This window comes from Dermacentor variabilis, chromosome 3 (genome assembly GCF_050947875.1).
Source record: "Dermacentor variabilis isolate Ectoservices chromosome 3, ASM5094787v1, whole genome shotgun sequence".
Lineage (NCBI taxonomy): Eukaryota > Metazoa > Arthropoda > Arachnida > Ixodida > Ixodidae > Dermacentor > Dermacentor variabilis.
The window spans coordinates 98,996,483-99,068,571 of NC_134570.1; the positions used below are offsets into that span (position 1 = coordinate 98,996,483).

The following is a 72,089-nucleotide window of genomic DNA, read 5'->3' on the forward strand; positions in this document are numbered from 1 at the left end:
GACTGTGCCAATTCATTCACAGCTGGCCTAGCTGTCTCTACAGTGCTATGTTGGTACAGCACCTCGTCACTCTCACTACGGCCTTTAACGGCCTCTGTTGCCACTACGGCATCGTTAGCAGCTAGCCCTTTCCGTTCGCCTGTGAATGGGCCGCTAATCTCACAGGCACTACTTTTCTCGTCGGCTTTTGGTGAAAATGCGCTAGATACTTCCTCATTCTTTTGCTCTGTACTACCTACATAATTTTCAGACAGCCGTTGTCTCTGTGCCTTTAACTGCTCACAATATTCTATCTGTTTTATCAATGCTGCCTTCTCGCTCTCGTACTTTTGCTCACGCTCACGCTTACGTGCTTGATACTTATGTTCACGTTCATTCTCACGTTCTTGACGCTCACGCTGACGTTCTTGACGCTCACACCTAAGAGTAAGTTCTTGATGCTCACGCTTCCGTTCATTCTCGCGTTCTTGACGCTTACGCTCACTTTTACGTTTATGACGCTCACGTTCCCGACGCTCACGCTCCCGTGATTCTTGTATCACCTCGCAAGCAATCTCAATGCTTTCATCATCACTGTCACTATCTTGAATCACCTTTATGATAGCCGGCTTTTTCATCTGTTCGTCCGCCTCAACTCCCAAATCGTCGCACACCAACAACAAGTCTAACCTCGTCAACCTTCTAAGACCCATGGCAGCTGCCCCGACTGGTGGTTAGAACTGTTTTCCTTAATTAATTTGTGCAAACACACAATGGGCAACAAATTCCAGATCCCTAGAACTATCAAAATAAACAGAACATCTGAAGTCTGGCGAATCAAAGAAAAAAAAAACCATCCGCTCTCTTACGGTTGCAGCACCCTGCCATCTGGTTCATTGGTCCGCTGTTCCCGGTTCCTCAGGACTCTCTGGGTCGAAGGCTCGCTCTTCTTCGCTGTTCCAGTTCCTCAGGACTACTTTGAACGAAGGCTCTCTCTACTTCGCTGTTCCAAGTTCCTCGGGACTCCCTTGGACGAAGGCTCTTTTTCGCTGTTCCGGGTTCCTCAGGACTCTCTGGGTCGAAGGCTCTTTCTTCTTCGCTGTTCCCAGTTCCTTAGGATTTCTCTCGACGAAGGTTCATCCGTAGCGCTGCCACCAGTTGTTGGAGTCGATCCCACCGCTGTCTACCAGTTGTTGGTTCTCTTTCGACGAAGGTTCATCCCACCACTGCCACCAGTTGTTAGGATTGTGGGCTCAATCCCATCGCTCGTAACCCGTTGTCGAGATTGGAGTCCGGCATGAATTAGAAGGTAGCTGGCCCACGCCGTCGTCCAACTTATCCACGCTGAGGACGTTGATGAAGGGATGGACTGCTTCTCATCGAGAACGAGGAATATGGGTTTATTTACAGTATCTACATGCAGTTCATCAGTCTAGCATGACTGCGAGAGAAAAGTACATCAGTCTAACATGACTGCTTGAGAAAGTACATCAGTTTAACATGACTGCTTGAGAGAATGTATCAGTCTGACATGACTGCTTGAGAGAGTGTTCTGAGCAGCCGCACCATAGCGATTTCAAGATACTCGGTCCTCCCCCGATACCCAGGTGACGGAAACGGCCGTCCAGTCATCGTAAACAAGTCGCCTCTCTGCGGGACGGTTTACACACACACACTCACACACACACACTTCCTTGCAGGTTCACGGTCCGGAGCCGACGTCAGACGGATTTCGTAACTCGGGGCTTGCGTCAGGAAAGGCGCCTTTTATTCCCCCAGCTGGCGCCCGCAGCGCGCCGCCAGGTGCCCATTGTCTTGCGTCTTGGACGGCGCGTGGGAAGGGGCCTTCGTCGACGTTCCCGCGGCAACTCCCCCGCTCATAGCTGAACAGGTCGGCATTGGCGGGTTCGGTGACAGCAGTTGGTCCGCCGAACGCATTCAGTCCCAACGGTGACGAGGCTAGAGCGTGACGATGGCGTTCCAAGAAAAGGTTGCCGCCACTGTCGCAACTGGCTGGCAAAACTTGCACCTCGGCTGGGCCGTTATTAACAGTAGATGTAAGAGATATTGGTCGGTAATTGTCTGTGTTTTTTTCCCGGATTTATGTAAAGGTTTGATTTCGGCCGTCCTCCAGTCATCCGGTAGGGAACCATCGCGTAAAGATCTGGTGAATACGACATACAAGTACTTAACACACCATTCCGCATAACGCTTTAAAAACGCGTTTGGTATTTTATCTGGTCCTGGTGACTTTTTAGTATCAATGTTTAATAGCAAATTAAAAACGCCGGTCTCAGAAATGACAACGTCAGATATAACAGGAAGCGGTATAGAAAAGTTGGGAAGGCAACCATTATCTTTGGCAAATACCGACTGGAAGAATTGGTAAAAGCAGAACAAACGACAGCCTCATCGCTTACACATTTGCCGTCTATCATGAACCCACTGGTGGAAGAATATTTAGGTGTGATTTGCTATTACTATTACTTTACTATTAAATATTATTTAAAGACTTCATACAGACACCCAGTACATGGGTGTACTATGGAGTAGAGGTGGTGTCACTTTAAAGTGCGAAAGTTTTGGTGTTGAATTTACACGCTTGTGTTTTGTATTGATAGTATAAGTGGCACTGCGAATTGCATAATGTCTTTATGATTGCTTCCAAGTGCCTGTCATATGCGTTATCGCCCTTTCTTTGTTTCATCATGTCATAAACCTATCTGGCTTCCTGAAATTCGTAGATATTTAACTAAATATGGATTCGTATAACGGTTGTCTGCAAAGCCAGCTTTGAAATTGCAAAGGGCCAACAGCCACATGCCACATGAGAAAAAACAAAGAATCACGTACAGGAAGCTGGTGATTAATTGATGCACCAGCGCTCTCTATTTTTTTCTTAAATATTTATCTAAAAAAGGACATCTTAGGAGGATCCTGCACTGAAATTTTGTATTGTACGTAAGAAAGGTCGGGATGCTCAAGGCACAATGCACTATCTGCATTGCTCAAGGCACAGTCCACCGTCCGCACAACAAATGCTATGTGATCAGCAAATGTCTGTCGTGTTATCACGTCAAGCATGTAGACGTGAAGCATGCTGCGTCAAGATGCACTATTCATCCGGCATCTTTTGAAATGTCTGTAAATGAAGTCCGCTGTCCACATTAAGCACACCAAGAAAGAGCCAATGCTGATCATGTAGAATAGTCCATCGTATGACCCGATTTTGTCCTTGTAGTAACCTGAGGAAAAGAAGAAAAACGCGTGCAAAGAAATTGTGCATTCAGTCCTGCTGATGACGGTACGGCCAATCTTAAATAGAACACTTGGTAATAAAGCAAACATAAGTGAAGCACTTCTATACTTGTTGAAAAAAATATTTGATGGCTGAGATTATGCTTTAGGCTGACCTTGATGTGCTAAAATTGGTCTTCATGCCTTCATGCGACAGTTTTGTACTCACAGGAAAAAACAGCGAATTACTGTTGGAGATCGACAATCTTTTTTTTTCCCTCGGCTTCATTTCGTACCTCAAGATAGTTATAATAACGGGATCAAGGACCACAACACAAAGTATGACACACAGCCAGGAAACTGGGAATCTAATGCCTCTGATTCATGTTGTGTGTGCGAGCCACGATATTTCGAGAATCTACTAAGTTAAAACAGCAAAATGCAACTTTTGTGCACATCACCGTATGAAGGAATGCAGTGCGACGGGCTGGCCTTGTGTCGCGTTTGCCTAGATGAAGTTCTATAGTTGTATCCTGCTGTTAGGAATTAGTCAATATGAACCATATAGCTCAGAAGCATCCACTATTGTGCGATTCCTCGGTCATGCCGATACAAGAGCTCGGCGCGTAATAGGCGATGCGTGGTCTGCGTGAGCGCGAAAGAAGGTGGGTAATGTGCGATAACACAGCAGCATTAGATTGCCTTTAGTACAAGGCGCATTCACAAACTTCTTCGAAATTATCGCGAAAAAACGCTCTTGCGGGAGTCAGCGAGCGTTAGCATATCCGTAAGCGTGTTGGCGATTGTGGAAATAGTTAACTCGAAAGGTGGACGGTAGCAACCTTCATACAGACGCCCATGAAGGTTGTCTACGCCCGCTCAACACAGTGTCGGCAACAATGCTGATAGCGCTATCTTGTGGCCTAGAGTTTAATCAGAGGTGACACGGAGCTCTTATTGATAATAGTGAACAACCATATTCTCATGAGCTACTATTGGCGACTCCAAGTAAATGCTCGCGACCTAGTGGCCACACAGAGAAATAGCCAATCCAGTTTCAGAATTGAGGGCGAAAGAGGGTGTCCTGTCTTGCGCTAGAATTACTGTATTGGCTCCCTTTAGGGATGGAGCCTATACAGTAACATAGCATGCGCTGAATGCCTCATAGTTCTCAAATCGTCGTGATGCTGCCGCGTACGCGCCCAAAAATGAAAAAAAAAGACAGCTGTTGAAAGACTTTTATTGTGTAGTATTACAGCTCTCGTCGCGGTGGAAAGACGGCAATGTATGATTTCGTCATTTCTAGAAAGCAGATGACGCGCATCGGAGAGCGATTTGGATAAGAAACTTCCGCATTGAAAAAGGGTGACTGATACTATACTGGTAACATACCAGAGTGCGGGTGTAGGCCAGTTGGTTATTTATGATTTTGGGAAGTTACCGCAAGAAAACACGGGACTTGAAGAAAGGGACAACAAGAAGCGGTATTGACAACTGATGATTTAATGAAACGAACGCCAAGCTTCGAAGTTGTGCAGCATGGTGTAAAGGGGAAGCGCGGGCTCGGCCTCCTGTGAAATGAAGCATACAGAGAGAGAGAGAGGAAAGGGGAAAGGCAGGGAGGTTAACCAGAGAAAAAGATCCGGTTGGCTACCCTACACTGGGGAGAGAGGGGAGGGGGAGGTAAAGTGGTAACAAAGTAGAGATAAGGAAAGGAAGGAGCCTAGACACACAGTCACCATCGGTAACTGGCACCGAATACTGTCATCGCACAGCACAGTGACACTTGCCACACTATCAACATTTGTTCAGGCTACAGCCGCCTGTCCAATCCTGTCGCCCTCAAAAACCGCAACAGTGCCCTCGTCGCCCTCTGCTGCGATGGCTTGTGATGGCGGTATTGTAAAATAAGTTCCTCTGTGAGAGGTCTTTGGTCAAAGCGCGCTATCGCGGTTGCGAGTGATTGTCTCTGTAAATTATATCGAGGACAGTCACAAAGAAGGTGGTGAAAAGTCTCCTCGTTACCACAGTCCTCACACGTGGCGTCGTCGGCCCATCCAATTCGGTAAGCGAAAGACTTGGTGAAAGCCACCCCTAGCCATAGTCGACAAAGCAGGGTAGCTTCGCGACGGCAGAGTCCAGCTGGAATACAAAGGCGTAGAGAGTAGTCAAGATTGTGGAGTCGGTAGTCGTGAAAACTTCCAGCGTTCCACAAGGAGAACGTGATGTCACGGCTGATCATTCGAAGTTTTCGAGCGGCATCTGTCCTTGATAACGGTATCGGCTCCTCTTCGTCCCCTTGAAGAGCCGACCGAGCAGCGTTGTCAGCGTGTTCATTCCCTATGACTCCGCAGTGACTTGGAAGCCACTGAAATGTCACGTGGTGTCCTTTCTCAGTTAAGGTATGAATGAGTTCTCTAATCTCAAATACCAGTTGTTCGTGTGGTCCGCGCTGCAGGGCCGATAGCAAAGATTGCAGTGCAGCCTTCGAGTCACTGAATATTGACCACCTTCGAGGTTGCTCTTGGCTGACGAGACGAAGTGCAGCGCGAAGGGCTGCAAGTTCCGCGGCCATCGGTGTCGTTGGGTGACATGTCTTGAAACTGATGGTGGTGGCTTTCGCTGGGAAGACCACGGCTCCAGAGGAACACTGGAGAGTTGCCGATCCATCAGTATAAATATGTACGTGTTCGGCGTACTTCTCGTGCAAAAGGAGCAGAGTTAGTTGTTTAAGAGCAGGTGATGACAGCTCAGATTTTTTCCTGATGCCTGGTACGGTGAGGTGCACTGCGGGTCGAGCCAAACACCATGGAGGAATCGATGGCTTAGTTGCGGGGGTGAAGCCTGACGGGAGGCAGGTGGAATACTCCGAAATCGTAGTACAAAATGCTGCCTGCGGCCTTTCTGACGGTAGTGTTGCCAGATGGCGGGAACAGGCACGGGCAACGTGCCTAATGTGCACTCTCAACACTTCTACCGCAATGTGTGTTTGTATAGGTTGGTCCCGAGCAACCGCAATAGTCGCTGCTATCGATGTGCATTTTGGCAAACCAAGACAAACCCTGAGAGCCCGAGCTTGAATAGCCTGTAGAGCACGGAGATTTGTCTGGCAGGTGTTGGTCAGTACGGGCAAACTGTATCTCAAGAAGCCCAGAAAGAGAGCCCTGTACAATTCCAACATTGCATGCACTGACATTCCCCAAGTCTTTCCTCCCAGAAACTTGAAAAGTTGGGAGATTGCTGTCAGACGCTTCTTCAAGTAGGTCACGTGGGGGCTCCATGAGAGATCTCTATCAATGATTATGCCAAGAAATTTGTGAGTCTTCTCATAAGAAATTAACTGGCCATTTATTGATATGGCGTAGGGTGTCATTGGTTTGCGAGTGAACGCCATCAGTGCACATTTGTCTGACGAGATTTCAAGACCTTGGTTGCGGAGGTATATAGCTATTAGAGTAGCAGCTTTTTGAAGTCTTGCACGTATCTGAGGACGTGTCACACCTGAGGTCCATATACATATGTCGTCGGCGTACATTGATATCTTGATCGCTGCGGGCAGATGATCAACGAGACCAATGAGTGTGAGGTTGAATAGGGTAGGGCTTAGTACACCGCCTTGAGGAACACCTCGGTACGTGTAGTGTAGTGCGGTTTTACCATCACCGGTACAGACAAAGAAAGATCTCATAAAAAGGTAATGAGAGATCCATTGGAAAACTCGACCACCTAGACCAACCATCTCAAGAGCATCGAGGATAGCCTCGTGAGATACGTTATCGTATGCCTCCTTGACATCCAAGAACAAAGCTGCACATAATCTTTTGCGTGACTTTTGAAGCTGGACGTACGTAGCGAGATCAACAACACTGTCTACTGAAGAGCGATCTCGACGAAAACCAGCCATGCAATTCGGTAACATGTTGTAGTGCTCCAGGTACCACTCCAAGCGGGCAAGGATCATCTTTTCCATTATCTTTCCCACACAGCTGGCCAGCGCTATTGGGCGGTATGAGGTGGGTTCAAGTGGGGACTTGCCTTGCTTCAGGAGAGGGACCAAGCGGCTTATCTTCCATTCTTCGGGAACCATGCCATCCTGCCAAGATAAGTTGTAGAGATGTAACAGTTCTCTCCGTGCGCCATCACTCAGGTTGTTCAAGGCGCGGTAGGATATTCCATCTGGTCCCGCGGATGAAGAACGCCTGCATAGAGCAAGAGCCGCATCTAGTTCCTCCATTATGAAAGGAAGATCCATGCGGCCGTCACGTGAAACAGGGATGCGACTGGGGGCTCGAAAGCCTGGACCGGTTGCTTGGCCAGCGATCCTTGCACAAAAGTCTTCTGCAACATCAGCCTCTAGCCGCCCCTGGAAGAGCGCCAGCGCTTTGAATGGGAAGCGTTGTTCAGGGAAGGAACGTAGACCACGTATGGTTCTCCAGATGTGGGAAAGTGGCTTTCGGGGGTCTAGTGACTGGCAAAATCTTGCCCAACGTCGAGATGCCAATCTATCCATGCGACGTTGAAGTTTCTTTTGTAGTCGTCTGGCTGTCCTAAGGTCTTCGATGGATTTTGTACGCCGGTAACGCCGCTCCGCACGACGACGGAGTGCACGAAGTCGCTCCAACTCTATATCCAATTCCGTGTGCTTCGACGAAACCGTGACCGTGCGCGCGGCGTGTAGCATTGCAGACTTGATTGCTTCCTCTAATCCAGAGGACAAGCCCTCTCGACAAGCATCCTCCATGGTGGAAGTAAAAGTGGTCCAGTCAATTAATCGAATGGTGTTCCGTGGGGTGGGACTGGACATTCCTTTGATGACAAGGTATGTGGGAATATGATCACTCCCGTGTGTCTCGATATCCGAAAACCATTTAACATATCTTGTGAAACTGCTGGAGACGAAAGCTAGGTCAAGACAGCTGCCATAATTCACGCCTCGTATAAACGTTGGGCTGCCGTCATTCAGGAGTGAAAGGCCGTGGTTACAGGCGAAGTTTGCAAGTCTTTGCCCTCTTGCATTTGTTCTTGCGCTTCCCCACGCTATATGGTGCGCATTAAAATCTCCGATGATGACATATGGGGCAGGGCACACAGACAAGATGTTCGTTAATCGTTTGGGATCAAAAACACTTGAAGGCGATACATAAACGCCAACAAGTGTAAACATGAGTTTGCCCTTTTTGATTGTTAGGCAAACGTATTGATTTTTATCATGAGGCGGAATCGGCTGGCGAACATATGTCAGTTCTTGACGAAGAAAAACGATGACTTTGCTGCATGCATGAGTTGTTGCGGATATAACAGCTTCGTATCCCGATAATCTGACTGGTTTTGACACATTAGGCTCACATATGACAATGACTGGGAACAAATGAGTATATATATACTGACGAAAATCCGAAAGGCGTGATTTTAGTCCTCTTGCGTTCCATTGTATGATTGACGCTGCCTTGACTTCCTCTCGAAACGATGGGCGATGGCTGGCCATGTCTCTATTCGAGGCACTCAAGCACTGGGTTTAAGGCGTCCAGTACTTTCAGTGCATTTTGAGCAGACGTAGTTCCAAGGTTCGACAGAATCACTCGAATGGCATCTATGAGGGGACGCAGCATTGAAAGGACTTGACGATCTGCTTTAGGCGTGGCATCAGCAGCAGGAGCACGCTCCCGAGCGGGCTTGACAATCTGTAGTTCTGTGGGAGATTGCTGGCTTGGAAGCGCAGGCCATTCTTCTTGAGACAAATTCCTTTCAGGCGACTTCCTTGTGCTGTTGAGCCCCTTTTTGGCCTGATTGGAGAAAGTGGGTGCTACAATGGAAGCGGCCCTCTCCTTTCGCGGCTCTGCCTTTTTTGAGGCGGTTCGGTGACGCCGACGCCGACGCCGGATCGTTGCAGCAGCCTCCTTGTGTGTTGAATTGTCCCGAACCATTTGCTTGAGAACAGCGACCTCTTTCTTGATGCGAGGGCAGTCCCTAGACGAGGCAGCATGGGAACCATTACAGTTGCCGCACTTTAGGACAGTAGCCCGGCACGTCTCCTCCGCATGAGGTTCAGCACAACGGGGACATAGTATCGAGTTTGGGCAGACACCCTTGACATGTCCAAGCCTGAAGCACTGATGGCATTGAAGAGGCTTTGGTATGAAGGGCCGAACAGGGTGTCGGAAGTGACCGACTTTGACGTGTGTTGGTAAGCAATCTCCTTTGAAGATCAGTTTGACGCAGCGCGATGTTCCAAGGCGGCTCACACGCGTGATGACAACACCCTCACTTGCTGGTTTGACGAGGATAGGCAAGTCCGCGTTGGGAATGGCGACATCGATGTCATAAATGACACCTGCTGTGGATGCGTCATCCATCGGGATATATGAACGCACTTTGATGCGCCCTAGCACCGAGATTTGCTTCAGTTTTTCGAGCGCACTCCCGTTGGTAACATCGATTGCGAGGACATTTTTGCGTGCATTTATCCGAATATCCTTAATTTCATTCGGCACGACCCCTTCCAAGAAAACAGATAGTTCTTGCCTGTTTAGCAGTCGGAGGTTGTTTGAGGGCTCTTCGGTTACGAACACGATGGCGTGAGGCCAGCGTTCAGGCCGGGACTTCAACGTCGCCGTGCTCGCTTGCGTTGATGGGTTCGCGTTGACAGTCCTCCTTTTGGCCCTCTTTCTGCGGACAGTGATGAAGCTATCATCCGATGAGTCTTCATCCGACATCGAGTATAGCTCAGTGTCTTCGGTGTCACTGAGCACGCTTCCTCTCTTCCTCGTGAGGGACGGCCTTGATGACCGCTGGCCAGGAGGGCCTCTGGAAGGCTCCGCGTCCATGGCCACAAAACCGGGAGCCGAGGCACCAGGAAATTCCGAAGAATTCGTCGAAAACCAGAGAACACAGATAGAAGCGTTCTAAGAAGAAGGCATATGAAATGTGCCCTGCACGACACATTTCATATATAATGTTCCACTAAAGTGCAGCAGATACTACAGTGGACAAACCGGTAGGTGCGTTAACATTCGCTTGCGTAAGCATGAACATTCCCTGGGCGCTACTGGATGGTCGAACTTGACTATTCATTGCCGTAGTTGCTTGGGCTGCTCTCCTTTTTTGTAAAAAAAAAGACTGAGATTATTGGCAGAAGAAATGGCCAGCTGGAGAGGGAGATTGCCGAGGTAAGTGGCCCTGCGACGCTTTAAGGATGGTGATTGCGTTATCTCGCCGTAAGTTGCGGTTTCTTAGGAAGAACTTTTGTTTCTTTCCACGTGATACACACGTGTTCGGTGGCACAGTCTGTTTGCATTTATCTTAGTTTTTCTATCGTCCCCCCCCCCCCCCCCCCCCTGTTTAAGGTCGCGGCGTGTTTTTATTGGTTTTACGTTGCTGTTAGGGTGCACGCGTGTGTGAGATATATAAGCTTGGCGTTCATTTCATTAAATCATTAGTTGCCAATACCGCTTCGTGTTTTCTTGCGGTACCTTCCGAAAACCACTATACCAGTATCGAAACACTTCACTCAGGTTGACTTCTTTCTTCCTGCTGAGTAGAACATTGCTTTCCTTTCGTTTAATTTAGATAGCTTGCTGGCGCTTGAAATGGCAGAGTGTACTTTGTTTAGACACACGCTTTGATAAATTATAGTGATGTACGCCTATGCTTCATTTGATGTGTGTTCGTTAATAGTTTTGTGCCCCAAATTTAGTGGTACTAATGCTTTAAGCAGCAGCAATATTCTCGCGAATGTACTTTTGCGGGCAGGCACTGTAGCAGGAATCATAATTGCCTCGGAAGGTCTGAAGTTGGTCATGACACATGTTATGCTACGAAGCGACATATCGTTTTAATATTATGCTTCCCTCTATAGCGGTAAGAACAGAAGGTGTGTTCTCATTCAATTCGGTGAGTTGTCAGAGGATTTGTCCACAAAAAATTTAGAAGCAACTGCAAACAGCGCTCTTCCAACTTTGAAACGGTCGACCTGCGTACAGCGACGCTACTTTGCTTTCTGACACTGTGCACAGAGTTAAATTCCGTTACATCTGCTTCAATTAGTTTCTAAGTCATGTATTTACACTAATAACTCACTTTGCCAAAAGAAAACTCTCGCAAAATTTCAGAAACCTGTTGGAGGAAATTCAACTTGGTTCAATTGGTTGTTATTCACGTTTCACTATGTTTGAGAACTTCTACAGGCGGCAGGTGGTCTGCTGTGTATCAGCTCATTATAAAAAAAGGTGTACCTAGACTCACAAACGGAACTCTCTTTTGCTTTTATCCCGATGTACATTGACCAGATAACTTTACAGCTTTTAGCTTTGTTCTATCCGTGCAGAATATCCGTATTTAGCTTCTGAAAGCACGACAGACGTTGCTGCCTATATATTGGGGGATGCTATATGTGATATACTGACAACACAAGTAGCAGTGCGGAGTTGCCTCAGAAGATCGAAAGCAGTCAGGTATCGTACCTGTAGCAGTGGAGCAACCACGTGAACAAGTGCTTGCACCTTTCGGAGGCAAGTAACGCACTAAAACTTCCTTTATTTTTAAATCTCCGGCTCGTCTGAAAAGCTCTGTGTTTAATATAATCTGATGCCGCTCGCTGGGCAGGCTGGACGTTTGCAGGCACAGCACAACTATTTCCGCAATTTCGACCCTCAAATTTTGGAGACTGATCAAAATTAGGTGATCGGCCGCAAGGCCTCATTCTGCTTCCACGATACACCTCGATTCGATGCCGCAGAAGAGAAATGCGACTGCAGCAACAAGCGAGAAAGCCGCCGTGAACCTGGCTGCCGTAGCCATGTTTGTACAGTGTTGCCAGGTCAAGTAGCAGATTCTACAGTTGCCAGTAGCTGTATAGAGGAAAATTTGTGTCCCATCAACTGCTGCACACTTACCGGTGATCTTGGGGCACGCCATGTAAGCGAGACCCATCCCGAACCGGGTGACGCCCGACGAAAGTCCCAAGTTCTCCACTCCCAGGTGGTCGGCGAGCACGGGCGCGAACAGCACGGCCACAGTGCCGTTGCTCCATCCGAACAGTGCGCACATGAGCGCCGTCACCGCGGAGCGGTCGGGTCGCATGCTGGGCATCTCGACGCACAGCGCGCCCGTGAGCATCGCGCTGGCGCTCAACAGCACACGCCGGTCGCAGAAGGCCCTGTCCGACAGCGCGCCAGCCACGAGACGGGCGCAGGCGTCGCCGATGGCGGACACCGAGAGAAACACTGCGCCGTCGTGGCGCGTGAAGCCCTTGTCGACAGCGAAGTCGACGAGGATCATCAGAACCAGCAGCGTGTAGACGGAGAAGGTGTACGTCACGGCCACCATGTAGAAGACGCGCACCCGAAGGAAGCTCCAGTACGACGAGCCCCCGCCATCTCCGCTTGTCTCCAGAGCGTCTGGACGGGCCGACGTCTGGCGGCAGAGTCCTTTGACCGCGGTAACAACGGCGACGGCTTCGGGACATCCGTTGGCGACTATGACTTCCGCCTCTGACACAGACCACGGTGGTGCGATGGCGCTATTGTTGCCGGTGCTACCAATTCCACCATTTTGAATCTTGTAGGCGCCATCCAAGTGAGAGTACGAAGGAGCGTTGCCGTCACCGCTTTGTTTTCTCTTGAGGAAGCCAAATGAAATGCGCCCGAACTGTATGGGTTTAGCACAGGGAGGAAACTCGCGCGTGGTCGTCTTGCCGTTTCCGACCGCTGGCGCACGTCTGTGGGAGATTTCGCGGGTAGACACGCCGACGATGCGCGCTTGATTGTCGGGTAGAGACCCGTTCGCGTAAGAGGCGAAATCCTCGGAGCTTTGCAAAATCGACGTGCTATTAAGCGAAGGTTTCAGTCGCACGTCCCTGGACTTGGTGCCATTGTGTTCGGCGTTGGCGGACGTGCCGGCTTCGATGACCGCCTTATAGGTACCATTAATCGTCGCCACTGTAACGGAAAAGAAGGGAGGCATGTATAATTCTGAGCTGCTGCCGCTTCGTACATCTACGTTTAAGTGTACACGTAACACATGCGCACAAACAAAGCACACGTGTGGTGTCTGCACGCGTTTTTTACTTTGGGCGCCTCAACTAATCATGCGTTCACGACGGCGCAATTCAGGCAATCGATAGACCATGTCATGATGTTCCATACGCTGGCTCTGGACAGACCACGAGGAGGAGGAGGAAGCAGGAGTAGACGGAAGGATAGGGAGGTTAGCCGGTTCTCAGGCCAGTTGGCTACCCTGTGCTGGGGAAAGGTGGCGAGGGGTAAAATGGATAATAAATATAAAATAGATATTACAAAAACGGCAAGAAGAGCAAAAAGAGAAAAGACAAAAAGAAAGGACAATACGGCACTGCTTAAAGTCTGTCTCTAAGACTTATTCTCCGATAGAAGCGCAACAACGCTTTCAAAGCCTTCTGTGCTGAGGACGGTCTCGGCCAGTGTACCAGGACCCTTACCTACCACAAAAAGCGTTTGTGAAGATTATGTAACGCTCTTGCAACTTCTTTTGAACCGATGCACATTAACTTTTCGAAGACGAATGTGTTGGTGCCATTTTGTGTGGTGCAGATCAAAGGCGGACGCGCTGGCTTATGGACCGTAAACTGTTCTAAGGAGCCCGTTATACTACCACACGGCCTGAAATTAGCTTTAGCCAGGTAACACGTCTCCTTATCAGTGGCTGAACTTACAGATGTGCCGGAAGAACCTGATGGCCACAGTTAGGAAACGGCCCTTGTGTCAATGGTAAATAAATCGCTCAGCATGAGTGAACGCCGAACGTTAGTGGGTGTGCTTTCGAAGCGCGTTTCGGTATTCGACTTTGCGCAGAAGGACAAAGTACCTTCATACGCCGCGTCTCGAGCAAGCCAATACCATCAACACGGGTTCGGCAAATCCGATTAGACAAAAGCCATATCGCGTTTCACCCCCAGAGCGCCAGATTATCAACGAACAACGAAATGATGAAAAAGGGAGTCGTACAAGAGTCAGCGAGTCCGTGGGCAGCTCCGGTGATTCTTGTTAAAAAAAAAGCTGGATCTTGGAGATTTTGCGTCGACTATCGCCGTTTGAATTGTGTAACAAAAAATACGTGTACCTACTCCCACGTATTGAGGATTCAATAGACTGCCTTCATTACGCCTCTTACTTTTCCTCAGTAGATTTACAATCTGGCTATTGGCAAATTCCGATGCATCCTGACGACAAGGAGAAGACTGCCTCTGTAACCTCTGACGGGCTCTTCGAATTTCATGTGATGCCATTTGGACTGTGCAACCCTCCGGCAACTTTCGAGAGATTTATGGACACTGTCAACCCTCCGGCAACTTTCGAGAGATTTATGGACACGCTTTTGCGCAGCTTGAAGTGAAGCATCTGCATGTGTCACCTCGATGACGTCGTCATCTTTGGCCTCACGTTCAGCGAACACAACTCGCGTTTGGATATTGTCCGGAACTGCATGAGAAAGGCTGGCCTCGTTTTAAACTCCAAGAAATACCACTTCGGAGATCGCCAAACCCTTGCGCTGGGGCACCTCGTCGATAAGGATGGAATTCGCCCTGATCCCTACGAAACAGCAGCCGTTGAAGCGTTCAGTGCACCGCGCTCTGTCAAAGAGCTCCGTAGTTTTCTGGGGCTTTGTTCCTATTTCCGCCGCTTTATTCGTAAATTCGCCGGCATCGCGTATACGCTGACATGCCTGCCACGAAAGGAAACCCCCTTTGAGTGGACTCCGAAGTGCGACTCTTCGTCAGTTGAAGTTTCTGCTGACGTCACGACCAGTTCTTCAACACTTAAGCCCTTCAGCTCCAACGGAACTCCATACGGATGCCAGTGGCACAGGCATCGGTGCCGTAGTAGTTCTACACTACGGTGACCGCGAAGACGTTATCGCATATGCAAGTCGCTCATTAAGTAGGCCCGAGCACAATTACACTGTCACGGAACAAGAATGCCTCGCGGTAATATTTGCGGTTCAGCGGTTTTGTGTTTACCTGTATGGACGCCCCTTTACAGTGGCCACCGACCACCACTCATTGTGTTGGCTTGTGAGTCTTTGTGACCCTTGTGGCCGCCTTGCGCGCTGGGCGCTCCGACTGCAAGAACATAGCTTCACCGCCTCTTATAAGAGCGGTCGACGACACTCTGATGCTGACTGCCTCTCGCGTATGCCACTTAGCACTACGGACTGTGACGCCGACGACTTCGATCACCTCGTGGCCTCTGTGTCGCCGCGTTTTCCAGACTTCGACTGTTTCAAAGCCTAAAAGCGTAAAGACGCTAAATTAACACCGCTCTTCACCGCTACGACCGCCTTGACGGCAGCAAACTATTTCTGTGCACATGATGGACTCCCTTAAAAGAATTTTTCCAGCACTCGCGCACGTTTTTTCCTAGTACTACCCGAGAGCCTTCGCACAGCGATTCTGAGTATTATGCACGACAACCCTACGGCTGGCCATTTAGATTCGGCGAGGATGATCTACTGGATTCAGGAATGCTTTTATTGGTCTGGAAAGCGACAGTCTGTTGAGACGTATGTGGCCAGCTGCATGCAGTGTCAACGCCACAAACGGCCATCTACTGCTCCAGCTGGTCTCCTGCAGATGATCCTGCCTCCAAGCACGCCTTTCCAACAAGTGGGCATTGACTTCGTGGGCCCTTTCCCAAAATCTGCCAAGGAAAATCGTTGGATAGTTGTTTGCGTCGACTAACTCACACGCTACTGCGAGGCGGCGGCCGTGCCCTCCGCAACTGTCACTGACGTTTCAACATTCCTGCTGTAATATGTCATCCTGCGACATGTTTCCGCGTCGCGTGATCACCAGCTACCGTGGACGACAGTTCACAGCGGATGTCGTAGAGGAGCTGCTTCGTTTGCGTGAATCACACTTGCGTCACTCGACAACAATACCATACCACAAACGAATGGGCTTACGGAGCGCACCAACCCAACAGTTGCGAACATGCTATCTATGTATGTTTCATCCGACCACAAGAACTGGAATGACGTACTGCCTTTTATCACGTACGCCTTCAACACCGCCAAGCACGAGACTACCGGCTATATCCCTTCCTTCCTGCTGTACGCACGGCCACCTCGGTACACAATCGACACTGTTTTCCCTTTCTGTAGGCACGAAAATCCCACTGTCGCTGAGAATCTCTGACTTCCCGAAGAAGCTCGTCGTATTGCTCATTTGCGCACTTTGGCATCGCAGGAGAGATCAAAAGCACGCTACGACATTCGCCACCATCCGGTAACCTATAGCCCTGGGGATTTAGTCTGGCTGTGGACTCCAGTACGGAAACTCGGGTTATGCCAAAAGCTTTTGGCCACCTACGATGGACCGTTTGTTATTATTACCAGACTCATGGAAGTACCTATAAAATAGCTCGCCTCACGCCGAATGGTAGAAGAGCTGCCAAGACCCAAGTGGTACATGTCGCCTGCTTGACATTCTTCACTTAAAGACAAATGGATTGGCTCGCCCGGTGGGCTTCGTCTGCGACGAGAGGAATGTTACGCGTGAGGAAAACGAAGACCGGTGAACGTGTTTGCGGTCCTGAGCGGGAAAAGAGGAGGCGGACGACGCTGAGTTCATCAACCAGCTGGGGCCGCTCTTGCGCTCACCTTCGCGACCTAAAGTAAACGACCCCCTTCATCCGTAAGGGTGATAAACGGTCTCCCGTAACGGTCCTTCCCCACTGGGGACCACAAGCACGTTCACAGGTCTTCGGTTTCCTCATGCGTAACAATATATTTATCATTTCTTTTTAAGAGTAAGCTTTAGCTCAAGTGCTCCTATCTAAATACATGTAAAAGGAGAATTCGTTTTTCTCAGCAACCACTGCACAAAATTTGACCGGGTTTGTTGCATTTAAAAGAAAAACGTAAAACATAGTGACTGTTAGTTTCGAAGTTTTGAGTTAGGTCGCCATTTTTTTTATTAAATATCGACGAAATCGAAAATTTTCAAAAAAGAAACGAAGCTTTCATGTTTACAACTCTGTAACTCAGCAACGGAAAAGGATAATACAATTCTGTCAATTACATCTAATAGTACATTTAAAGCGGACAAAATTGATATGTTTCACGTGAATATAAAAACATTTAGTAATATGGAAATACAGCTTTTGCAGAACCCTTGTAACCAACGTAAGAAATTCACCTAAGATGTAAGATGACATATCGAATTTTTCTGGTTTGAATGATACAATGAATGCCGGTTAAAGAACCGCGATATCTGTTTTTTATGCAGAGCTATGAATTTGTAAACTTCGTGCTTCTATTTTTTTTAAGCGGTCGAATATTTGAAAACCCTTTTACAAAATTAAAGCCCTAAATAAAAATTTCGCTTCCAACAGTCACTAGAACTTAACTTTCTCCCTCAAATGCAACAAACTTCATTAAAAGCGGTGCAGGGGTTATCTCAGAAAAACGTTTTTACGTTTTACATGTATTTGAATAGGCCGCGTCGGAGTTGGGCACGAGCTAAAGCTTCCTCTTAAGGATACGATCGCCCCGTGTCTTAAGTGTGACATCACGAAAAGAAACGGCCAGACAACGTCTCCTCGAGTTCTCCCTTGACTCAAAGGTCGCGGCCGCGTTTCAGGCGGGGCAGACGTGCACAGACAACACATACATCTTTTGGACTATAAGAAGTATCAGTACTGAAGATTTAACATTGTGCTCCAGCTATTCCGATTGTTACGGAAGGTTCAGCCAGACAATACTTAGAAGGTGCAAGTGCGCGTGTCTCACAGAGGTTCGTTAAAACAGACGTTTGGGCGAGTTGGTAAGACATATTTGAAACGGAACAGCGCGGTTTTCACGGGGACAATCAGGGACAAACGACATGGACGAGCGCTGACTTGCAACTGAAGTTTATTGCTTGGAACGAAGAATATATAAAAGCTCCAGCGATCAGAAGAAAAAAAAAACCATACATATATTCACAATCAATCATACACGCTGCACTGAACAGGGGAGATAACTGTAATCATCATATCCCACCCGCTAAAAATGCTAGTTCTTTGGATGTAATGGATAAGCAGGGGCTACTGACGCATGCATCTTTTGACCAGTGTTGCGTACTCCAGGGTAGCGTATCGTACTGCTGCCAAGTAGTAGCGGCGCCTGGGTATCGAAGCTCGACCGACGTTACTTATTGGGTAGCGTGGCGTTATCGGTGGGCTGCAGGCATCCGGTAGACCATGGCGACCAGCCAAGGGCGAGACGATTTCAAGTGCGAAACTTTCACGATTTATTCAAAGGTAGATAAAGGAAAATGAGAAGAGCATGAAGTGATTAAAAGTACAGTTCGGAGCCCCTTAAATAGGCTCTCAACAATCGTGGGCGGGATATTGCTTCCGTCGACGTCACGTGACCGGCACAGAAAGAGGGTGCCTCCTCCTCTGGTTATACCGAGCCTGCTGAAAGGAGGTCTTCACGCCTCCTGGAATCGTAGACGCCTGTCCGTCTCTTCTGCGCGTTGCGGGTTCGTGGAAGTTCTCCTCTAGATCCAATTAGAGGAAAGGGCCTCTCTAAACTCGCGCGCGCGCGCGAGTTTGTTGTTGTGCTCACATTGTTGTGCCACATTGTTGTTGTGCTCACTTGTTGTGCCACATTGTTGTTGTGCTCCTTCGGGCGTTCATTAAGGCATCTCCCCGTTTGACCGACAAAAAGCCTGTCACATGACAACGGAATCACGTAGACAACTTCCTCTTCACAAGTGGTCTACGCCATTCCGTTGTCACGACGAAGGCTTGGACAAGCCGAAGCATGTCCGCCTCCCCCATGCCTCTTGTCTTGGTTGTTATTCGCCGGATCATGAGGGTAACTTGGGCTGTTGTATTCTTAAGCTTTTGAATTAATATTGTATTGGTGCAATCCGACTGGAAAACCTTCGTCGTGTCTCGAATAACTTACGCTATTCTATACGCACATCTCAACGCGACGGAACTCAAGAAAATCAACACAATGATCAGAAAGGCATATAAGCAGGCGATGGGTCTGCCAATCAGTACGTCCACAGAACGCCTACTACGACTAGGTGTACACAACACGGCCGAGGAGCTGATAGAGGCACACTTATCCAGTCAGCGAACAAGGCTGGCGGTTACGGAAGCGGGGAGGTCCATTTTCTTACGCCTGGGGCTATCTGCCCCTCTGAGCCATCCGCCGCCTCAGACTGCGAGCTTACCACATGCCATCCGGAGCAACATCACCGTACGTCCTCTACCTCGAAATATGCGCCCAGTGCAACACGCAGAGCGAAGTGAGGCCCGCGCCCTGGCCATACACAAGCGATACGGGACTTTACCCTCTACAGCCTACACGGACGCGGCTTCTTACCCCAGACGCGCAGCCACAACAGCCACCGTAGTCGTGAACAAAGAACATCGGACCAGCATTTCGCTCACATGATACAATCCCCTCCACGCCGAGGAAGCAGCCATAGCCCTCGCGCTCTCCCAAACAGAGGTTGAAGTCATAGTGACCGACTCCCAAAAGGCGTGCCGCAACTTTGCTAGCGGCAGAATTCATACCACTACGCTCCGGATAATCAATCAAAAGCCGCCAACGAGATCAGTCATGATCATCTGGGCGCCAGCTCATCAATGCATTCCTGGCAACGAAGTCGCCAACCACGTGGCTCGAGATCTGACCCACCGAGCCGACGCCGAGGAATCTGAAGCCGAGCGCATGCACCCTTTAATCTCGTACCAAGACATCACACAAAACTACAAGCTGACCCGCAGAACATATGCACCCCCACACAAGTCACTACCCAGGGAGCCTACCTAATGAACGAAAGCTATATGTAAGGGTTAGTTATAGTCCGCAGATTTTTCTATCACCTGATTGATAGTGTGAATATGGTCTATTGTTGAGTAGCCTTTACGAAATCCTGCCTGGTGCTTTGGTTGACACAAGTCTAAGGTGTTCCTGATTCTATTTGCGATCATATTTATGCCCCCGTTATCCGAGGCGCTGAGACATGCACCCTTAAAGGCTGCAGAAAAAGGAGCGCCTTTTCGTCAATGACTCTCTCACAACATGTTACGCGTAAACCTTAAGGCGCTCCAAAGCTCTCACATTACAGCACATGCGTCACAAAGAGCTAATAGTTGGTGTTTGGAAACGCACTTCGCAACTCAGTTGCGCGAAAACACGCGTCGCGTACTTCGCATCAGTGCCTTTGTGCCGGCGGTGAAGATCCTGTCACGACGAAAACAGGCGAAAGAGCCAAAGAAAATTGTAACTTCGTCGCGCGGAAACAAATAGCGAAATGACATGCACATCTGCATCGTCATTTGCTCCGCGCTACGAAGTTACATCTTCGAGTACCAACCTGCCCGATTCTTAACACTGTTAAGCCAAAGAAAGCTATTCGTTTTAACAGAAATAAAAGAAAACGTGAGTCTACCTCGTGCCGAGCGCTCCGGATTCGCTGCTGATCCTCGCCGTCGCTCTCCATCGCCGGATGTGTTAGCTGGAGCTGTCGCGGGCGAGATCTTTGCGTGCGCGGATTTCGAGGCCTCCCAGGGAGGTGTCTTGAAGATGATGCACACTGACAGGGCATTGAGCATAAGACCGCCCGTGATGAGGAAGGCGCCCATGAAGCCGTACTCCTGCGCGGGATTGGGAGGGACCACACGAAGGTGAAATTGTCGAACGAGCTCAGGTTGACTAGTTTCGCTTATTCTATGCGGGACTTACGATGTCAAGGTGAAGACGCACAGACGTTCCGGAAGCCACAGGGATTCCTTGGCTGCACTTGCTCGCACTAGAATGTAATTAAGGAACCTGAACGGGCTCCGTAATGTCTCTGCGTTTTCCCCTTGACTTGCTTAGTGACCTCTGCAGCTTCATCCACGATGATACCTCACCAGACGAATTTTCTTCAAACCCTTCGTTGACTACTTAGCGGTACTAAGTAACGATGAGTTGATACGTAGTAAGCTGTTAAGTGAGAAGAAACTGACATTTGGGCGAAACTTTCTTTAATGTGATTGGCCGTCTTGGGATGGATGGATGGATGGATGGATGGATGGATGGATGGATGGATAACTTTCTTGAGGTCCGTCGGTGCGCGCGATTAGTGAGAGCAACTGTATTAAGGTCCAAAAGGAAGAGATAGGCGCGCATTTTGTGTGAAAAAGTTTGGTACTACTTTCACCGTTCACTGAAATAGGCACTCAGAAACGCATTGGCTGTTAACACGACGGCGCATCGTGTACAGTATATATATAGTTCACGAATACCATAACAGCAATCACACGAAAGAAAATTTGGTGGTTAAGATCGAGAAGCAATCAAATGCAAGCGATGAAATGTGTCATAGTGACCCTCAGTAGCTTTTATCGACGATATGGCACACCCCTCCCGCAACGGAAACAACCGAATGTCGTTATGGAGAGGCGCGCGTTGTTCGCGAAACCCAGCAGTTCACTGCCATTTTGAATTGAAACCATGAAGTAGCTCTTTACAGCTCCAATTACAATGCCTATAGCATACTCGAGGCACTACAGAACAGCTTAGGCTGCGTTGAATTGGAAAATGCAAACACATTCTGCCTCACCATGTCTCGATCCTGCGTTGTTTAATTACACAGACTGAAATCTATTTGCTTTGTCAGTGCATAAAAGAGAACCTCGCGTACCCGCCTCATAAAGAAGACACACAAGTCTCACATGAACACTTGACCTCCACTGGGCAACAATGATATCTTCAATATGTGCCACACTACTAATGAAGGGGCCTTCGGCTTCTTGCTGGCTGCAGCGAACCGGTCCAAAAGGCATATTGCACTCAAATATTTGACCGGAGCAGCCTGTGTCAGTTCTTCAAACAGATTCATCATGTCTGTTTCTCAAGCAAGAACCACCAGTAATTTGTTCAAGAGTTGAACGTGTAGCACGGAAAGGGAATAAATATTGGTACATTCCATTCTGTGTGCTGCAAACAGCTGTAAACCTCAATCAGTTTTGCTTCAAGTCATCGCCACTTAAATTTAATAACCGGTGAAAAACGGCCTCATTTTGAGAACCAGTTAAAAACGCAAGTGGTGCTGACCGAATCTAAACTGCAGTGGTAGTTAAGTCCTCGTGTTACTGCCGAGCGTTTATGTGAAGAAATAGAAGAACTCGATATTATACCATGAACTATATTCGCCGTGAGCAAACATGTTTTAGTGGGTTAAAATCAAGATAATTGTTGTAGAAGTCATATATAGTCAGCGTTTAATTGTGACATGCATATTGCACCATGGTGGGTATGGAATCCTAACTGGATTCTTATGTGCTGCGCTTTTGCGTCTATGCTTTTATTATTCATGTGAGCTAACACTGCGCGGATCTATAGTTTGTATTTCCAACTGTAGATCCGCGCATGAAAAACCTGTAATGGGCTGATCTGGACTCCCTCGGGTGGCACTAGAGCGTTGCCTTTGAGAAATATATTGTCGTCTAAGGAATAAGCTCCTTGATTACATTTTTGCGAACGAAGACATCGTAAAATGTATATTTGAGATGCCCGTCATAAGTATACAAGCATTGGGAACGAGAGCGAACAAACGGACACACTACAGAAGGCGCCCGGACACTGCCCGAACTGCAGCAGACGACAGACACGAGTCCATGCCCTGACGTCACGCGGGCGGCGCTCGGAGCGCCCCTCTAAGTCGTTCTCGGGGCTAATAGGGAACCTCACGGCAACGGCGACGCCGACAGCGTAAAAGCGTTTGGAGCGTCCATGTAATTGCTATCGCAGGAAACCGCCGAAGTCTTCGGATTCTACGCGTTGTGGGAACCGGTTAAAGCGGATCTTTGATTAGTGTTTGTAAAGAACGCTTTTTCTGCTTAGCGATCATCTACACGTACAGACCACAGGACCCAGTTTTACACATTTTCACTGGGAACCGCGTCGCTCAACGTAAACTCTTTTCATCTATTGCCACAGAGGTAGAGAGAAAGAAAACAGAAAATTTCGATGCGTGAGGTAGGCAGAGGAAACGGCCGGAGGAGGAATTGTCTGTGGCCCGCTACGCTAATACAGGTTGGAAAGAGGAAGCGGGCCGCCAGCGCGCTGCGACAGTGAGGAGCACGGAGCCCTCTGGCTGCCTGCTGCGGGGTGACGTAAGAGTGCGCCGCCTGGAGGGGCGCTGCTTTGCGCTCGCTGTTAGAGTCACTGGAAAAAAAATTCAGAGTACCGCAAAGGTCGGGATTTGGCTGGCAACACTGAGCGGCCACCGCCATATACCTTCCAAGCCCACTGCGTCGCGGTAGAGTGTACTCTAGTCGCGGGAAGGCCACCGTGTTGGAAGAGCTTGATATTCGGTGACACATCGGGTTGAGTGTTTTCTGAAGTACAAATACTTTGTGCCCGGAGATAATGGTTGCTAAGAACGAAAAGAAAATGTTATTTTGTGCGAAGTAATGCAGCCGGTGGTTGTTTTTGCACGCCGATTGTGTTTACTGCTGGAACTGTGCTACGATTGTGGGCAGCGGCTTAGCGCTGCTATCGGGAGCTTATGCACGCGTTTTTTTTTTCCTTTCCGCGGAGCGAGCTACCAAGGAAACATTTCGTCACTTCGAGCCGCAATGAGGCAAGCTTGTGCTTTTGGGCACGAACATCGTGCACCACCGCCGGTTTCTGTTGAATGTTTCCAAGCAGGACGAAACTAACACCTGACAGTGTCACAGGTACGTACGTTCATTGTATAATTTCACAAGCTACATCGGATACATTTAATTTAGTTTGTACTCGGGTACCGTGCGTTCTCGACTCTGCCGGGCGACTTCGTGCGCCGTATACGCACGATACACTGCGACTGCCGTGTGTGCACCGGTGTTTGGCCGTGGTCGTAAGACGATCTGTGCACAGCCGGTGTAAAAACCAACTTCGATGACTATTTTGCGCAGTAAATCTTGTGGAAAGCCAATATGAGCCATTTGCGTGATTACAGCAACGTATATGCACTTCTGTACACTGATAATGAGCGAGAGTTTGCTACATTGGGGTTTATGAACGCGGATGTCAAGTGCGTTCTTGAGCGGCTACTCTTTTCAACTTATTTATGATTGTTTTCTTAGACTGCCAAGATTTGCTGCCTGTGTAAAAAAAGAAAAGGCAGGAACGCCCGCTGGTGACGCAGCACTTTTTTTCTAAGTTACATGGGCGATGTATAAAATTCTAGCGCTTTTAGAGCGGTTTATGTAATATGCATACTGACAGAGTGAAACTAAAGCTAATGGGTGTTCTGTTGTTTTGTATTTCTTGTTATGCATCAAGCACAACATTATTTGGGTATGCACCGTAGCATTTCAACATAAAACATAATATGTATGCTGACTTCAGCTCATTGCATGTGCTCGGCTTACAGGCTCAAAATTTGAAGCATGTGTTGTGAATATCACCTAGCCGTTGGTTTCAACCTCAAAATGCGTATGTATAAATGAGCAAAGAATAAGTGGAATGCCCATCCACTCTAGGCTTCTCAATGTAATAATAATAATAATGTTTGGGGTTTTACGTGCCAAAACCACTTTCTGATTATGAGGCACGCCGTAGTGGAGGACTCCGGAAATTTTGACCACCTGGGGTTCTTTAACGTGCACCTAAATCTAAGCACACGGGTGTTTTCGCATTTCGCCCCCATCGAAATGCGGCCGCCGTGGCCGGGATTCGATCCCGCGACCTCGTGCTCAGCAGCCCAACACCATAGCCACTGAGCAACCACGGCGGGTTCTTTCTCAATGTCTTCAGCACAAAAGTGGTCCTGCAAATGTTTGTTGTATGGTTAGAAGTGTGATGATGGTCACCCTAACTCTGGGCTGCCCAAGGAGGCTCCCAGGGCTTTTTTGAATGAAGCCCTGTTTCAGACATGTGAAACAAGAAAAAGATGGAAGGTAGCTGTAATAATAAGTTGAAAGACCCAACTAAAGAGTCGAAGAATACGTTATAAAGGTTTAGAAGTTTACGCAGTGAGATAATTAAGATAGCTCAGTTGAGGTGTAAACGCGCATGTGGCCGCAAGCACGCAGCTTCAAGGATTGCTAACATTTAACCCATTTCTATTTTTCTACCAGTGCCAACACAACTGCACAGAAAGCGGCCGTTATGTGGACGCACGACATGCACTGACCATGTATTTATTGACTGCGATCGTCACGGTCTGCGAAAAACAAGTGCCATATGGGTAGAGTAACTCGAGGCGAGAGCGCGCTCACGTGCGCGGAGAAATAATGCGAGCACCTGGTGCACGTGAGGACGCGGAATTCTCGCGCGACAAGTGTGCCTTCGCGTGCCGCGACCACGGAATAACCGCGTGTGTTGAGCAACAAACGCGTACACGCGTATCCGCGTCAAGCGTGCAAGACGCGAATGATCCCTGCAATGAACTCCTATTTTCGTGGCATCGCTAACACCGCGTGAACTTCGCTTAAATATCTTCTAAAACAGTGCCGAAAAGCACAAGGGAGGTGTACTTATACCTCGCACAGACGGGTGTTTTTTTTAGGCTCGAAATTCTCCCGGCAGATTCTGTGTAACCACGTAGAACGAGGCTCTCGGTCATTTTTCCCGGTCGGAATCGAGAAAGAAGTCTTTCCAGACTCGGTTCGGTTGCTGCATCCGAAGGCGCAGCAGCCAGGCATGATTTCCTTGCAGTCAAACGCGAGCGCGACAATCGGAACACACACACACACACACACACACACACAAAAAAAAAACGTAGGGAACCTGCGCTTCCTGCGCTCTAACTCAGCCGGCCCGCCCGGTGCTTTGAAGGTATATGGCAACCCAAAGTCACGTGGTACGGTTGGGCCAATGAACGCGTCAGCGGCTTGGGGAAAATTAATGCGGTACTCTGAAATTTTTTCCAGTGACTCTACTCGCTGCAGCCTCCCAGTTTCTGTTTCGCGCCCTCTGATTTAGCGGTGCCACAACTCTGCGGGTAATCTCAATTTTCTAGATCCAGAAGTTGATATGGCTTGATCCGAGCGATCGCTTCAGTTTCCCAGTTACGATGAACGCGCTGAAGATAAAAGTTTAAAAGTGTTAATTGGTGACTAATTAACATGTATCACGTGTTAACCTCATGGTCGCCGCCACTTGCGGCATGTCTCCTAAGGGACCGTCCGTTTATGTCAAAACGACTATATTTAAATATTATTTAAAATCTTAGAAACACCTTAGAAACACAGTAAAATGTTTACAAGAGTGATGGGCATGCGTGACTCTCCGATGATCAGCCTCCTAAACGGCCAATCTTCAATTACATGCCATTCTCACGCCAGCCGACTCCATCTTATTCTCCAAACTTCAAAATCACATCACACCGCCTAATCCTTTGCCATCCTCGACTGCGCATCGATACCTTCCCAGGGCGCCGATTTCCACTAAGACCCCGCCGACTCACTTCCATAAGCAGTATGGGACCTGCCCAATCCTGCTGCTGCCCCTTAAACTCGAAGGTCTATACACTAACAGCTATGACATTCGGTCTCTAATCCATACTGCCAAATTTACCCATATGCATAAACTATATCGTGCAAGGGACCCCGGTCGAGTTTCGCAAGCCGCTCCAGCTTGTTTTCGCCGGAGTTACTTGCAGAATTCTCTCGTCTCATGTCGCAATTCTTGGAGCTTTCTGACGTTCGCAAGGAAGACGGCGGAGGGTCGCATGACTATCAGGGACGTATAGTATGGAAGTCTGAAGTCTACGTGCTGCCCTATGCGTCTCCGCGGATGCTGGGAAAATTGTAGGTACTACAGGAAACTGTCACACGCCCATGAACATACATGTAAGTGACTTGTTCGAGCTAGACATCGACGCGTATAGGTCGATGTCTACAGGCTTAATTGTGGAAAGTTGGGAGGAGCGAAAAAGAGCGTGGTTACCAATTGCCCTGTGTCGCTCGGCGGCTGCATCATGCAGTGCTTGTGGGCAGGCCGGCTAACTTCAGGCAGACGGAACGATTTGTTCGACGGCGCATTCTGTGGTATACTAATCGAAGTGACAGCGCAAGAAAGAAGGCATAAACACCGACCGTGCGCCTCGCGCCAGTGTGCACTTTGACTCGGCACACGCAGACAAAGGAACGGCGAGGTGCAGGACGGCGCCTGGACATTCGAGGTTAATGAAGTAGACGGCAAATGTTAAGCGAGGCATAGTGGCCACAGATGTTTCTGTTTACAGAAAAGTTATCTACGCGATGAAATGCAAAGGCATTTGCTACGACCGCTCTACATAAGGAACAGTGGACTTGCATGCGTGCTCAGCTCAAAGACACTGTTCTCGTTCGAGCCACGATAGACATTAATTGCAAGAGAACTCTTCCAGCTGCATAGAGGGAAGTTTCACCGCAACCCAGGCGTGTTCAAGAGTTTTCGAACTTGACTAGAACAACTGATTGCACCAGCACGATGCAAAACATTGGGGCCAACAAGATCCACCCATGCAGCTGAGACTCGCTCCACGTCTGTGGATTTCCAAAGCCCTCAAGAGACGCAACACACAGAACACATAGACTGCACGCAAGAGAGCGAAATCTGATACCAGACAATGCTCTGCCAAGAGTAGTTTCGACGCACTATGAGCACTTTCTGTCAAGCTTGAGGTATATCGAAACAACATATAAGCAAACCTGAGCAACCACTACGCGTGATAACATGTACAGGAATCCGACAAGAGCTCAATGGCCAACGTCTTTCACACATGCATACACAGACACTGCGATGCAGCTGCAACAATGAGGGGCAAAGAAAAAGAAGGGGAACATAATTAAAGAAGAAGAAAAAATATACGTCGGAAACCCTCTGAGCACATGCGCATCTATGTACATCAATGCTGGTCTTTTGCGTAAAAACGGGAATCTCATTGTACGTACATTGATAAAACACGCGCGCACACACACACACACACACACACACACACACACACACACACACACACACACACACACACACACACACACACACACACACACACACACACACACACACACACACACACACACACACACACACACACACACACACACACACACACACACACATATATATATATATATATATATATATATATATATATATATATATATATACAGTATCTAGAAAACCATGCAACCACAGGAACGCAATATTTCTCACCAGGTGGGGCGTAAAAATGGATATAAAAAAGAATTCCTCGCACAATGTTTGCCAATACAGAAGCTGTGCAAAAATAGAAGGCAAGTCAATGCATTCACAGAGTAGGGGGAAAGAACTAATGACAGCAAAAGAAAACTCAAACATTTGTTTCTGGTCCCTGCACATTAGGATCTCCCAAATATTTACATGCTGTCCACAAACATGGCAAAAATTGCGCAATGTGAGATTGGTTTGAAGCAGGATGCCATGGGGAAACAAACATGTCTGAAATGCCGCTGTACGTTTGGGGAAACTTGCTAAGGAAGAGAGGCATGCTGGAATATCCATCCCTGAACTACACCACATGCAAACATGCACTTCTTTACGCCCTTGAACAATTGAACAAGACTTGTCTGGCAAGAAAAAATATGGAATGGTTTTACGGAAGTGCCACGCTTCGGTGAATTTCCACACTGCATTTAGGGTAGCATTCGCCACTTGTTCACTAGAGACTCATAGGAAACAAAACGGAGAATTGCAATAAAAGAAAAGTTGCCATCTAAGTAACAATCCCAGTTAAAAGCACTAACACTAGATGCCGCAAGATACTGAATTCTCAGACAGTCGTGCGCGGAACGAAAGGAGCCTGTCAGGCTAGCAAACAATGATGGGAAAGTAAAAAAAAAGAAGAAAGGTTTGCAGCATGCATCAAACAAGCTAATTTGAGGTGCAGCAAGGCTTTGTCAACCAGAAGTTTTCATTACAGCTGAATGTGACACTAAACAAAGCTGCGCTCTGTATGCACATTATTGAACAACGAGAAGATTGCAAGAATTGTAAAGTCATCTACGTTTCGGTGGGAAAGAACCTTTCATAGCCCAATTTGACAAACTCAAACATGTCAAAAAGGCAAGAAAACGGTAGAAAACTAAGGCAAAGAACAGAAAAAGACATAACCAAAGTAAGTTTCAACAATGTGGACTCAAACCATATCTGAGTGACCTTGTCACACAGCCCTCTGCATGTTGCAACTCTTCAGGGGGATGCCCCAGCAGGCAAAAGGCACTGCTAGGAATGAGGATGCGCCTGAACAAAGGAGGGCAAAGCTTGGCGTTGCCATCAACATGAGAGCAGGCGGATGATAGGGACCAGAAAACCCGGCAGAGAAAGGGGATGACAGGAGAGAGAGATGGAGTCCTCGCAAGTGATGAGAACACAAATGTCGTCGTTGAGGTGCTCCCACTTTGGACTGCCCCTGCTCGCGTCCTCCTTTTTCTTGTCCCGCAGTCGTCACTTGTCGGTGCTCCAGAAAAGAGCGGAATGCCACGTATGCATGTATGACCTAGGCCAAATAAACCCGGTGAATTCCCTGTTCACTTCAGGCTTCTACAATTTATTCGATGCAATCCACATTCCAACCTCAAAAGCTTCACAAATTCTGGCTGGGGACAGAGAAATGTATTGGAGTTGAAAAGGTTAACATCTGAAATGTCATTTTTCAGGGGCTGTAGGATAACTTCGAACGAAGTCCATCCGACGCATGCAAGGAACGACCAACACGTGTCACGTGTCAATATACGAATCACGAACGAATGTTTTGAGACATGTGGTCGAAGCGTCATCGAGAAGCATAAAGGACATTTGTTTTATGCAGTAGACCTCAATGTTTTAGAACGGGCTTTCAACCTATTCCTTGAGCTTACAGGTACGCTTGTCCTTTACTTTCTGTTATCTCGTATAATCGAGAGGAAGTACTGTACGCAAGTGGGCCTCGGCTCGCGAGTGATGCCTTACTTGCAGCAGGAGGTGCAGGATCTGTGGGAAAGCGAACCCGGCCAATGTGCCGCCCGTGTAGTAGATGCCGTTGCCCGAGCCTCGGTATCGCTTGAAGTACTTGCCGATAATCACGTCGTTAGTAGACATCCCGATGCCGTTGCCGATACCTGCAACGACGAGAGATTGAGATCCCGTGAAGAATATTTTGGCACATAGGACATTCGGGCGTACGCACGACGTATACGTGAAAGGTGTTGAAAGCGGTATACTAAGGCTACAGGTTTAAACAATGTAAATTTAGTTAAAAGGAACGGGGCGGGACGCGAAGTCGAGCCAGTAATTGAATATTGTTGGGCCAGAGTATCCCGTTAAAGCATTGCATAGAGAAGCTGGAAGGTGTCTCTTTCGTTCGGACTCCAAGGTACACTCAGTAAAAGCGGGATTCTTCTTGAAACGAAGCCAAGAAAAGAAACTAGCAGCTATATATCTACGTCACTAGACAGCAACTGAGGCCCCGAAAACTGGAGTGGCTCAGTGGCAACGTTTCCAATAGCAGAAACGCATGAGGTCTTGTACAGGCAAGGCCACTTGACAAAATGCTGGTACATTTTCTAGCGTCGGCAAGGTTCTAAGTCCTCGTCTCTTGGACAGGAACTTATCGACAGCACAGCCGGTGACAACCTGCGGCAGAACCGAACGTACTTACTCCGACTCCGCGTATGTATGTTCGTAGGTAAAGGTACTGGTGCAAACATGACAAACCGTTTGCACTAGTATTAGCGTTGACAAAATCCCGTGTACGCGTTTACAGGACAGGGGCTTATCGACGACATACCTGGTTACAACTCCTCTACGCAACGCTCGGTGTAAATGTTACGACAGCCGTTCGATCAAAACGCACACCCTTGTGCGTTTTGATCAAGCGGCTGTTGTAATACAAATGAACTGGTTCCTCGGAGACACCGAAGCGGACAAGTCCAGCTGCAGAAACGCTGCCGCATGAGCAGCGGCGTTGGCTCCGTAGCTGTATGGCGTTCTGCTGTTGAACACGACGTCGTGGGTTAGATTCCGACCCGCGTTTTGATTAGGGAAAATATAAAAACGCCCGTATTCAGAGGCAGGCGATCAAAATTACACCGGAGACTTCCACTACGCGGAGTTCTTCATGATCCCAGCGTGTGCTGATTTGGGGCATTTTACCTTCAATAAATAATTTTTAACGCTTCGCTCCTGCTTTGGCTTTGTTGGTTTTACGCTTCTGCCCTGTTGCGACGAATGCATAGTGACCGTGCATGCTCGTCTTGGAAAGTGAAACGCTTACCGCTGCAGATTCCAAGCAGCAGGAAGACGGCCGTCATGTCCCCGGCGAAGGCGCAACCTATGGCGCTCACTGCCGTCACGAGGCTTCCCGTGAAAGACAACGCCATCAGCGGTACATGCTTCGTGAGGAAGCCGACGAGAGGACCTGCCGAATCACGCAAACCATGCGACGCACATTCAATTTCATTCATCTTTTCAGGAATTCAGAATTAAGGAATGATTCCTAGTAATTTATGGACCTTGATACAGCACAACAGAAACAATGCAATAGATGCAGTGTATACTATAGAAGAAAATAATTTACAGCGTTACCAACTCGCTTATCAACATATTTCTGTTAAATATTTTTCTCCACTGTTGCACGGTATTAAAGCGACATCAAAGGTCAACACTATATAAGTTTGGACTTTTGAAGTAGTTTTCAAACCTTTATGTTCATCGATTTCTCAAGAAAGGCGAAGCATCGATTGCGATAGCAAATTAGTGGACAGCTTTACAAAGCATAGTAATTTTATCGGCCGTATGAACTTGGAAACATTAGCTTACTAACTGAATTAACAAGCATGGTGTCAGCGCGCACAAGCAAACATGAGCACATCACACGATGAGCACGGACACACGCTCTCAAAACGCTGGTGTGAGCAAGCGCGGCAGCAGCAGGGAGCGAACTAACCTTCGCGCTGTCTATCGCTTCAACGCAAGAGCGGCGAGAACACAGCGAGCACAAAGGTATGAGCTGTCTGCAGATCGCTTTCGAGATACGACACGCGTGACCGCGCCGCCGCCGTGAAGAGTACGCACTTGTTGGCGCAGTCGAAGCCGCCCCCCACCCTCCCGCGCTGCCTCCCCGCTTTTCTCCCTAATGGCGTGCGAGATTGACCCGCGATCAGCAGTTCCCCCATGCGCCCGGTCGCGAACTGGCAAGTTGCTGCCGCAGCACAAATCCGAGTGCCCTCGCTTCCTCCCAGCCCCCCAGGGCCTTTCGCGCGACGGAAGACGGCGCGTTTGCTCTCCTTTTCTTAGCGTGCGGCAGATTGGGCCGCGATCGTAGGCTTCCCTCGCGTGCTTTCACTCGCACATACAGCATACGATACGCGGCAACGGTGTTAACGCCCCTGAACTTCCAATGAAACATCATGGTGACGACGACGGCTACGGCATAAATACGCCTGGCGTGTCCATATAGTTGAATAAAAAAGTTATTACTACTGGAAAAAGCGAAGGTCAAATTGAAGTCGGATATAGACAAGCGACGAAGTGGGCAACAGAAACAGCCTAATGCTGAGAAAAAAGTGAAGGGAACAAAATAGGACCAGATCATGCTTTGATCGAGTTACGTTAAGCTACCGAGAAATGAAGGAGTAGGCAAGAGCAAGGTTAAGTCGGCAACAGAGAAGTTATGAATTCGTCAACAGATGCAGCCGAGTGTGGAGGAGGAAACGAAGGAAACAAAATATGAACAGATCATGCGCAGGGTGAGTTGCGTTGAGCTACTGGGGAAATGAAGAAGTTGGCAGCAGAGACATGAAGAAGTCGGCTATAGAGGAGTTATGAATTCGGCAACAGATGCAGCCGAGTGCGGAGAAGGAAGGCAAGGGAGCAAAATGGGACGTGCGCGCGCATTGAGCGAGTTGCATTGAGCTACAGAGAAGTAAAGAAGCTGGCAACAGAAAATTGAAGAAGTCGGCTACAGGAAGTAAGGAATAAGTCAGCAACAGAAGATGCCGCGCGAGGAATGTTCAGCTTTTGTTGCTTGAGCCCAGTAGCCGTCGCATGCTGTTGAACAGTTGGTAAGGGCGGCGACCTCTGAGCTCGGAGGGGAGCAGGTGATGGAGACGCGGGCTCTGAGGTGCCGCGATGCGGTCCAAAATACCCTGCTACAGTTGCTGGTTCGAGGCATCGCACAAAGGTGCAGCGATGACGCCCACCACCTCGTGTCTTTAGCGTCTGTAAGACATTTCAGTAAATGGGAAAGAAAGATCACCTTATCACGGATTCGCATATATGCGTGGCATGCCCCGATTATTAAAACTTGTTTTTAAAGTTCGCGCCCAAAACCTGATTACTCGTGCGTCAGCTTGCGATACGTCGAGAATTTTAGAACGGTTTTCATGTGTTCGGGCCCTTGTTGTATAGAAGAAGTTCACGGAGCTTCCTACGTTGAGGATTTTTCGAATGCAACGAAGTCCATCTTTAACGTTAAGCTCGCGAGTAGACGCTACCAACAAAAAGTAGATGTGACGTCGCGGTGAGCAATTGCGTAAATTACGAACGCTACCACCACCAGTCCTTCACTTCTACGTCTTTTCCCCATGTCTTGAAGACTGTTCGCATGGTAACGGTGGTCATTTTGCTATCAGAAATTCGTTAAATATCAACGAAGACTCCACGAAGGTTTCTTTTCTTAACGCTATAGCGTTGAAACGGCGTAAATGTTTGTCCAGCTCTCCTCAAACCTGTGCTGCTGACCAGCGTATACTATAGCCATGAAAGATGATGTGATCTGAAACAAGCTTGAGTCAAACTTTAAAGAGATCCTTTTCCCGTCACTTCCACGAACAAGCATTGATGGCACTTACTTGAATGTTACCTGACAAACTTGCCAGCTCTTCTTCTGGTTTGACATAAGCATGCCGCCCCGTGACTGCTCGTCGTTTTCCTACGCCTCGAAACACGGTGTAGGATAAATAGTATATATCTTATGCCGGGTTCTCGACTGTCGTGAGAAACACGACGCCAGTCATGTAGTGAGCCCCGTATGACACATTCACCACCGTTGCATCTGCTCTGCAGGGCGTCCTCGCTTGGCTGCGGCTATTATTCGTCCGTCGTTCCCCTATACGGACCATGGATGTGATCTCGACAATCCCGACAAATGCTTCGCCAGTCACTTTACTTTTCTAACGATCATTTCGATGTCTTTATACTATCGATCTGAGGCACTTTGTAGGTTTTTCTTCAAGACAAGTTCATCATAGGGAAATGGGTTGAAGCGGTGGTACTTCAAGTTGGCTAGATCTGGCAGTATGAACTCCAGAAATGCAGTATGAACTCAATGACGGCGTCGACGATGGCACGGTGATAACAACAACGTCGCGGGCTCGCGGGATTCAATCCTAAGTGGGAACAAATGGCGGTGTTTTTAAAGCGAAGACAGCTTTCTGTGCTGCTTTCCCCCGTTTTCGTGGTTGGTCGGTGAACGGTGGTCGATGGCTGGTGGTCGGACTCGAAAGAAAAATGCTCGTTTATTCATTGGTCCGTTTGCTGGTTCGTTCGCTTGCTCGCTCTCTCGTTATTCAGTTCGTTCTGGTTATTCGCTTAAATTGAGAGTAATTGTCGATTATTTCTGCACAGCTTTTTTATTGTGGCTCCTTATGGAAAGAAAACATGGTGATGACAAACGTGTCTATTGTGCAGTTTGACAGATGGCGCGAACTCTGCGTGAAGTAAACAATTAGCTGCTAGTCGTTGCACAGAGATGACTTACCGATCAGCCAGGCGATGCTGGTGCCAACGCTGAGCACCCAGCTGCTTTGTTCACGTGTGGCGCCGAACGCGTGGACTAGGGCGACGTAGATGACTCCCGTGGAGCGACGAAAGAGACTACTCCAGAGCAGGTTCCACCCGCAGGCGACAGCCACCAGCCAGGATCGCATGTCGTCAGGTTCAGCAGGCGGCGGCCTTCCTTTCCGCTCGCGCTGCTGTTGAGACTGTCGCAGCTGCTGTCGCCCCTGGCTTCCCTCCATGTCATTACAGGTAGCCCGCGTGCAGGTCTTCGAGGTAAGAAACAGCTTCTAGAGCTGACGGCAAGCAGTCATCTTCTTACTCGCCTGGTGGTCATGCGAGCCGGGAGTTCTTGTGCAGCCATCTGCGAGAGACAGGCATGCAGGAGAAACCAGTAAACTCAATGTTCTCCTGGAAAATTTGCTTGTTCGCGCTGTAGCGGACAGAGAAACGTGCGTTATCTTTATTGGCCACCTGCCTCAACGGAAGCTCGTCTTCCGAATGAAAGAAAACTGAACACTTTGATACATGTGTTCGCTTTGAGTGTTAAAGCCGTTGCATGCACCATTTCTTTGTCTCCTATACAACGAATATCGGCCACACGCAGCCTGTACATATATACCCGTGTCGCTGTCAACTTGTTTCACGCATTATGCACCCAACGTAACATTAGTATCTCTGAAGCGCTGCTGCTGGACGTATGCCATCGTGCATACGATGCGCTCACATATATTTCCCAAAAAGTGCAAATTCTTACTGCGAGAGACGACGACGTATTTGTCTTCAAATCAAATGACAACGCCGTGTCTTCCACATGCCCCCCTGTGTGTCGTCTGCGGTTTAATGTGGCTCTTTCTTTCTCACGTCTGCCATGTGAATACGCACAACGCAGGCCTTATCTCTCACCGGAATCTTTTAAGCATTTTGTCGCGATACAGAGTTCCCCACTGGAGATAGCTAGAGTGCCACTGCAGGATAGGGTAATTAAACTGACGTGCAACCAAAGTAATTTGTTCTGCGGAAGCAGTGGATACAGCGGACTGGTAGCTGTTTGCGGCGACAATCTCCGACAACTCATAATCAATCAGCGGTCTTGTTTGCGCAGCATGTTTTCGTGATTTTGCATTCACTTTTTTCTGCGTTCACAGGGCTGCGAGTGCGAATAATCTCTGTTCTGACGGATACGGTATACTTGGATCTATATATTAAAATTCTGTACACTTCGCTGTTTCTGAAGAACACAGGCATTTTTGAAGTTCGAAGTGTGGTATTTCAATCAATATAATCGTATGGCTCACGAGCCAACACTGAAGGGGAAACTGGGCTCCTTACAGGGCCTTCATGTCGTAGGGCGTGGAGGAGGCAGCGACTCACAATAACCTAAACAAGGGTTAAACATTCGCATACCATATCAAACAGAATTATTACAAAATGCCACACGTAAAAAAATTCAGAACATTGAATAATTGTTCAGTGGGACACACGGACAATATGACTGCTAAAAATTTGTGTTGTGTATCAGCTAGTATGTGGCCGTCTATGTAGCTATACATTGGGCTCTGCAAATCAGCCTCTTTTTCGAGTGAAAAGGACACAGGAGCTTTTAGTAGGATTCAGTTTAAAGGATTCTTCAAGAAGGGAATAAAGCTCGGTAAGCACAGGGGTTCTGCGTTTACGCAGTAACATTTAATGGCCCCAATGTCTAATCATCTTGAGCTGACAAGCGCTGAGCATACAATGCGCGCTAACGATCGTGTTTTTAAAGAATTACATCGCTACGCGTTACGGAAAGGTCTGAAATTTTAACCCGAACGCCGTTTTCCCTTTCTGTCGCGGCGACCGCGCTTGAAGCCGGACAGTGACGTAGTTGCGTCCCTACGCCTACGTAGTCGAGTCCGCAGTGTGACGTCGCTCGTGGTGACACGTTACTTCGAGAAATATTCAAGGCAACATCCGTTATTTGTGTATTCTGTTGCTTGAAATGACGAATTGAAGTTTAGAGAAATAATAAAAGACACAAACGGAATATCTGCGTGTTTTTTGTTTTACTTTGCATCAAAGCAAGAGAGATGTACTTCCGCTTCGTCTGCTTGTTCCCACGGTCGTGCAATCACTTGCGCAGGTACGGAATCTATGCCATTTTCTACTGTGTTCCAGCGCGTGATCACGCTCTGTGATCTGCTTGTTCTGCCTCGGTATTCGTGTAGCATTGAATTACAACGTATATGTAAACTGGTAGCGAAGATTCCATAGAAGCCCACATGTCAAGAAAATGGTGGCTCGAGAGCTTACGACTCTCTTCAGCTGAAACGTCAGCGTGTCCTTTAACCATAGGAGTGACGCATGCCTTAATGTGAACAAATTAGGCTGTTATTGACGGCAATTGCTCCAGTAGCTTCCTTAGAAAAGTGAGCGAATAGGATCAATGACACTGCCACATATGTTTCAAAAGCAACTTCACTTTTATTCGTCTAAAATAATGAAACCAATATAATTGACCAAACAAAACATGTTTGAATGGATGAGAAGTACTATGGCCAGCAGACAGTCGTAATGTATTGCAACATATGCGGATCCTTTTCACAGAGTTATTCGTAATTCCTTGCGACACCATCCATTCATATGCAACGGTTATCAGACAGGACAACATTACCCCACATTATCATTTAGGAAACATTCGACTGACTAATTTTGCTGCCCGTCGGACAACCAAAGCCTGTGTTACGGAGAGTAAACGAGCATAGCGCGACGTTTCTTCGCGGAGCGTTCCGCATTATTGTCACGACGAGAGAAGCGCGTAGAATACCGCAGCGTGAATTTGAACGATAACAAAAAGCCCGCCCTCACACGTATCGCGAATGAATGCCGTGCGCTAGGTCACGCAAAACTTGAATTGGAGCGCATGCCACACTTTAAACAAACACGCAAGGAAGTAAATCAACTGGGATGAAACCACCGCGTTCAAGTGTGCAGTGTCATTCCGCAGGACTTAGTAGCTGGTTTGCACAGCCTTGCCAAGTCTTACGCCAGATTCACTGGTTGGTAGGGGTCACCAAGAACGAACTAATAAATTGAGAAATAGAAAAAATTACCACTTGTTGTTTTAGCACAGCAAAAATACTTGAAACGGAATATATAGTCGTACGACAGCATTCTGATTAAAAATTTCCGAACGTTTTGTTTTCGCGTAGTTTTCTAGTTTCATTGTTTGCACCCCTTTCACATAGTCGCGCTTCAATCGTGCACCACTAACTGATATCTTTAGTGCTGGGCTTTGGCACGGTTTTCGTTCCAAGCTTCGCGACCTATTTAGATAGACCTTGTTGAATAATACCGCTAGTCATGTGTCCTTGTGCACAGCGCGCAAAATTGTGCGCTGCGTGAAACGAGACGCCAAAAGAGCTTGCGCGCAACGCCGTCAGCGAAAGTGCGCAGCGCCGCAAAGTAAAAAAAAAGGGAGGAGAAAAAGAAACGAAGGCGGGGCCCATGACGTAGGCGTCACGCGATGCTCGAGGTCCGGTATGGGAGAACGCAGGAAGGGAATTTCGCTTGCGGAGGCTAGAGGCGGCGAGCGGAGAGGGTGTGTCGCTTTGCAGAGGAGCTTGCCTTGTGAAATCATGGCTTCGCGGCTCTGAAATATTTATATCTCGGCTATTAATGGGGGGGGAGGGGTGTGAGGAGCCGATTCGAAAAATTTTTGCGGCATAACACTCCCTAGAGGACACGCAACAACTTCCAGTGCATAACCAAAATTTCCTGTGGAGCCTGGTGAGGGGTCCTTAAAGGCTTTTACGACGCTTAGTCACTAAAGATAATGGTTTTAGAACTTTTAATTTCCTTATATGTTTTACAGCCGATAATAGTACATAGGCCTCCGCAGTAAAGACACTTGTTTCTGGGCGAAAGGCATCGGTTTCAGAGAAGGTCGGTACGATTGCTGCATAAAACACGCCAGCATGTGAATTAGAAGCGTTAGTGCAAAACTCTATGCACGAGTACTTCGATGTTAGTCTTAGGAAATACATTCGAATATGTGCCTCCAGGGCGTGTTTTGTCATCTCTACGAATGATCTATCGCATTCCAGGAGCTGCCAATGTCACGGCGGCAATGTCTTCGCTGGGAACGTCAGGTTATGCTCGAGAATTGGAACTCCCATTTCCTCAGAAAGCTTTGTTACGCTCAGAGAGAATGGATCTCTAGCTGCTTGTCGGTCATTAAACTGCGTTGCAGATCTCACGTCATTTATGGCTATATAAGAGGGATGGTGGCGGTTTGCTTTCAGTTTCAGAAACTACATGAAACTGGAGTACGACATCTGAGTATGAAGCAACCACTCATTACCTTCACCGTGGAGACTTTCTACAGGACTTGTCCTGACGGCACCGGTCGCCAAGCGGGCATCTAGGGGGTGAACAGGGTCAAGCATCTTCAAGGCGCACTACACTATACACTATGGCCCCATACACTATGGCCCCATAGTCTGAACGCGTACGTATGAGACTTTTGTACACGTTCATCAGATACTTCCTGTCACTGCCCCATGGTGTATCTGATAAAGTTTTCAGAAGGTTCATTATTTTTTAGACGTTTCGGTTTGAGGTGCTTTAAATGTGTAATGAAGGTTAATTTCGAGTCTAATATGACACCTAAAAATTTGTGTTGTGGGGTATGTGCTGTCTATGTACCTTTACATTGGGCTATGTAAATAAGTCTCTTTTTCGTTTGGAAAGGACACAGGAGCTTTTAAGAGGATTCAATTTAAAGCCGTTTTCTTCTCGCCATTAACACACTTTGTTCAAGCCAAGCCGGACATGGCTCTCAAAGACAGCAAGGTTACATGACTTGAAACCTAATGGTACGTTACCTACGTATACTGAATAAAACGTACTCTGCGGTAAAGATAAGTGCAAGGAACGCATTTTGAGTATAGAAAGGGTACAGCCTAATACCCCACCTTGCGAACCCCGATTTCGTACGGAAATGGCCTGGACAGACTATTGTCAGCCATAACCCGATATGTACGGTGTGATAAGTAACTTTCAATTACATTAAGTATTTTGATTCGTATACCACTTCTGAAAGGTCTCGCAAAATACCATATCTCGAAGTTGTGTCAAAGGCCTTTTTCATGTCTAAGAAAACAGAAAGAAAGAACTGCTTATGCATAAAGGCGTCGTGAATGTTTGCCTCAATGCACACTAGATGGTCAGTATAGTCGACCGACCTTCTCTGAAGCCGCAGTGATAAGGGTCAAGCATTTTCTTCGATTGAAGGAAATGTAAAAGACGACGATTTAGCATTTTCTCGAAGAGTTTGCGTAAACAACTCGTGAGTGCTTTTGGACGGTATTTGAAGCGTCGGATTGGTCTTTGCCCTGTTTCAAGACCGGGACCCCGATAGCTTCTTTCCATGAGCTTGGAGGGTATCTAGCAGCCCAAGTAAATAAATAAATAAATAAATAAATAAATAAATAAATAAGAAAAACGAAGACGTAACCAATTTCACAGCGAAGCTGTTAAGGGCTAGTTCCCGCCGGAGCGTTTCCATGTGTAGACACAAAACTTCCCTTACGTGGGCCCATCCTGAAGATAGTGTAATACCGGGCTGACCCGCAGCGGAGGTGAGCAGCCGTTAAGCACTCCCCATACGTGAGCCATTCCCGAAGATAGTGCAATGCCGGGATGACTGGCGGTGGAGGAGAATTTCGTCATTAAGGGGCCCACATACACAGCTTCGCTGATCATCCTTCACAGAGTGGAAGGGCACTTAGTTTCATTGGCTTAAGTTCTGCTACTTGCCTGTATTTAAGGATTGATTCCGAGTAGCTTATGAAGCTGGATACATGCGCGACATGTATGCCAAGGGTGTCGGTCTGGTTTTGTAAGGTATGTCATTGGTCATCGATCAAAGGTAGTGGGTTGATTTGTTGCCCTTTTAGCCTTCTCAGTCCATTCCATACTTTACCCTCCTGGGCATAGAAATTGATGCCTGAGCGTAACCTCTGCCAGCTTGCGGTCCTTGCCTGCCGCCTCGAGCGCCGCCCTTGTGACTTCGTATGTTTAAATGCAGTGAGATTTTCCGCCATGAATTGGATACTGGCGCAGTGTGCTCCATGCCTTATTTTGTCTCTCTCGTGCCTCTCTGCTAACTTCCTTCCACCAAGGAACGCATCCCTTACATGATTGGATGTTTGTTGGTGGAATGAACTATGCGACTGCATCAATAATAACAGCGTTAAATTATAGCCACATGGTAGTGACGGCCAAGAACACAGTGGCAGAACTGTGCATGATGAAACTGACTCTTTATTGGCTTAAACCTGTGCCCAGAAAAAAACAGGCTACACTCAAAGCACAACGATAGCGGTGAACACAGTCGGGGATTGTCGAAAATCTGATCAGCCGGTCAAGCGCGTCGGCTTTTATACGTAAGTCATCGAAAGTTCCAGAGTAATCGCTGGTGCCTGCGTGTCTTCCAGAAAGCACTACACAATTCGTGTCGCGCACACGTTCAATTAAACAAGGTTGAGATACAACAGACTGCGGATAGAACCATCGATAACATTCCAGAAACTTCCGACGCTTCCGATACATGCGGGCGCGACCTGTTCTTAGCGATAAAATTTGTTAGACGGCGAAAAGTGGTCAATCAAGAAAGATAAACAAGTAGACGTGTCAATATGCTTCAGCGTAATCTATGCTGAAATCGCGTATGAAGTCTTGTGATAAGTAAATAGATTCCTTAAAACGCTTCCACTCAGCCGAGTCAAGTTTCCAGCGAGGAACATGCGGAGGAATGTCGTGTTGTGTTAGTAAGTCCAGAGTCACCGGGAAGTGACCACTCCCCAAACGGATTTTCTATTACATTGCACTGTAAATAAGAAAAAAAAAGTACGGAAGATCCGAGCGCTAAATCTATCCATGAATATGAATAATGTGCAATATTATAGCAGGTAGGTTCCTTGCTATTAAATAGGAACACGCCAGACGTCACAAGAAAGGTTTCGATCAGTCGACTGCTCGAATCAGTCCACCAGTCTGCCCAAATACTGTTATGAGCATTAAGAGGGTGATCAGGCAGACGGGGGATGATAGATCCATACGCGTACTCGGCTACGTCGTGTCGCAACACACCAAGCGCCTGGTGACGCAGACGCCCCTGCGGGCGATGGAAACAGTAATGAACCGCCTGAAGACTAACAAGAAATGCTTAACGAGAACGGTGGCAATATAGTAATCCGACGCTCTGCCGCCACACGCTGCATCCCTCTCGGGTTTCGACACGAAGCGTGCGTCAATCTCCATAACATAGGGTCGGCCGTACTCGCAACATTCAATCAGAACTGCGCATAAGAAAATTAGCGATTTTCACTAAGCCTCTCTCGAATTCACGTTAAATGAGTGTTTTATTTTTGCTGGATGTGCTTATACCATGCTCTGTCGGAGGCGGTACGGCATCAGATCCTTACAACGAAGTGACCTGTATATAACGAGATATTTTGAACGTCCTGAGCGCTTCGTTGTCAAGGCGTTTGGCTGCCGCTGATTTGAAGTAAGTACTTTCGCTGTAAGGATTCCCCATCTCAGGCATGCAATTATTCTACACATAATTTCTTTCATCTAAATACGCTTGGAAAAATACGAGATGCGAGTGAACTTCTACGGGATCCTTCTTGCTTTCCCAAAGCTTGCCGGCGCAAGTCTCTTGGTCGTCATCTCTGTTTAATTTTAGGTGCAACAAACAGGGCTTATCTGCACCGTCTTATGCACGATGTTCTAATACGGCTCCTTGCATAAACATGGGTGCTGGTGCACAATATTGGAACTCCTGCTGAATATCCTGCACACTATATATATACCCGAGTTCGCGAGCGAGGAGGACTCGATAGTCAGGCAATGCCATATTTACAACGTCATATTTTGGTCTGATTAGCTGTTCTGCAGAACGCTATATATCTTATCGCAACTGGTTGACGACACTCACCAGGAAAATCCACAGGACGTAGTTCTTGGTTGAAGAACAAATTGGGCCCTCGTGCACTACACGCGAGATCTTTGTTCGCACGATCGGTTCGCCGATGAATGGCACGCATCTCCAAAACACCGCCACTTGCGACGTGAGCCCGGGATCGAGCCAGCTGCCTTGCTGCGGCAAGCGTGGCGTCCTGACGCCCTTCGCTCTCCGGTGTCAAGTTTCTACAAGTCGGGAAAGCGCGTGAACGCGCACGGAAAAATACAAAAAGATAACAAAGGGAGAGTGACGTTTTCACGACAAGCCGCCTCGCCACGGAAGACCTATAATACTTAAGCTCGCGCTCTCCTGCGTCAGTAGTCTTGTATTTGACCACTGCGCTTATGATACTTCTTGTTTTCTTCTTTGTGCGCTGCTTGTTCGTTCAGGATCAAACGTAGGGCAATCTCCCAAGTATTTGGTTGTTTTTTTTTCCTCCCCATCGTAAATCTGGACAAGTGCAAACACGGCGTCGAACTTGGGGCGGCAGCGATATCCCATGTCCGTCATCATTTTATTCAGGAAAGCGCAAGAATTACGCACGAGGAAGCGTAATTCTCCTAATTATGTGTTAGCTTATCTTTATTTCTTTCATTCTGCGAAGCTGACTGGTATATTGCGCATACATGACCTTATTCTTGATATTTTTTTTCGTATCTTTATCTTTTTATTAGCCTAATAACCATCCCGATTGTTGGCGTACCTTCCACATCAGTTTATGATGCAAATTTTCGTTATCACCATGGGCATGATAGCTGCCGTTAGCATGCCCACGCCCATCAGCTTGTTTCCGCGAAGTGCGACAGAGCGCGCGGTCATGAGGCCATTTTCACGGCGTTCCCAAAGGCGCCGCCATGTTTGATCACGTGGTAACTTGCCCATTAATTGGCTCAGTTGTCTGCGCTGCCACCTTGATTACGATAGAAGTGCATGACGCCGGTGCGGCTCAGCAAACCTCTTTTTTTGGGTGCATATCGTGGACGGTGACTGGGTGGACTACACGAAGCTTTGACCGCAGCTTTTGAGGACATGTAACCGCTTTCTAGGGTCATTACACCTTGTCCAAACGGTGCGTGCAGCGCATACAGTGTTTGTACTAGAAGCGGGGGTAGAAATGTATTCCAAGCTGTCTCTAACGTGCCATGTTTGACTTAAATCAGGATTATAGTGTCTTTCGTTCTTGTTTTTTTTTATTTTTCAATCACTTCGAAGCAGTAACTTGTCGTGTTCTGACTCAGTAACGTTCCTTGATGCGGTCACTGATAGTTTATTTTCTTGCTAATATCGCTCACGGATGGGATAAGTTGTGGCAGATTTGTTCTTGCCGCACATAATTAAGGCTTGAAACGTAGATATCTTATACTTTGTAATAGTTTGTAGCAAATACGCATATATAGCCAGTCGCTTGCTCCTTAGCACCATCATAAAGCTTTCAGCTTCGTACATTCATGTGCTGTTGGTGTCGTCATCACCGGGCGTGCGTCAGCGCGTTCATTCCGAAAGATAAGCTCACTATAGACTCAAGGTCATTGCAGATATGACTGAGACGCGACGGTGCACTGTGAAACCTTAACCCGTATGCGCCTTTCTCTCTCGGATACCGAGCATAATCCTTGTGTGTTCGCTTCTCCACAAAACTCAACGTATCGTCTTTGCTAAGCTGAGTTTGATACATCTCAAATTTTTTATTTGAAGCAAACAAATGATAGGGTTTTTCATGCGCTGAATCGAGTTCTCCGTCGCAAATACCTAGTTCAGCTAGTGAGAAATAGGTTATCATTTCTCACATGGCATTCCTTTCTTTTTCTTCTATTTAAGTATGTAATCTTGGCGGCCATAAATAAAGATCAACAAGTTGGTCCTCCTTTCTTGAAGTAGGATGGAGGGTGTCTGGCTTTTGTGAGGTGACATTCTGAACGAAGAAACGTATTGACAGAAAGATCTGCGGCTCTCGCACCGCAGGACTGCGCGCGCCTCTACCCAACCAAGTCAGAAGGATGAGTACATTGGTTCCATCTTCTTCCTCGACTGCACCGACCAAGGTCATCCTCAAATAGCCACGAATCCCCACGTCCTTCCATGGGGACATCTTCGAGGATGTAGAGGACGGGCTCGATCACTTTGAGCGTGTCGCAGAATTCAACGGCTGGACTCCAGAGCGCAAGCTACGCAACGCCTACTTTGCCCTCGAGGACTATGCGGGGACATGGTTTGAGAACCGTGAGGTGGCCCTACAGACATGGGACGAATTCCGACGGCAGCTAATCGGCACATACGCCAGCCTCGATCGCAAGGAGCGAGCTGAATCTACAATTCAGGCGAGAGTACAGAGGCCGAACGAAAGCGTCGCAATGTTTGTCGAAGATACGTGCCGACTTTTCCGACGCGCGGATCCGTCCATGCCGGAAGAAAAGAAGGTCAGGAGCTTGATGCGCGGTGTCAAGCAAGAGTTATTCGGTACCCTAATACGCAACCCACCAAAGACCGTTTCAGAGTTTCTCGCGGAAGCCGTATCAACGGGAAATCTACTGCAGCAGTGAAGAAGGCATTACAACCGCGACGTGTCGACCCTATCTCTTGACTCTTTCGCTATACCCTTGGACAATACCGACGCCTTGCGCGAGCTCATTAGGCTTATCGTTCGAGAAGAGCTCTAAACGCCTCAGGTGGCTCCAGCATCGGTACAGCGACTCGCTCTGGCTGAGGTCGTCCGGGAGGAAATCAGGCAGGCAGTACAAGTCCCGGAGCGAAGCAAGACACCACAGCACGAGGTACGGCAGCCACAGGCTCGCATGCCGTATGCGGAAGCTGCGCGAAGTTCGTCGTCCCCTATTTTTCGCGATGTGAGCGACGTCCCGGACTTTCATGGTGTGCGCGCCGTTGAACAAGCAACTGGCGACTTCAGGCCTCGCCGCACGCCATTCATGGCTGAAACACGACCACCTCCCAAGAGCGACGTATGGCGCACCGCAGACCGGAGGCCCTTGTATTTTCATTGCGGTGAAGTCGATCACCTCTACAGGGAGTGTCCTTACTGCCGAGCTGGGCTCCGTGGATTTTCACTGAATGCGCCGTGCCCGCGCAATGGTGAACGCCCGCTGGAGGTTGAAGCATACCTCGCGGACGCCATGACCTCGTTTGCCCCACGATTCCGTGAACCCCGGTCACCGTCACCCGCCCGAAACAGGTCTTCCAGCTCCCTACTCACGCCGAGAGCAACGAGGCGTCACTCACCCAGCCCAGCCTTCCGGGAAGAACTGAGTCCAGCGACCTGCGGAGGTGAGGTCGCTGACGTCCCAAACGCTGAAGATCCTCCACTCCGACGACCGCGATACGGTGTAATTGAGACGCAGAGAAAGCAGTGTAGTTCCGTGCCAGTATCCTGCGACGTACCAGTTACCATAGATGACCACGAAGTAATAGCGTTAATCGACACAGCTGCGGACACGTCTGTTATGAGCCAGAATCTCGCGCGTATACTAAAAAAAGTTTCGACGTAGTGGATCGGAACTCAGATTCGTACTGCAGGAGGGCATCTCAATACTCCAAGGGGCCGGTGCACGACACGAGTCCACATTCGGAGCTTCACGTACATCAGCCACTTCGTCATTCTTCCTAAATGTTCAAAGGACCTTATACTCGGCATGAATTTCCTTCAGGGGAAGGGTGCCATCATCGACCTGCAAGAGTCTAGAGTCAGCTTCGCTACTATGCAAACCATAGCGAACAGTAATGACAACGACCGTGACATCGCGCTTCGCGTGGCTGACGATCACGTCACGTTGCCACCCAAGATCAGCGTGCTTACCGTTGTCCGATGCGACATGGAGGACGACGCCGAAGGAATTGCTCAGGCAAACGTGCCCCTGCTTCTTGAGCGCCCCATTTGTATAGCCAGAGGGCTTCTTCAGGTGCGAAACAAATGTTCAGTCGTTTTGCTAACAAACTTTAGCAAAGAGTATCGGCATGTACCGCGAGGAACGCAATCGCATTTCTTCGCGAAATCACTGATGTTACTGACATTGCCACATTTGAAACCGCATCGTCTCAGCAATCTGAATTACCCTGCCTAAAAGGACGGTTTCACGTTTACGCCGCTCTGCCAGACCATCAAAAAGACCGTCTACTGAGTCTCGTGAATGAATTTGCGGACTGTTTTTCAACGTCATCCCAAGTGCGGCGCACGTCCATCACAAAGCACCGCATTATTACGGACGAGTCCGCACGTCCTGTTCGTCAGCATCCTTGCAGAGTGTCTCCAGTGGCAAGGGAAGAGATCAAGCATCAGGTGAAAGAGATGCTCCAAGACGACGTGATCCAGCCGTCCACAAGCCCGTGGGCCTCCCCTGTAGTGTTATAAGGAAGGACAACACACTAAGTTTCTGTGTAGATTACAGAAAGTTGAACCGTGTCACCAAGCGCGATGTTTATACATTGCCACGCATCGACGACGCATTGGATCGTCTACAACATGCCAAGTTATTTTCTTCGTTGCATCTTAAATCAGGGTATTGGCAAATCGAAGTTGATGAACAGGATCGTGAAAAAACAGCGTTTGTCACACCTGATGGGCTTTATGAGTTCAAAGTTCTCCCCTTCGGTCTCTGTTCCGCACCTGCCACCTTTCAGCGGATGATGGATACCGTGCTTGCTGAACTCAAATGGCAAACCTGCCTCGTGTACTTGGACGACGTCATCGTGTTCTCGAGCACGTTTGACGAACATCTCGCATGACTCAAGAGTGTCCTCGCTGCGATCCATACTGCCGGCCTCACCATCAAGCCTGAAAAATGCTACTTCGTGTTCCAAGAGCTCAAATTTCTTGGCCATGTCGTTCGTCCTCAAGGCGTCCGACCAGACTCCGACAAGTTACCGTCGCCGAGTTTTCACCACCCAGAGACAAGAAGGCTGTCCAACGCTTCCTTGGTTTGTGCGCATATTATAGGCGCTTCGTCGAGGGTTTCTCGAGAATTGCTGAGCCTCTGACACGGCTTACACGCGACGATGCGCCCTTCATTTGGGCGGACGAGCAGCAGCAGTCATTCAATGAATTGCGCAAGCGTTTGCAAGAGGCCCCAATACTTGCTCCTTTTGATGAAGACGCTGATACTGAAATTCATACTGACGCCAGCAATGTGGGTCTCGGCGCAGTTCTTGTGCAGTGGCAAGCTGGTGCGGAACGCACCATTGCTTATGAAGCCGCAGTCTCACCAAGGCTGAGAAAAACTCCTCAACCACTGAAAAAGAATGCTTAGCGGTTGTGTGGGCAATTGGTAAATTCCGACCCTACTTGTACGGTAGACCTTTTAAGGCTGTCAGCGATCACCACGCCCTGTGCTGGCTTACCAACTTCAAGGATCCTTCAGGAAGACTAGCCCGTTGGAGCCTGCGCTTAAAAGAGTACGATATTACAGTTGTCTACCGATCTGGAAGGAAGCACAGTGACGCTGACTCTGTGTCACGCGCACCACTTCCTACGACGTCATCGGACCCTGACCATGACTTGCCATTTGTCGGTGTTACCGATGCCATAAAGATGGCTTTGCACCAGTGCGCTGACGCTGAGTTGCTGCCGCTGATCGAGCACCTCCAAGGAGTTGCAGGTGCTTTGCCCTGCTCGCTCGTGTGCGGCTTATCATCATACTACTTGCACAACAACGTCCTTTACAGGAAAAACTGCGGAAGCTGTCCCAATACGTACTTCCTTGCCGTGCCGTCGGCGCTACGCCAAGACATTTTGCAAGCCTGCCATGATGAGCCATGCACGGGACACCTGGGATTCGCTAAGACATTAGCAAAGATACGACCGAAGTATTACTGGCCCCGGCTTTATTCTTCTGTGCAACGGTACGTGAAGGCCTGCCGCGATTTTCAGTGCCCCAAGAAACCACCAGTTAAACCAGCTGGCTTTCTCCATACTGTGGACCCTCCTCAAGCACCGTTCCGACAAATAGAAATGGATCTATTTGGGCCATTGGCAGTGACCTCTTCGCGCAACAGATGGATAGTCGTTGCTACCGATTACTTAACCCGGTGCACCGAAACCGAAGCTATTCCGCAAGCAAATTCGTATGAAGTGGCCAAGTTCTTTGTACGCCACATCGTCCTACGACATGACGCACCGACCGCGGTACAGCATTTACAGCGGAAATTATACAGGATGTTCTCCAGCTGACGCATAGCCCTCACCGCAAGAGCACTGCGTATCACCCTCCAGCCAATGGATTAACGGAACGTCTGAACAGAACGCTGGTTGATATGATCTCCATGTATGTCGAAGTAGAGCACAAGACGTGGGACGAAATTTTACCCTATGTGACTTTCGCATATAACACTGCTGTACAGGAGACTACACAGTTTACGCCGTTCGAACTTGTATACGGGCGCCACGTCACGTCAACACTTGACGCCATGCTACCTCTGGCTGATAATAGCCCGACGAGCGAACACGTGGAAGAGTTCGTACAAAGAGCCGAACAGGCACGCCAGCTTGTTCGGCATCGTATCCGGACCCAATAGCATACCGACACCCTTCGATACCACCAGGGTCGACGTGATGTCCATTGCATTACCGGTGCCTGCGTGTGGGTCTGGACGCCCGTCCGTCACCGTGGACTCTCGAAAAAGTTGATACGCCGGTATTTTGGGCCTTACAAGGTTACACGCCGCCTCAGTGGCGTGACCTACGAAGTCGTCGCTTGTAGTTCTGACCCCGGTTCACTCCGTCGTCTTCCTCGTGCTAAAGTTGTCCATGTAGTGCGCATGAAACCATACTATGCGCGTACGTGGGCGCCGAGATGCACCATTTCATATGTTGCTGAAAGAACTTTTTGACGTGACTGAGACGGTCGCTTTTCGCATGGGAGGCAATTGACACAAAGACATGGGGCTCCCGCACCGCAGGACGGCGCGCGCAAAGGTTGGTGCCACGAAAGACGAGGAAGTGCGTAAGCTGCACGCTCTTGTTCTGGCCCGCCATTAAAGAGAAGCTTCTTTTTTGCAAGACTCCGTGTCCAATCTACGTTACAATATTTTACCTGAATATGCACCCACCATTGGTAAAGCATGCAACGTAACTGAAGTCTACAGGGCGCCAGGGCTGGGCCAATATATTTTGCGATTGCTTCACGATACGATACAAGATACTCGGACAACAAGTATTTTATCCACTGATATGGCTCAGGCATGAGCGAAAACCAAGATAGAAAACAAGAATATTTAAAATGCAAAATACAATAAAAATTCTTACTGTACAATAATATTATATACAATAATCACAATGTAATGTATTATGCGACACAATCATTAGCGAGGGTCAAGTCACGCTGCTTTCGAAAAATGACCGTATGCTATGTTATACGACATCATTAAAAATATTATTTCATTCAAGGACAGTCCTAGGAAAAAGTATTATAACAATTATTCCGTGAAGGTAAAGGTGTTATCATTTTACTGTGTCGCTTGCGAGAAGCGTAACGCGAAGAATACGCAAGAATAGTTGAGGTGTTATAATTTAGATCTCCATTCAAGAACTGGATGAACAATTTTATGCGACCAATGTGATTTCTCTCCACAATAGATTGTAGGCCACTTGTCAACAGCTCAGTGACTGACTTCCGACCGTAAGAGTCGTAGATAGATGGCAAGGCTTTCTTTTGCACATTTTCTGGTTCACTAATATTACACCGAGTGAGAGGATCCCATATTACGACTGCGTACATTACAGCACCGGTGGCGTAGAGGTAGAACATCCGCCTCGCGTGCAACAGGACCATGGTTCGAATCCCGGTGCCGCGCAATTTTCCACTGCATCAAAAAAAAAAATCCGCATGTTGATAAAATTGCATAAACAGGCTTGGAGTACGGCCTGATCCCAGTGACCAGAATCGGTATCCCACTCCCTCACCAGAGCAGGATTGGCCACCCTGGTGCAGTACTCGGCCACAACCTCCTATATGAATACAACAACCAAACCCCGGCCCTCAGTCGCCGGCAGCTGCGAAGCAACTGACCACGGCGGTGGTCAGACCTGCGACGCAGCAGAGGGTGCTAAGAACCCTGGTTCCGGACAAGCAGCCATTGGAATCTGAACCTCGCAGCGCTATAACGTTATCTAGTGAGGCGACTCTAGCAGTACTTTGGAGAAATTAGAGGGCAGTAAATGGGGTATAATAGGGCTCAGTGAGGTTAGGAGGACAAAAGAAGCATATACAGTGCTAAAAAGCGGGCACGTACTGTGCTGCCGGGGCTTAGCGGAGAGACGAGAACTAGAAGTCGGATTCCTGATTAATAAGGGTGTAGCTGGTAACATACAGGAATTCTATATCATTAACGAGAGGGTGGCAGGTCTTGTTGTGAAACTTAATAAGAGGTACAAATTGAAGGTAGTACGGGTCTACGCCCCTACATCCAGTCATGGTGACCAGGAAGTCGAAAGCTTTTATGAAAACGTGGAATCGGCGATGGGTAAAGTCAAAACAAAATACACCATACTCATGGGCGACTTCAATGCCAGGGTAGGCAAGAAGCAGTCTGGAGACGAGTCAGTGGGGGAATATGGCATACGCTATAGGAATAGCACGGGAGAGATATTACTAGAGTTTGCAGAACAGAATAATATGCGGATAATGAATACCTTCTTCCGCAAGCGGGATAACCGAAAGTGGGCGTGTAAAAGCCCGAATAGCAAGACTAGAAATGAAACAGACCTTATACTCTGCGCTAACCCTGTCATCATACAAGATGTGGACGTGCTCGGCAAAGTGCGCTGCAGTGACCATAGGATAAGAACTCGAATTAGCCTAGACTTGAGGAGGGAACGGAAGAAACTGGTAGATAAGAAGCCGATCAATGAGTTAGCGGTAAGAGGGAAAATAGAGGAATTTGGGATCAAGCTACAGAACAGGTATTCGGCTTTAACTCAGGAAGAGGACCTTAGTGTTGAAGATATGAAAGACAATCTTATGGACATCATTAAGGAGTGTGCAGTAGAAGTCGGTGGTAACTCCGTTAGACATGATGCCAGTAAGGTATCGCAGGAGACGAAAGATCTGATCAAGAAACACCAATGTATGAAAGCTCCTGACCCTACAGCTAGAATAGAACTGGCAGAACTTTCCAACGTAATCAACAAGCGTAAGACAGCTGACATCACGAAGTATAATATGGATAGAATTGAACATGCTCTCAGGAACGGACGAAGCCTAAAAGCGGTGAAGAAGAAACTAGGAATAGGCAAGAATAAGATGTATGCGTTAAGAGACAAAGCCGGCAACATGATTACTAATATGGATGAGATAGTTGAAGTCACTGAGGAGTTCTATAGGGATTTATACAGTACCAGTGGCACCCACGATGATAATGGAAGGGAGAATAGTCTAGAAGAATTTGAAATCCCACAAGTAACACCGGAAGAAGTAAAGAAAGCTTTCTATGCAAAGGGGGATGACAGCTGGGGAGGATCAGGTAATAGCAGATTTGTTGAAGGATGGTGGGCACATTGTTCTAGAAAAACCGGCCACCCTCTATGCACAATGCCTCATGACTTCGAGCGTACCGGAATCTTGGAAGAACACTAACATAAACCTAATCCATAAGAAAGGGGACGCTAAAGACTTGAAATATTGTAGACCGATCAGCTTACTGTCCGTTGCCTACAAACTATTTACTAAGGTAATTGCAAATAGAATCAGGAACACCTTAGGCTTCCGTCAACCAAAGGACCAGGTAGGATTCCGTAAAGGCTACTCAACAATAGACCTTATTCACGCTATCAATCAGGTGATAGAGAAATGTGCGGAATATAACGAACCCTTATGTATAGCTTTCATTGATTACGAGCAAGCGTTGGATTCAGTCGATACCTCAGCAGTCATGGAGGCATTACGAAATCAGGGTGTAGACGAGCCGTATGTAAAAATACTGAAAGAAATATATGGCGGCTCCACAGCCACCATAGTCCTATAAAAGGAAAGCAACAAAACCCCAATAAAGAAAGACGTCAGGCAGAGGTATATAGGATCTCTCCAATGCTATTCGCAGCGTGTTTACAAGAGGTATTCAGAGACTTGTATTGGGAAGAAATAGGGATAAGAGTTAATGGAGAATACCTTAGTAACTTATGATGCGCTGATGATATTGCCTTGCTTAGTAACTGACCTGGAGAGGCAAAGCAGAAGGGAAGGTCTAAAAATTAATCTGCAGAAAACTAAAGTAATGTTTAACAGTCCAAGAGAAAGGAGAAGAGCAGTTTACAATAGGTAGCGAGACACTGGAAATGGTAAGGGAATACATCTACTTAGGACAGGTAGTGACTGCTGTTACCGATCATGAGATTGAAATAATCACAAGAATAAGAATGGGCTGGGGTGCATTTGGCAGGCATTCTCAGATCATGAACAGCAGGTTGCCATTATCCCTCAAGAGAAAAGTGTATAACAGCTGTGTCTTACCAGTATTCACGTACAGGGCAGAAACCTGGAGGCTTACGAAAAGGGTTCTACTTAACTTGAGGACTACGCAACGAGCTATGGAAAGAAGAATGATGGGCGTAACGCTAAGGGATAAGAAATGAGCAGACTGGGTTAGGGAAGAAACGCGAGTTAATGACATCTTAGTTGAAATCAAGAAAAAGAAATGATCATGGGCCGGACGTGCAATGAGGATGGAAGATAACCGATGGTCATTAAGGGCTACGGACTGGATTCCAAGGGAAGGGAAGCGTAGCAGGGGGCGGCAGAAAGTTAGGTAGGGGGATGAGATTAAGAAGCTTGCAGGGACGACATTGCCACAATTAGTAGATAACGGGGCTAGTTGGAGAAGTATGGGAGAGGTCTTTGCCCTGCAGTGAGCGTGACTAGGCTGACGACGACGACGACGACGACGACGACGACGATGATGATGATGATGATGATGAAACAATGCTAAAAGAGTGAGTTATGATTCTATAGCAGACAGAGAGAGATACTTATTCAGAGAAAAGCGGAGAGATCGTTCTGAGTGGTAGCTTGCTTTAGCCTGCTACTCTGCACTAATTTCAGTAGGCCTGTATGAAACTGGTGCTTAGCCTACTCAAACCTGAAGACCTCTGAAGGAAATATTCCTGATTGCTTTTCAAGTTAGTTCTTATTACCGACTGTTACATTACTTACATGGAAAATTTATTTTTGTGGAAATACTACTGTTAGTTGTGAAAGGCAGCATCTTGATGTACATGGAGAAAGCAAACGTCTTCTCATGTTCCTCGTTGTAAGAAGGATTTTTCTTTGTTTAGACACACAAAATAATGTGTAACTATGTGTGGTAGGTATGTATGTTGTTGTTGTATCCTGGATTTTTGTTTTAACTGGTGGTATTGAAATCACACTTTATGGGTGCTTTCACTCGTTTAGATCAAAGAGGCATCAATTTCGTCAAAAGCAACAAAAGTACCTCTTGCATTCCACAATATGAGGGATAAATATCTTACATAATTGCTTTTTCATTAAGATTCCGAAAGGTTGAAGGCAATGCTTGTTATATTGCATGAAGTCAAGGTCCTTCCTGTACAGACTTGATGAGGAGCCAAGCAGTGGCTGGCAAGAGAGAAACGAAAAAGAGCAATTTCAAAGCACATAGTATCATGTGATACTAAACTGCCAGGAATATTTCCTCAACTGCCACTGGTTTTGGCACTGAAAGCAGGTTCTAGTGTTCTCTTTCTCTTCTTTCTTTATTTCTTTTATTTCTTCATTATTTCTTTAGTGACGGTCAAGAACGCAGTGGCAGAACTGTGCATGATGAAACGAACTTTTTATTGCGCTAACCTGTGCCCAGAAAGAACAGGCTACACTCAAAGCACAACAACAGCGGTGAACACAGTCGGCGATCGTCGAAAATCCGATCAGCGTCAAGCGCTTCGTCTTTTATACGGGAGTTATCGAACGTTCCAGAGTAATCGCTGGTGCCCGCGTGTCTTTCAGAAAGCACTGCACAATTCGTGTCGCGCACACGGTCAATTACACAAGGTTGGGTGACAACAGACTGCGGATAGAACCATCGATAACATTCCAGAAACTTCCGAGGCTTTCGATACATGCGGGTGAGACTTGTTCTTAGCGATAACATTTGTCACACGGTGAAAAGTAGCCAGCCAAGAAATATAAACAAGTAGCCGTGTCAATATGCTTCAGCGTCATCTATGCTGAAATCGCTTATAAAATCTTGTGATAAGTAAATAGATTCCTTAAAACGTTTCCGGTCAGCCGTGTCAAGTTTCCAGCGAGGAACATGCGGAGGAATGTCGTGTTGTGTTAGTAAGTTCAGAGTCACCGGGAAATGGCCACTTCCCAAGCGGATTTTCTATTACATTGCACTGTAAGTAAGAAAAAAGTACGGAAGATGCAAGCGCTAAATCTATCAATGAATATGAATAAATGTGCAATATTAAAGAAGGTAGGTTCCTTCCTATTATGGCGGTTCCTATTAAATAGGAACACGCCAGACGTCACAAGAAAGGTTTCGGTCAGTCGACTGCTCGAATCAGTCCGCGAGTCTCCCCAAAAACTGTTATGACCATTAGGAGAGCAATCAGGCAGACGGGGGATGATAGATCCATACATAGTTATTTCATTTTGGCGGCCATGCCACCCACCCACCATCGAGCCCAACAAGGGGACGCTGCAAGACGCGAAGGAAACGCAGGCGCCACCCGTAGAGGCGCGGCCACTGCTAGGGACAAAACGGGGAGCTCGTGGCATCGCCAAGGTGTATGTAAACTGGTAGTGAAGCTTCCATAGAAGCCCACACGTCAAGAAAATGGCGGCTCGTTGCAACCGTCGCCATTTCGTATAGTGCGGACAACTAGCAGCAAGAGAAATTTAAAAAAGAAATAAAGAAGGGACGTCACAACCGAAAATGGCAGTGACGTCACTATTTTATGCTGCCTGGCGTGAATGTTTGAATTTCTTCAGCGTTCGGCATTTCGACCGCTACGGTAAAGTTCTTTTTCTTTTGAGGCTGAGGAGAGCTTGCCACTCGCCTCAGCTGAAACGACAGCGTGTCCGTTAAATATAGAAGTGGCATATTTCTTAATGTGAACATAATTAGGCTGTTATTGTAGCTTCGTTAAGAAAGTGAGCAAATAGGATAAATGACTCTGCCACATAGGGTTCAAAAATAACTTCACATTTATTCGTCTAGAATAATGCAACCAATATAACTGACCAAAGTAAACATGTTTGAATGCATGAAAAGTACTATTGCAAGCAGCCAGTCGCAATGAATAGCAACATATGCGTATACTTTTCACAGAATCACTCGTAATTCCTTGCGACACCATCCATTCATATGCAACAGTTATCAGACAGGACAACATTGCCCCACATTATCATTTGTGAAACATTCGACTTACTAATTCTGTTACCCGTGGGACACTCAGAGCCTGTGTTACGGAGAGTAAACGAACATAGCGCGACGGGGGGCTTCTTCGCGGAGCGTTTCGCATTTATCTTCACGACGAGACAAGCGCGTCGGTTGCTGCAGTGGGAACTTTGCACGATAACAAAATACCTGCAGTCCCACGTTTCGCCAATGAATGTCGTGTGCTAGGTCACGCAAAATTGCAATTGGAGCGCACGCCACACTTTGAACAAACACGCAAGGAAATTAAAAAAAAATCGGACGATACCACTGCGTTCAAGTGTGCAACGCCATTCCGCCGACATATTATCTGGTGTGCACAGCTTTACCAGGTCTTGCGCCAGATTCACTGGTTCGTAGGGGCCACAAAAGAACGAACTGCTAAATTGAGAAATAGAAAAAAATTAACATTGGTCCTTTTAGCGCCGCAAAAATACTTGAAACGGAATATTTACTCGTACGACAGCATTCTGATTTAAAATTTCCGAACGTTTTCTTTTTTTTTTTTTGCATATGTTTCCTAGTTTCCTTCAGTGTATATCCCCCCCCCCCCCGCCCCCTTGAATAGTGACGCTTCAATCGTGCACCACAAACTGATATTTTGGGGGATAGATATTGGCACGCTTTTCGTTCCAAGCTTCGCGACCTATTTAGATGGACCTTGGCATCGCTCCACGAAGCTCCATTACCGGCGCCTCGTGAAGCATTGGCAAGTGACTCACCCCAGCAGAGGACTCACAGGGCTTTTCGCCAATCGCATTTATTGCGCCTGCGCCGCAAGAGTTCATGCGGCGCCGGGGATGGGGCTCTCCGCGGAACGACGCCCCGACTCCCATGTTCCCGCTAGCAGTGGCCGTGCTTGTACATAGCCGCTATAACCTAATATACCCAAGGTTGGATGACCTACACCAGGCTAACCCTTGCTGCCTGGAAAATTGGATGTAAAGCGAAGTGAGTAGAAGACAGGAAAGATTGAAAATAAGAGAGAAAGACGAAGACTGGAGAGGAGAACAGGAAAATTCAACTACCGATTTCCCCCGCAAGGGTCAGTCTGGAGGCGCCTTCTACGTGAAGCCGAGGTCAAAGGGGTGTGTTGCCGCCGCAGAGGGGCCGTAAAGGTCAAAACCCTCAGCATCGGATCAAACCCCACAATCTCCTTTTCCCCGGAGATGGCTAAGCCCAGGCGGTTAGGCGCCGGAAGGTCCAAGCCTCGTGTGCTCGGGTGCGTGGTGTCGCAACACATCAAGCGCCTGCTGACGCAGACGTCCTTGCGGGCGATGACAGCAATAGGGAACCGCCTGAATACGACCAAGAAACGCTTAACGGCAACAGTGACAATATAGTAATCCGATGCTGTGCAGCCACACATTGCATCACTGTCGGGTTTCGACACGAAGCGTGCGTCAATCTCCATAACATAGGGTCGGCTGTACTCGCAACGTTCAGCCGGAGGAAGTGCGCATAAAAAGATTGGCGACTTTCACTAAGCACATCTTCAATTCATGGTAAAAAAGTGTTTCATTTTTGCTGGGTGTGCTTTACTCTGCTCTGTCGGAGGCGGTACGGCACCAGATCCTTACAAGCGAAGTAACCTGTATATAAATAAATATTTTGAACGTCCTGAGCGCGTCCTTGTAAAGGCGTTTGGCTGTCGCTGATTTCAAGTAAGTACTTTCGCTGCAATGATTCCCCCTCTCAGGCATGCATTAGTTCTACACATTAATTCTTACATCTAAATACGCTTGGAAAAATACGAGATGCGAGTGAAATGCTACGTGATCCTTATTGCTTTCCCGAAGCTTGCCGGCGCAAGTCTCTTGGTCGTCATCTTTGTTTAATTTTAGGTGCAACGAGCAGGGCTTATCTGAACCGTCTTATGCGCGATGTTCTAATACGGTTCCTTGCATAAATATGGGTGCTGGTGCACAATACTGGAGCTCCTGCTGAATATTCTTCGCAATACCCGAGTTCGCGAGCGAGGACTCGATCGTCACGCAATGCCATATTTACAACGTCATGTCTTGGTCTGATTAGCTGTTCCGTACAATGCTATATATCTTATAGCAACTGGTCGACGACACTCACCAGGAAAATACGCAGGACGTGGTTCTTGGTTGAAGAACGAATTGGGCTCTCGTGCACTACACGCGAGATGTTTCTTCGCACGATCGGTTTGCCGGTGAATGCCACGCATTTCCAAAGCACCGCCCCTTGCGACAAGCACCCGGGTTCGAGCCAGCTGCCTTGCTTCGGCAAGCGTGGCGTCCTGACGCCTTCGCTCTCGGATGTCAACTTTCTACAAGTCGGGAAAGCGCATGAACCGCGAACCGAAAAAGAAAAAATAAGATAACAAAGGGAGAACGGCGTTTCCATGACCCGCCGCCTCGCCACAGATCACTATATATATTACTTAAGCTAGCGCTCTCCCGCGTCAGTAGTATTCCTCGTATTCGTTTGAGCACTGCGCTTATGCTTTTTTCTTTTCTTGTTTGTGCGCTGCTTGTTCATTCAGGATCAAACCTATGGCAAGCTCCCAAGTATTTGGTTGTTCTTTATCTCCCCATCGTAAATCTGGACAAATGCGACCACAGCGACGAACTTGGGTCTGCCGTGATCTCATGGCCGTTATCGTTTGGTTCAGAAAAGGTGACAAAGTACGAACGAGGAAGCGAAAAGAAAATAGCAGACTTACTCCGCGGCCCATGCCCCTTTCCTCTCATTTTAGGCTTCTCTCGTGCAATCTTTCGGCGTTTAATTTAGCTTCCTTGTTTGCTTATTTTGCAGGCCTTAACAAGTTCTCGCTGAGGCATTTGTTTTTTGGCGCTAGTCTCCAGCGCGGCACAGCACCCAGAGAGAGAGAGAGAGAGAGGGAGAGAGAGAGTGTGTGTGTGTGAAGAGCGAACACGTGACATCACGTGAGGTTGTGCTAATGGTTGTTTGGTCAAAGTGCATGTGGCTGCCTGCCACGGCTCAAGGGCACCTCAATCGTCACGGGACCACAAGGCTAGCAGTCTGCCAGGTCTTTCACCGCGCAACGGACACCAGCGTACACACCCTTGCCTAGAATACTTCCTTGTAGATAGAGATGTAAAATTTCCGGAAATTTTGAAACGTGCACGAGAAAAGAAAGAAAACCGGAAATTTCGGAAGCAGTGGTAAAGCATCCTAACTTTTCTTAGCATACGAATGTAAAATAATGGCCCATGAGGGTGCATGCAAGGATATCTTTCTAAAAGCATTCGCAAAATGTGAACATTCTATAGCAAATGCCGCACTTATTTATTGGCTCGGAGGTTCCTGCTAGAGCCTTCGGAATTCTAGCCTACCTGCTATGAAAGCGGAGCACCTTATTCTATTAGAAAGCGGAGGCTGGCGCAATTCCTGCACACCTCAGCAACTTAAGCTTTTCAGATTGCGGAGAGAGTTTGTTCGCCACGAGGTCAAGCAGATAACACGCAATGGTTAAAAAAAGAAAAAGAAGAAAAAAAAAGACTGTCTCAGACATTTGGACGCTTTCATACGCACACAGGGTGTTTCAGCGAACACTTTCAAAAATCTTTAAATGTTGCCTGTGGCAGATATCGCAATTATATTTATTTATTTATTTATTTATTTATTTATTTATTTATTTATTTATTTATTACAAATACCTACAGCGCCCGAGTTGGGCATTATCGTTGGGGGGTTAATTACAAACATAAAAGTCAACTTCGCGAACAACGGCATCATATAATCTGTGGTATTAGAAATACAATAATCGTAATTAGTAAAGAAAGACAACACATCCAATACTAACAACATCCGATTATAAAATTTGTTACACATTGCATAAAATGGCACACTGGAAATATTGTCTAAAACAGATTCACATAAAGTTCCCTATGGCAGATGAAAAATTGGGCGCAGACACTCTCTCATCCGGGAGCAAATTCCACTCTGCAATTGTTCGCGGAAAGAATGAAAACTTAAATACATTAATACGACTTTGGTAGGCCCTTATTTTCTTGGCATTGTCGTGTCTTTTAGATTGATAATGGGGTGGTTTTAAATATGTGTTCTTATCGATTCCTGTGTTACTGCTGTTAATGTTGTGTAAAAGCTTTAACCTGATTATATTTCTGCGTGTGGACAGCAACTTCCATCCTAGATTTTCCCTGATTTGCGAACCTCTAATTTTGTAGTCGTAGATGCCCGTGACGAATCTTGCAGCCCTTTTCTGAACACGCTCTAACTTGCCTTCAAGAACTTTTGTGAAAGGGTCCCATGCTGCGCAAGCGTATTCTAACACCGGCCTAATATTTATAAGATACAAAGCTTCCTTCCATGGTTTTGGCGAATACGTGAAGTCCCTGTGGAAAAGGTGCAAAAGGCGGCACGCTTTAGCGCTTGTTGTGTCAATGTGGGATGTCCAGTCTAATCCCGCAGTTAAAGTGACGCCCAGGTATTTGACTTCGTCAACGCATTGTACTAAAACATTATTTAGTGAGTATGAGTGAGTATGAACTGGGCACCTTTTTTTCTTTTTGCTCGTAAATTTAACATGATAACACTTTGCTACGTTCAAATCCATTTTCCATTTGCCACACCAGGAACAAATTTTTTCGAGATCAAACCGCAACACACTCGTATGTTCGGCACAAGACACAGGATGGTACACAACGCAATCATCCGCATACAGTCTGATATTTGAAACACAGCCTTCACTTAAGTCATTGATAAATATGAGGAACAGCAACGGCCCAAGAACCGACCCTTGAGGCACACCTGATAAAACATTAACCGTTCTCGACGTCGCACCGTTCAGAACCACTTTTTGCTGCCGTTTATACAAATAATCTTTAATCCAACCTTAAAGTGAATCGGGGAGGCCAAGAAATGATAGTTTGTGCAAAAGTAAGTCATGCTGGACTACATCAAACGCCTTTCGAAAATCAATAAATATAGCATCAAGCTCTGTACTAATGTTAAAGCCGAGTGCAACGTCATGTATGAATTGAGTAAGTTGAGTGGTACAGGATAATCTCATGCGAAATCCATGCTGTGATCCATAGTTGATGAGTTGGTCTACTCGAAGCGGTGGACAATACTTGTTCAATAAATTGAGATGCGAAATTGAATAATTAATAAACATTCACTAATTAAGTTTTTAACTATTTACATTATGGCCCATATTGCAACTTACAAATTATAGCCGTGGAGTTCGCAAGGCGGATCTACTTGGAAGGAATTTTCAAGATGACACCAGCTTCGAGATATACATTCCCGAACATTACAGAGAAATGCATTGGCGTTCCAGTTGATTTGTTAAAGAAACGTCGATTCATGCACTGAAGCACACAAGTAACTGGAACGCCAATGCGTTTCTCCTCAAAGTTCGGGAATTTATATCTCCAAACTGGTATCGTCCTGAGAATTCGTTACAAGTGGATCCGCCTTGCGAAGTCCACCGCTAGAATTTGTAAATTGCAAAATGGGTCGTAAGATAATTTGCTAGAAAGTTAATTAGTGGATTCTTGTTGATTAGACAATTTTGCATTTCAATTTTTTTTGGCAAGTAGTGTCCGCCACTTCGAGTAGACCGGCTCATAAACTAGAATTGAGCTATATGCCACAGGCAACCTTCAAAAAATTTTGAAAGTGTTCGCTGAAACACCCTGTATACGAAACGGTGGGAAACGAAGAGCCAGAAATGTATAGATTCTCCACTGCAGCCCGCTTGAAACCAGTTAAAAATGGTAAACTACATTTTTAGATATTTCAATATACAATGCTACCACGGTGTCGTACACGTACGACATGCGAATTTCTGTATATGCGTGTAGGTATACGACCCGGAAGGAGGTGCGCATCTTCTCGTTCAAGGCTGCCCAGTTTAGAGAAAAAGCACGGCTGCCGCTCGGCTTCAGAGGTTCTTGATGGGACTGGCATCGCTGCGGTACAAATGTGCACGCCTTATTCAAAATACTTGTGCTTCTGAGTGCGACTCGCTTCTGATTTCGATGAGGGTGACTATAGGGGCTTCTTGGTAGGGCATTTCTTGCTTCCTCTTCAGATAAAATATGTGCCAGTATCAAGCAGTTTCCACTTTACAGCGAGTTTCTTGTATCAGTTAAAGAAATTCGTGTACTGCATTGCGCGTTCGTGCGATCTCACCGATGTAGTTTCTTCCGCAATGAGACATTTCTTTAGTATAGCATGTCCACAGTCCGACTCATTAGATATGCTGCGAGAAAGAAAAAAAAAAACTACCACAGAAACTCCTCTGGGATGTGTCTAAGTATCCGTAAGCATTATCCCACTTGCTCATCTCCACGCAGCCCGGTGTCCTCATCGATCTTGCGAAACTTGATCTGACCAGTACATACGACAGCGCTGCGGAGACACTAACTTGTGCGGACGGCGGCGCAAGGTTAATTGACGTCGGAGGCAGAATACTGGAGGTGGCGGTGCCAGGTGCGCTGATGACGTTCCGTTCAGAATAAGCCGTTATCGCTCTTTAGCGCCTTATCCATCCGAGTCGAACGCTAACGAGCCGTGATCAACCGTACTCCGGCGCGGCCACGTGGGCCGTATCTCGAAAGCGATCTGCGACGGGGACAGATAGCGGCGACTGCCGATAGCTTCGTGTGCGTTGTGTTCTCGCCGCTTAGTTCGCTTTGAAGCGGCAGGCAGCACGAAGGTGGACTTGCTCGCCGCTGCAGGCCCTATCTTGAAAGCGATCGTCTTACGTGACCTGAGGCACGGACAGACTGTTTTCCTTGTTGGGCAAGCACAGAAATGCCTACGCATTTAAATTAACCAAAGGCTCTAGCGATTTTATTTTTGCCACTGAACCCATTTCCTGCAACACATGTGTGTCTGAGGACGAAGGTATGATGGCAGGGACCACGGACTGATGACAACAGCATGACGACTGATGCCCTCCCGCCTGAGTGCCACTGGGTATTTGTTATCGGGTATGTGCCGTCTTTCAAAGTAATCATTATAGAAAGTATATCATCAACAATTTCCCACCCACCATAAGATATGTTAATGGTAGTCGCCACGAATCTCTAGAGAATAGATGTATTTGTTTATCATTTATTTATTTATTTATTTAGCTTTATTGCCACACCACCTTATAATGTACTATAACGTAGTGCGCCAGTTGTGCTCTTTGCATGACGTCATGATGACGTTGACGACGCCGGGTCCACATTCCGGCACCAACTTCAGTAAATAATTAAAATATCTTACAAATGTTTTTCAATCTTCGTGCTTACTAAGTGCCCTCCCTATTGCGCGCGAAAAAGAGTGGGGCAAAATCTCTACGACTTCGAAAATCACCTTGTCGGTACTATGAGTCAGTAGTCTGTGTTAGGGGAATGGAGGAGAAGCGATGGGCGGTAGGTCTCTAAGTACCGGTGTTTGTGCCGTGAATACTGGCTTAAGAGAGAAAAAGAAGTTAGGGAAGTGGGGGCCCACCTCGCCACTACAGGGATTTTCTTTTTCTGTCTCTCTCTTTCTCGTTCTTTCTTTCTTTCGTGGCAAGTATTTGCTGCAAATACAAAATTACCCACGCGTGTCAAATATATACTTAACTGAAGACCAGCCATAGCTTGGCGTTTACAAGCATACAGAAACAATGCAAAAGTTCAGTCAACTTTGCAAACAACATCGACGAAGTGCGACCGCTAAAAGCAGTGGTTCACGGGACACTACCGCTAGGAGTCGGGCCACAGTGACACGCTGTGACAAGCAATGACAAGCAATGACAATCAATGAGGGGATCGAAATGAAGCGAAAGAACAAGTGCAACGTACCAAAGTGTATTGCAAAATCCCCAGAATATTTGCATCTCCGTTATTCTTGGAACCGGTATTCTGGTGTTGCGTTATCGTACCCTACCGCGTAATTTTTGCTATACGCAGATCTAGTCTAACGGTAATTCCGCTTTGCTACATCTGCAGTGAGCTGCGATCTATATTGATCAATTTTTTTTATCTATTCTGCCGGCAGTTCTCCCCTTCACGAAAACTACGATTTCAGATTCCGATGCGTAATCATTGGCTGAGTTTATGTATTACTGTAATGTTGTACTCTCACTGGAGGGACGCCTTTCGAGTCTCCCCCTTCCCGAGGAACGTTCATCCACAACACAACGAAGCCCAGCGCTCAGCCAGAGCCCGAGCACTCATCAAGACTGCCCTGCAGAACCCAGAGCTCGCGTCCTTTGTCGATGCGGCGCAGTATCCCGGAACAAAGTCGTGCGCGGCCACGGTGGTTGACCTCCAGGGCAAGATCCTGAATGCAGCGTCTATCCAACACTCGACGGCGTCCGTCGCAGAGCAAATCGCAGTGGCGCTAGCTCTGTGCGAACTCGGGCGCACGCAGCTCTTCATGGACTCCAGGTCGGTGGCGATGGCCTTTCTCGCCGGCTCGGTCTCGGCCGAGGCTGCCGCGGTGCTGAGGACCCGCAAGCAAGGCACGGCCCGTCACGTCATCACTTGGTTCTCGGCTCACATGCGCCGGAACGTCTCCCCCGGCTCGATAAACACCAATGAGCTGGCCCACGACCAGGCGCGAGGTCTCGTCAACCGCGCCGGTCCGAGGGGCCCAGCTTCACAGGGAATCGACTGAACCACGGACTCGCTGCTTACTTTCCTCGATATCACTGCTCACTACCAGTTGGGACACAGGCAGTTTCCGGCTCCTCGCCCGAAGCTAGCCAGACCCCAGGCCTCGGTGCTGAAAATGCTTTACACGGGCTCCATACCGTCTTGATCCAGGCTGAGCCACTACACTCCGGGTGTGGATCCCCGCTGCCCCGACTGCTTTCAACAGGCAAGAGGACTGGGAAGAAGCCGTCAAGAGCGTCGACTTTTAGTCCAGCTTCGGGCTGTCCAAAGGGTCTGCTGTAGGGCTGAAGATCACGGTCTTCTGGCGCAGGTGCGGCCAGGGACTGCGACAACATAGTCCCTTAGGAGCAAATACAGTTTCTTGTCTGTCTGTCTGTCTGTCTGTCTGTCTGTCTGTCTGTCTGTCTGTCTGTCTGTCTGTCTGTCTGTCTGTCTGTCTGTCTGTCTGTCTCACTGGAAGCATCGGCGCTAGGCTACAGCTATATGGGAATGTTTGCCGAGCCACCTATGAATGACATCGTGAAACAAGAAAAAATATTTGTTATTGTTTTCCTATTGTAACCATTATCTCTCATATTTCCACGATCCTTTTTATGAAATCATCAAATTCAAATTCCTCACAGACAAATACAAAAAAAGAAGAGGCGGGAACTTGTAAAATGCCCTTTACCACACTATTTTATACTTTACCCTTAATTATGTGTTAGCTTACATTTCTTTATTTCTTTCTGCGAAGCTGACTGGTATATTGCGCATAACATTATCTAATTTCTTTTATTTGTTTCTTTCGTATCTTTATCTTTTTATTAGCCTATAACCCTGCGATTGTTGGCGTACCTCCCAGAGTATGTTTATGTCGTTTACGATGCAAATTTTCGTTATCATCATGAGTATGATAGCTGCCGTTTGCAGGGCCGCGCCCATCACCTTTTTTTACGCGAAGTGCGATAGAGCCCGCGGCCATGAGACCATTTTCATGGCGTTCCCACGGGAGCCGCCATGTTTGATCACGTGGTAACTTGCCCATTAGTTGCCTGAGTTGTCTCCGCTGCCTCCGTGTTTACAATGGATGTGCATGACGACGGTACGGCTCAGCAAATCTCTTTTTGGGTGCATATCGTGGACTCTGACTGGGTGGATGACACGAAGCTTTGGCCGCAGCTTTTGAGGACATGTAACCGCTTTCTAGGGTCATTACACCTTGTCCAAACGGTGCACGCAGCGCATACAGTGTTTGTACTAGATGCGGGGGTAGAAATGTATTCCAAACTGCCCAAACGTTTCGCTTCTGACTTAAATCAGTATTATAGTGTCTTTTGTTCTTGGTATTTTTATTCGGCAATCACTTCGAAGCAGTGGCTTGTCATGTTCTGACTCAGTAACGTTCCCCGGTACTGTCGCTGATAGTTTATTTTCTGGCTAATATCGCTCAGGGATGTGATAAGTTGTGGTAGATTTGTTCTTGCCGCACATAATTAAGGCTTGAAACGTAGATATTTTATACATTGTAACAGCTTGTAGCAAATACGCATTATCGCTAGCCACTTGCTTGCTCCTTAGCACCGTCACAAAACTTTCAGCATCGAACATTCATGGCCGTTAGTGTCTTCGTCATCGGACACGCTTCAGCGCGTTGATTTCATTTAATTATTCTCGATACGTGGGCGAGGGTGGGCACAAGTATGAGTGTGTGTCGGAAAAAATGTGCGTAGATAACGTGCGAAAAACTTACTATGACACGAAGCGGCGCTACTCCTTTGTCACTGTGTAACCAGCGGTACTTAGTCTTGCCTACGTGACGGGGTTGAAGTCATTTCTCGGGAGGTTAGCGATACAACGTTGGCGGATGAGTGAATTCTTTTTATCCTCGAGGAAAGAAGAGCATCGTCAAGGGCCGGCAACACAGGCAGCACTAGTGTACGTATCAGCGGTCCCTGAACTTGGACACACAGATTCATTCCATTCTTCTATATGCCAGCCACTATTCTATTACCAGTCACACTATTCGAGCATTGCAGTCACTATTCTTGCAGCACAGGTCTTCCCTCTTCCGTTCCGCATACTGCAGTATGAACTGAGCACCGTGCCTCAGAGATTACCCAATTGCAGTGTCGCTATTTGGTCATACTTGGCCCTGTGCCATAAAACAACAAATTACTCCTTATCACCCAGTTGCATTTCTGACAGCTGATCGCACAGAAGCAAGGTAGAAGCGGTAATGGCTTTTGCACGCTTTCGCCTAAGGCAACGCGCGGCGCAGCGCCGGTAGCGCCATCTCGTTCATCTGGTGCAAACGACTCCGCGAAAAGGGTCCATACAGCCCTCTCCGCTCACCAAGACGTGCCAGGGCAGCAACGAGTGGGAAAATGACGATCATTGTTAAAGAAAACTGAGGCGAAAGATTGCTCACTTTAATTGTGCGCCTATACCTCAGCTCCAGTGGGCCAGCGTGATGTGAAGGATATCAAAATATGTCCCCGTATTTCGACGTGCTAGTACCTCAAGATGGCGGCGCGATGACGTCATTCAAAGCATCCCTATTTACCGATAAACAATTGACCAGGGTTGTCCCTTTCTAAATCTATGACGTAATGGCGAGGTGGCGGGGAACCTCAGCGCGGCGTCGCCACCACCCTTTTTTTTTCTGCGTCTTTTCTGGGCTACGTACCAAGGCCTCCGTCCCGATCAAACTGACCCTTTATCATTCTGGCACTGCAAGTTGCTCATATAACTTAATTTACCATTCCTCCCTAGTGCCGGCTTGATCGTCGGCTGGCAGGTAGCTGTTCGACGATTTTAAAGTCCAGCACATCAGCCAAACCTTTTTTAAGGTTAAAGCTGGATGATTAAAGGCAAAGTGTTAAATAATTAAGTTCGACAACGTGGACGATATATATAATATTTGTTTGTTGCTGCACGCAAGCCAAACAATAAATCTGTAACATACCTCAAAAAGCCCTTGAAGAGCCTCGTGTGATTCCAGCACCGATCATCTGATAGCGCGCGACTGTGGTAAGCAACCCACAGACACATCTAGAGCACTTTGGCATTGCCTACACTGTCGTTTCGAGGCCGGCAGCCCGGTCGTATTGAGCCTCCACAGCTTCTATTTTCTTTTTTTTTTTGGTAACGTGGTCGTTTCGCCGCTTGAACCCGCGATTATGAGAGAGAGGAAGACCACGAACACAAATCCTCAAAAACCTTGAAAAATATTTTATCGCAAGCACTTGCGTGCGACGCCGGCGCCAACAAAGCTGCAGGTCTCCCGCAGTGAGTGTCTATTCCTGCAGCGAAAACCCGCACACGAATTCCGTGCAGCAAGAGCTACGGTGGCGACGCGGCGCGGCGGCCGCAAACGGAGACCGGTTCGAGCGCTCGCTCCACCGCCGACATCTCCGGCGTGGTCTAGTGGCTAGGATATCTGGCTTTCACCCAGAAGGCCCGGGTTCGATTCCCGGCGTCGGAAGAGTTTCGGTCTCATGGTGTAATGGTTAGCACTCTGGACTCTGAATCCAGCGATCCGAGTTCAAATCTCGGTGAGACCTGCTTTTTTTTTTTCAATGCAGCAATTTTTATTTTTTACCTCCCTGTCTGTTTCTTCTTCTTCGCCGAGTTTTTCATTGACATCTTACGCTCAGCCCGCACTGGTGATTACGTTATTAGTGACACTGAATATGATTTACAGCAACAAGGACCACATCTGCCTTCTTTTTTCAGAAATAACTTATATGCCTTTCGCAACCACCAGCCGTGCCTTTTGTTTCTCTTCCTTGCCTGCTCGGGTGCTCCCCATTATTGACGCTGACCCGCTACAGAGGATCGAACAGGCGGTATAGCAGGAAAAGGAGGGACATAAGCTTTAAGTTAAGCGGACGTACGGTAAATAATAAGGAATACGTAAATGTCCAAAGGAAACTTGCAATATTAAACCGAAAGGTTCTACACAATTTCCCGAGAAAGGTAGAAATATTGCGAACATTCAAACTATTTCGTTAATAATTGGGAATTTTCAGATTTAGTAAATGTAGGCACAATTTTAGGAAGTTATTACCGCAATCTTCCTGCGCGGCGGGAAATTGGGTGACGCAAGAATTTGATGTTGGTGAAGCGCCCGACGTTCGACGGAAAGGATAACCGGCGAATACGAACAACTCGGTTGACGGAGCGAATCTCATAGCTGTGATCTTCTTTTGCTTGAACACCGGCGGCTGATTAGAAAGATAAGCTCACTATAGACTCAGGGTCATTGCAGATATGACTGAGACGCGACGACAGTGCACGGTCAAACCTGCCCTCGTATACGCCTCTCTCTCGGATACCAATCATCATCCGTTTGTGTGCGCTTCCCTACAAATCCCAACGTATCGTATTTGCTAAGTTGAGTTTGATGTACCTCAAATTTCTTATTTAAAGCAAACAAATAATGGAGTTTTTCATGCGCTGAAACGAATTCCCTGTCCTAAATACCTAGTTCAGTTAGTGACATATATGTTATTTTACTCACATGACACCCTTTTTTTTACGTATGTAATCTCCACGGCCATAAATAAAGATCAACAAGTTGTTCTTCCTTTCTTGAAGTAGGATGGAGGGTTCTTGGGTTTTGTGAGGTGACATTCTTAACGAAGAAACATATTTTGCCTGAATATTCACCCACCATTGGTAAAGCATACAGCGTAAGTGCAGTCTTTACTGGCGCTAGGGCTGGGCAAAGATGTTTTGCATTTGTATCATGATACGATACAAGATACTCGAACAACAAGCATTTCATGTACTGACACAAGATACTACCGCAATTATTGTATCCGAAACGACACTTCCCACATAGATTTTAGGATACTTCAATGCATTCGCAAATTTCTTATCATAGATCTTTATAATGTAGCAGCAAAGGCGTACGCAAAACATGTTTTGCTTGCAAATTTCTTAACTCCGACCAACCTTGTTTCATTTGAATGAAATGTCTGTATCTCAATATTCTTTCTTGCTCAAGGTCCAATATTTTCATTCCAAAAGAATGTGTGAAAGCCACTAGACACTATAGCCAACCCAATTATTGCATTCTTGAATTATCATTCCTGAATATGTTCCTCAACCGCATGACTACTGCGATTTCCTGCATGGGTTCTGAAATAAAAGATTGCTCTAGCTCTCTCATTTCTTCCGTATTAATTTTTGTTTCTAGTGATGCATTTATAGTTATTACTATAATTCACTTCTTTAGCGGTGGTGGAGAGAGAGAATAAACATTTTTATTGGGTGAATGCAGCTTTGGAGAGGCAGCCTCATTCCAGAATGCCTTGAGCTCGGGCCGCGTCCTGGGCCCTCGCAATCAGCCCTTGCTGATCTTCGAGGTCGGGGCTGGCCGCTGTCGCGTAGAGAGATGAGTGGATCTGAAAAGCAAAGTATATCCTTTTTTTTCCTTTCAATGTGAAATATTCTTTGGCTCAGTTCTAGGCACTTTGAGGTAAGTAAGTAGGTAGGCGTAGGTTCTTACACGTCTAGCATCATTGCGCGCTTCTTCAACAAAAAGTAAAAAAAAATCGACCATTAGATGACGGGATCGAACCTCACCGACACGACAGCCCCATCCTCTAAACATTAGAGGCCAATATCGCACTCACTTTTTTTCGTTTATATATAGGAGATGACTAATGCAAATAACACAGTTTTGAAAACAGCGCAAGTTGTACAGAAAATACCTGAAGTTGGCGAAGGTCCTACCAATCCCAATGCCCGGTAAACCACCAAGATTGGACAACCTCCGCCTCATGTCACTGACGTCATGTGTAGGGAAGTTGGCCGAGCACGCCATTCATAACAGAATTGCCGAGTATATCGAGACAAACGACCTTTTCCCTCACAACATGATAGGTTTCAGGCCAGGCCTGTCCACCCAGGATGCCATGAAGCTTACCAAGATCCAAATACTGGAACGCTGCACTCGGGACACGAGAGCCATTCTTGGTTTGGACCTAGAGAAGGCCTTTGATAAAATCCGTCACGAGTTCGCTCTCGACGCCATCTCCAAACTCGACCTAGGCTCGTCCTTCCATGCCTTCGTTAGGTCTTTCTTGAGCAAACGATGCACCATCCTTAAGGCTGGAGATTTGGAATAGGATAAAATGAAGCTGAGCAGAAGAGGCACCCCCCCCCCCCCGGGTCAGTCATCTCACCGCTCCTCTTCAACATCGAAATGGTCGACCTCTCAAGATAACTAGGCAAGGTCCAGGGCATCGGTCACACGATCTACGCGGACGACATCACTGTCTGGTGCGCGGGTGGCAGTGACGGACAAGTCGAAGCCGCTCTCCAGGAAGCTGTCGAACAGAGCGCTTTCTAACAGACACGGGACTCCGGTGCTCCCCAAAGAAATCGGAGCTCCTTCTCTACAGCCCAACTAGAAAGGACCGCAATCTGGAAACACCCCACTGAAATCGACATTAATCTCTACACGAAGTGCGGAGATCCGATTCCCAAAGTCGCGTCCATTCGAATCTTGGGAATGACACTCGAAGGGGTGGGCACAAATAACATCACCATTCACAAACTAGCAAAGAAGACGGATAGCGTCATCGATCTAATCAAGCAGGTATCGAACAGAAGGAGAGGCCTGAGCGAAGAGAATCTGATAAGGCTAATCTACGCTTTCTTGTTATGCCATTTCACGTACGTAGCGGCCATGCACGTCTGGAAGAGGGCCTAGCGAGACAAGCTAAATGCCATGATAAGGAGATGGATCAAGAGCGCGATCAATAGCCATGTCACGAATACGTAAGAAATCATTTAACAGTGTGGGAAGCCAGAACCAAAGAAGTTGTTTTCTATTGCTTGTGCGGTAATAGTTTATATTCTTGTACTCAGGATTGCAAGTGTGGCAAGCCCTCAGATTAACCTCGTATTTTGCTAAGTGAATTTAAAAAAATTGTCATTCTATACTATTCCCAAATTATAAAGGAACAAGAATCTGAATTTATGCAGTGAAGCCACACTGATAACCCGGATATACTGAAACAGGGGTCGTGTGTGGGAAAGGTAGGGGTCTTTGTCTTTGCAAATTCGCCTAATTACCAATCATTTCACAACAATTAATAATAATATATTATTAT

At 47.4% G+C, this 72,089-nt stretch overlaps 1 protein-coding gene and 2 non-coding genes across 4 annotated transcripts; 2 read left to right on the forward strand and 1 right to left on the reverse strand.

Moving 5' to 3' along the window:
• Positions 1 to 1,371: 1,371 nt before the first annotated feature.
• LOC142576091 (uncharacterized) lies at positions 1,372 to 43,289 on the reverse strand. Of its 2 annotated transcripts, XM_075686030.1 has the most exons (7): positions 42,938 to 43,281; positions 34,937 to 35,317; positions 31,451 to 31,594; positions 30,148 to 30,296; positions 20,648 to 20,852; positions 12,108 to 13,151; positions 1,377 to 3,224 (listed from the first exon to the last, which is right to left on the reverse strand). In XM_075686030.1, exons 2-7 carry the CDS (start codon positions 35,193 to 35,195, stop codon positions 3,085 to 3,087), a joined length of 1,941 nt encoding a protein of 646 aa, XP_075542145.1. In that variant the 5' UTR covers positions 35,196 to 35,317; positions 42,938 to 43,281; the 3' UTR covers positions 1,377 to 3,084. The 2 variants fall into 2 exon arrangements, with proteins under 2 accessions (XP_075542146.1, XP_075542145.1); XM_075686031.1 differs by lacking the exon at positions 31,451 to 31,594 and having other exon boundaries at positions 1,372 to 3,224; positions 42,938 to 43,289.
• Positions 43,290 to 68,374: 25,085 nt separating this feature from the next.
• On the forward strand, positions 68,375 to 68,446 carry TRNAE-UUC (transfer RNA glutamic acid (anticodon UUC)). The gene has a single exon. It is a non-coding gene; the product is annotated as a tRNA-Glu (tRNA).
• Positions 68,447 to 68,453: 7 nt separating this feature from the next.
• TRNAQ-CUG (transfer RNA glutamine (anticodon CUG)) lies at positions 68,454 to 68,525 on the forward strand. Its single transcript has one exon. It is a non-coding gene; the product is annotated as a tRNA-Gln (tRNA).
• The last annotated feature ends 3,564 nt before the right edge of the window (positions 68,526 to 72,089 follow it).

Coding starts and splice junctions, on each gene's coding strand:
- LOC142576091 (XM_075686030.1), bottom strand. CDS start 35,195: ATGGAGGGAAGCCAGGGGCGACAGCAGCTGCGACAGTCTCAACAGCAG. Junction 30,297..31,450: donor GCTGCTTGGAATCTGCAGCG/GTAAGCGTTTCA, acceptor TCGTCGTTGCAG/GTATCGGCAACGGCATCGGG. Junction 20,853..30,147: donor TCCTGCACCTCCTGCTGCAA/GTAAGGCATCAC, acceptor AATCCCGCGCAG/GAGTACGGCTTCATGGGCGC.